Source organism: Wolffia australiana, chromosome 2, assembly GCF_029677425.1.
Source record: "Wolffia australiana isolate 7733 chromosome 2, ASM2967742v1".
Lineage (NCBI taxonomy): Eukaryota > Viridiplantae > Streptophyta > Magnoliopsida > Alismatales > Araceae > Wolffia > Wolffia australiana.
This window is the reverse complement of record NC_135836.1, coordinates 12,819,063-12,890,951: the sequence shown is the minus strand read 5'-3', so window position 1 is coordinate 12,890,951 and position 71,889 is coordinate 12,819,063. Positions and strand designations below refer to the sequence as shown.

Here is a 71,889-nt window from a genome sequence, read left to right as displayed (position 1 = left end):
AACACAAAGGAAACTTGTAGATGGATGACTGTAATTTGACTATGAATTGCAACTCCCTAATAATTGGATCCCAATGAGTAAATGCTCAAATGAATCAAACTCTACACAAAGGTGATTATGAGTTCAAGATAGGATACTCTGACATAAACTGTAAAGAAGATTAACTCAAGGATGAAATCAATGAAATCCCTGGCCAAGGAAGAGAAAGTATCAAAGAATGTGTAATCCGATGAATTTTTCCATGCATAAGATTTTACAACAATCCCTGACTATCGTTTGATACTTAACCATAACCTAAATCACTCAGAATTCTTACTCCATAAGAGATTTAACATAGTCTTTTAGACCTTCTAGATGATTAAATTAATAAATTAACAAAGTTAGCCAAATAATGTTAGTAGGCCATTAAATATTTTAAGTAGAATGCTGCTTTAGTCTAGCAGGGTTACACACATACAGATTTTTCTAAATGCTGAATATAATCTAATTTTAGTAACTTATATAAAAAGGTACCATACAATATAAATAGGAGAGAGGGCTTTTGTGTCATTCAATCCAGACATGGGTGGCATCTCTTTCTTCTCTTGTACCCTCAAATACTGTCTTCTAATGAGACTGGATGGTTAGGAGATCCTGACACATTTCATGCAGGAATGGTTCAGGGAAAATTGATGATATCTAATAGTCAAAAGACTGTATGGATACATCAAGGTTGGACTCCTGAACTGCTTGAAGAGAGGAAGATATTTATAGGGCACTTTTTTCCATGTATTAATAGATAGGAACTGGTTTTGTAATTCACTATGGTCACTCTTTGACAATGCAACCTCAAATAAAATTCTCTCAATATTTAGATGCAAGCTATATATTTATGAATAAATAAGTATAATGGCGGTTGTGTATACATGGAATTAGCAGGCTCTTTGAAAACATCAAAAGTGGTAAGAAGTGAAGGACAAATAAACCCTTGCTGATGAGAAGATAGCGTATTAGAGTAACTTACAAAATATTGTACCCAAATACATTTGTTTTCTTTTTATAGGTTTCTCAAATTTTTTTATTTATACAAATAATATAAATAGTCACTACTTTGTTCTAGAACAACTGATAATGGATTGTGAAAGTCAGTGATTATTTCATCAAGTGAGGGATTATGAAGGAGGAATAGAACAATGGGCTTAAACAGATAAATAGTTAAAAATTCCTAGGAGATGAAAATAAAAATTAACAGGACACTAGCTGATAGAAAGTATTCCTAGATTTGAGATGATGGGATGTAGAGTGGATGATGAAATTGGATGATTCAGTAGTTAGTGGATAAAGTAGAAGATATGGCTTTTGGTGGATTAAAAAGAAGGAATGATGTGGTTTAAGGACTTGGAGAAGTTACTCATCTACCTAGTCAACCTACTTCCTCCCCCCACTATACATCCCATCATCTCACATCTACTATGATAGGCTCAGTAAGACTGTGTGGTGGGGTTCTCATACATTCCTTACCACTCCACTTAATGTTCATAGTATTTTAATCATTTTATTTGTGTATAACTGATACACCTCTAGGAAACTTAGCCAATTGGAATTTTTTCTCACATTTTATCAAATCAAGCTCCATGCCATCTAAGCATAATCATGATTCACTTGTAAAATATACTTTCTAGAAAATGCAAAGGTGAACAGGATTTCCAAAAGTGTGCCAATGATTTAGACTTGACTTTGACTTAAACATTAATATTCTGCTAAAACAATACTTCCCCCATTAAAGGATCATCAACACAATATTTTGATATTATGAACACCTTGAAATATAAAATACTTGAGACCACAGGAAAGTTAAGTATCCATGTTGCATATGTAGAAAGATAAACTTTAAGATAACTTCAGAAGCCTGTAATTATAAATGATGCTGATTTGTCTCATAATTGGTGGAGATAACTGATAATTCAGATTTTCGAGGTAAATAGTGATGATTTAACTTCACTAATTAGTGTCGTTAGTTTATCCGAATTAAAACAACAAAAATTTATAATAACCTTACTAGCGTAGGGAGAGTAAGGGTCGATCCACAAAGAGCAAGGATTTTTCCTAATGAATTTGTGCTTTACTTATAATTTTTTATGAATGTTAGAAGTGGGTTTACTACCTATGAAGATAAATAGCTAATAAAAGTATACAAAAATAAATTTAAAATATAATTAAAATATTTATAGAAATATTAGTAGGCAGAAAAATAAAATTTTGGGATTTTTAAGGAATATTTTGAAGCCAAAATAAAATAGAAAATGAAACAGGCTGGTGCTCTGGACTTAGTCAAAATTTGGCTAAGTCCGGATGCCAAATGGGGAAAGTGGCTTGGTGGAGGAGAGAGAAAAAATGTATGCACTAACTTAACTCTAGAATGAGTTCTAGAATGAATTTTGGAACGAATTTTGGAGCGTGGTTGGATGCGTTGAAACCGTTCGGATATTGACTAGCTGCGCCAAGGCTAACCAAAGGATAACAGATGAACAGGTAAGAGTGAAAAATGAGAAATAAGAAGGTAACCTCTTTGTCACACCCTCCAAGGCCCAAGGGACTTTTGCTTCTCCTTTCCACCAGCTTCTTCAGCCCTGGATGCTTCCTGCTCAGCCTGGCACTCACTAAGGTGAATGGATCTATGACTCAATTGCACTTAGGCCACCAAACATTACTTTGGATTGAATCACAAGATGCCTATTACAATAGGGTGACGGGGTTTATACGGGGAGAGAGAGCAAACGAGAGCCATTGGATTTTAAATACAATGGATGGCCATATCTTCTTTTACGGGTTATGATTCACATCCATTATGGTCCTCCAATAAGCATTGAGACCTTTCAAATAACCCAGGGATGTTCAAGACTTCTTTCCTTAATTAGCATTGAAAATGCTATGTTTAAGTCTCCACCCTTGGATGATTTATGGATTGAATGGCTAGATCTTCTTCTCTGGCTTGGATCCACGTCCAAGGGTGTCCTCCAATCAGCATCCAAGCACCTTAAATGCTCATAAATAATCATTACTGGACGTTCCCCTTGCCCTCCTTTCTTTGGCCCAAGATGCCTCTCATAGTGGGTTTAATGGAGCTTCCTTAGTGGGCCTTTAGACTAGAGCCAACTGTCTTGATTTGGGCCTCCTTTCTTGGCCCAAGGTCATGTCTGGGCCTGCTCGTTTGGGCCAAATAGCTTCTACTTCATTTAATTATCTCCTTTATTCATGAAAGTTTCACCTAATTCCTGCATCTTCCACATAAACTAAGAAGAGAGTGAGATTCATTCCACTTAACTCATTGAGTTAAGTGGGGTTAGTCCCACAAATGACAATAATTAACTCAAAACTAGAAAAAGGTGATTTTATTTCATAATTTTTTACAAATTTACATAAATGTGTATAATATATGCAGATAAAGATAAAGAAGTAGATAAATTAGCTAAAATTGCACATATATAGTACTATCATTTTGGATTTATCAATAACATATGCAGCCCTGTCATTTGTGTTGGAGATGAGACAATTTCAAAAGTATCATTTCTTTACAGTTATTTCGTGCAATCCGGATGAATAAAAATCAGGGGAAAAAATAAGCTAGGAAATAATTTTAAATCTTAGTACTTGCCAAAGAACAAAAAATGAGATTTGGAAGAAATTTCCAAAATCAATTCAACATCCATAACAGTCAAGTCGTTTCCTAATGAAATATGAAACCTTGGAAACGTGGGAAACTAATGATCTTGATTTTATGTGCTTATTTATAACTGTTGTGAATATATCTCATGCAATAATATTTATGATTACCTTACTTATCATATGGTTTCAGTATGGGTGAAACCTCAAGAAGCCTAAGTAATGAAATTAGAAAATTCTAGATGATGAGAGAGTGTTATAGCTTGTTTTAGGAAGATGATTTAAGGTAGAGGATGTTGAAATTAAGGAAGAATGGGATTATCGGACAATATATAACTCAAGATGGATGTAAATTTACTATACAATAATATATATATATATATATTGTTTCAAGATGTTCTTCAGTGGATTTGTGGTTGGAATGAGAAAGGAAGATCGACAGTGAGATGAGTGAAGATGTAGTGATAGATATAATAGTAAGATGAAACTGATAAAACCAAACTAAACTACGAAAGAAAAATTTTCTACACTATCCATAGAAGGGATTTGATGCAGGACAACGTCGGGGACAAGGTCCAGCCGTCACCGAGGGTCGTACTCGGTGTCGAAACGTCAGCGCGCGAGGACTACTCGCGGGTGGTCGTCCGGCAAGGGTCTCCTACGGGGAAGACCTACGTGAAACGGATGCACGGATATCGGGTATATGGTACGTGCAGTTGCCGACAAGCGATAGGTAAGCCGACGTCCGGGGTGTCGACGGAGTTGCCCAGGGACAGTAGGGGGTAGACCTCCCAGCCTTCGTCCGGAGGGTCGAGAACGCTGCGACGCCGAACGGGGTAACCCCGCCGGAAGTTGCTCGCACGGGACGAGCGGACTCGTCTCGTACCAAACCAGGTAAGACACTCAACAGTGATGATTCTTCACTCAATCTCACACTCTCACCTACGTCTAACCCGAGCGCGGTGGGGGCAACCGAGAGTATACTGTAGGAAATAAAAGACAGGGGCAGGATGGTGTACCTAGGCGTCGCTCCGGGCCTCGTCTTTGCCAGCCCCAAAGGCTCGAGGGAGGCTACTAGCGATTGAGTAGCACAGAGTAGCAGGGTGGTGTTCAGCAACGGGGCGCGGCGCGGGCAGGCGCGGCGCAGGGCACGACAGTGCGGACGCGGGGCACCAGTGGCGCAAGTCGTGGGTCGATGTAATGCGCGGGCGCGCGGCGGCGCGAACGGCTCACGGACGCGGCGAGCGAGAGCTGGCAGATGCGAGTGAGTGCTGCGGCCACTAGCAGGGCACTAGGCGGCTCAGCACGACACATTCGCGCAGACAAGCGCTGGCAGCGGCTCTGGAGGCGGACGCGGACCGGCGGGAGGCGCAGCGCCGCGATTCGGTGCAACAACCGTCCGGGAACGCAGAGCGGCAGTCAGGGCCGGCACCAGCAGTAACGACAGCGTCTGGGAGCACAGGATCCAAGCGAGGGGAACATGGGCGTCGAGGAGAGAGGCGCCCGTCGGCGGGAGAGGCGACAATCGTTCGCGGGCGTCTCTCGCGGCGGGAGGGACGCGCCGCGTTGCGTCAGCTGCCGCAGCAAGCAGCTCCGGGGCGGAACCGCAGCGCGGACCAGCGGCGTGGCCGGGGACGTCTCTGCGCGTTACGCGCGTCGCGTGGCGCTGTAGGGGGGCGTGGATCGTCGGCGAATTCGCACGGGAGACCACACGGCGGTGGTGGAGGCTCAAGGCGCCGAGGGTGCAGGCGACGGTGGCGGCTCGGCGGGCGGAGTTGCACCAACGTCTGAGCGGAGGGCTCGACGGTAGTTGTGGCAACTCGACGCGGCTGGCGGCACAGGTTGCAGTAGCCGTAGGCTTCCAGGCCGTCTTCCTCCTGTTCCTTCTCTTTCCTCCTCAGTCTTCCCTCTTCTCCAAGATCGCAACCCTAATTCTTCTCCGTGAGAAAACACACTTCATACTTTCAAAATTCATCGATAGTCTGAATGTTTAGGGCAACCCTCTTCCCTTATATAGGGGGGGAAGTGGAGTGACCTGCTTAGACTAAAAAAAAACCCAAGGACATAATAAAAGGAAATCCTATGACCTAGGACCAAGGAAGTAGAACAACAAGGAAGAAGAGACTGAACGAAGGGAAGGGAGAGGAGATCCTGACAGGATTATCCTCTCGTGTTACATGTGAGCATGACGAGTTTAAAATGACGAACGGTGACGACTAAGACCAAAACGACGAACAAAACAAGAACATGGAAACGATGATAAGGAGTCCATTACCCGGGATACTTGAACCCGGGTGTGCGTACCGTCGCCTTGGCTTGCCGAGCAGGCTGAACACGGACGGCTGGTGCTGTCAAGGACGACGGTGACGTCTCCGAAGACATATCCGGAGCTGCTGCCGGTGCTGCTGGGGACGATGACGACATCTCCAAAGACGTTTCTGGCGCTACGCCATCAGGATTAAAGGCAAGAACCAGATCCAAACATAAACACAAACGCCGATTTTGCAAGCCCTAGGCTGAATGAGGGGAAGCCTGCTTCAATCGCGGTCTTTTGCTTCAAGTTGCCTTCACTATAATCTAGAACACCAAAAAACTGTCCGAATCGAGGCTTAAACTCTCACTATCGGTGTGGTAGATGGCTGGTAAGAAGGGAACAAAAAGCCATGAAAATAGAGAAACATTTGGGTTTTGTATCGTGATTTTAGGGTTAGGAAGCCAAACAGTCATAAAAATTCATAATTTTTTGTGCTCAAATTATGGATCAAACTATTAATGGAAAGAGTGTGAAGACATAGCATGGTTTTTCATTTTTGAAAACTATGGTTTTTCATCCCTTTTATTGGGTGCCCTTCAGTGTGCCACCTGTTAAAATTTATTACATCCATTTTGCCGGTGTTCCATGTGGAATCCTCTTTTTATGAAAATGAGATAAAATCCCATTTATACCACTAAAAATTAAAATTCCCATATCTCTATCCATACACATTCTTTTCCTCCAAAGTTTTTAGATTGGTTAATTTAATCTCTTATATCTCTAAATCCTGAACAATCTAAAATCTTGAAGAAAATCCACATTTATATCAGACTTACTCAAGCCCTATTCACAATGCATTACACCGTTGGTCCAACTTTTCTATGTTACAGAATTTGGACTGACTATAGCTTCCTAAAATACAGATCTTCAGGGACTCAGAAGGATGATCGATTTGAGGGCATGCAAACCGGAATTGACTTCATGCAAAATTTGAGCCACGGATATGTATGTGTCCTTTTTGCTGTCGTTGTTGCATGTATGGTGCATGTTGTACCTCTTCTGTGCATCTACATGCTCATACAAAAGCTTGAAAAATAAACTGTTTCACTTAGGAGAAACGAATTTGGGTTACCCTTATAATTTAAGCACAAATATGCAAAAAATAATGCATAATAGGGTTTGGATACTAAATTTACATAAAAGCTATATTTAATCATTAGAAAAATACATCCGTGATTTACTCAAGAGTTAATGTCTAAATATGGCAATTTCATGCATGGATGCAACTTTAATTAAATCCAGATCAGGAAATTCAACGCTCTTCTCAAGACAGCTTAGGGGATATTAAAAAGAACAAAAACCCTAGGGAAGCTAAGAAAGATCCTAGCTGGAGTTATGGAAAACAATAAGATGCAGGGGTTAAAAAGTACCTCGGGAACTACAAAAATATAAAAAACTATGCATGAAATTAATTCCCAAATATTTGAAATTCTTGTATGAGTAGCTCCATCTCCCATTAGATGCATCATTATTTCATAATCAAATTCATGTAATTCTTGGTCAATAATGATAATGAATATATTTTCATAAATCTGATCTTATTATTTAACAAGTATTCATGCGCGCAAAAACATGGACTTCTCACAATAATGTTAAACAACAATTTCCTTCATCAACCATCTAATTAGCAGGGTTGATAGAATGTGGAAAACTAAAAACAAATATCAACCATGATGATATCAAAAATATATTAATGTGGTTTAATCAATTAAGTTTTCTTGCAGATATATAAAAAATATATATTTAAATATGATCAATACAAGTTTCATGAATAAACTTTTTTTTGCGTCAGAGGCCATTTTAGAAGTTTACTAGTAGGGAAAAATTAGAATTAATTAAATCCATTCAGAGAATTTATTTCATGATGATATTTATAGTCTACCATGCAGTCTACTAATAAAAACCTGGAAGAATTCATTTCATACGTACATTAATACTTGGAAATAAACTACCTGCTATTTTTGAAAAAATTCCGGAGGATGGTTTATCTTTCATTCACATGAACTAGTGTCTCTCTAAAATGATATTGTAGTGATATTTTTATCATGATTAAAAATGGAAAATATAATTTTTGGGAGTCAAAAATTTTTATAGAAGAAATAAATGATATTCTAATGGCATTCATCTACTATTTGTGGAAAAGAACTATAATGTACAATTAAAATAATATGATGCAAACTGATGCAGAATTATTCCATCATTTTTATTGTTTTTTATGCTGATAAATTTCTACAATGCCTTGTAGGAGAGACAGGACCAAAAATTAAAGGTTCTGCCTTTAAGAGGAGAATAAAATTTCAGGCATAATGCATATTGCAACCCTTAATCAATACTATTAGCTGAATATCCCATGAGCAGATAGTAAGTACCAATATGATTCCTTGGTTGGATAGTCATGACGATGTCGTTTTTGCTTTAGCCATGTTGAAAATTCTCTTCTGATGGGAATTACAATTATGACTTATTCTTTGTTTTGCTCCCTTAGTGGAGTTCTGGCTTCTTCCTGGATGCTTCCTTTAACCCTTGAATTAGAAAACTCTCTAAGGATTTCCTTATTGCTTCAACTTCACTGTCTCTCACAGTTCATCACTATGCCAGCTACATTGTGTTGGCCTATCCACCTCTCCTCCCCATCCTGGCACCATCCTCCACCCATGTCATGGCTGAATATGTCATATCATCCTCTCATACGGCGCTAGTCTGCTTGCACCTTACATGTTGCCAACTGTCCATGCCTTACACCTACCCACATTCATGTAAAATCAGTGTTTATTGCATAAATGATTGCATGTCATCATCAAGCCATTTGTTCACTAAATCACGACTCATTAACCACAAGTAGGGATGGACATTATCCTGTGTTGGTCTGGTTTTCTCAAAAGTCTAAACCTAGACATGAGATTCGTTCCACTCTAAGTCTTGACATGCAAAATAGGTTTCATGAGTCTTAATATTTTAATTATCTCCTCGAACTTCAGATGGCTAATTTTAGCATTAACCATAACTTTTTTTTTTCATATTCCATACAAAGACCCCTTAGAAAAATTCAAAGCAAGGAAGCTTTGGTGAGTTTTTGGAGAGCTGATTCAAAAGATTCAGCTATTTATCTTAAATAATTAATTTTTTCCCATGTCGTATCTGATATAGCATTATTGATATCCTATAAGCAGATGAAATTGAGATGATTTTAAATAGCAAACATTTATCAAATAATCACCCGATATGGAATTTCGGGACAGATATTGTAGTGGTCAGGACGCAACAGATGACAGTACCGGATATCTGATCAAATATGAAGATATCAGATATCAAAATCATACCTAAAATTGATATCCCAGTATTTATTATTTGACATTCGAATATCAATTAGGAAAATCACCCATTGTTCTATATAAAAAAAGAAAAGTAAAAAAACAGTTTAAATAGTTTCAAATAAAAATGTCAAGAGAGAAACACTCTGCTCTACCCACCATGGAATAAATATGGTTTACCAAGTCATACTGGTGTCAGTAATGATGTAATTAATAATGCCTAAATAATAATAAAATATTTACAAATATGATTAGCAAATAATAGTTCTACTCAAACCACGAATAGCTATAACTGTCATAGCTTATTTATGCATTTATATGAATCCGAATTAAATAATAATAATTATATGTCAGAGATAAAAGAAATTATATCAAAGATCCATTACCAATATCATCATCCAATCAATGAGATAAAGACAGATGCTGATATCAGGACATATAACAATATCTGTATTGTAGCACGTAATATCTGATGTCGTCATCCCATACACAGATATCAGTAAATGTATTGCCTGACATGGCGAAGCTTAAGGGCAGAACCCCTAAACAGAGAGAACTAGGGTTTGACATTCTCGGTCTGGTACTGGTTTTCTTCAAAGACCTGAACGTTACCTAAAGTTCGGTCTGATTCTGGTCCGTTATCGTTCAGTCCAGGTCTAGTCCCAGTTTAGTCTCGGTCTGGTTAGGTTGAGTAACCAATGTCAAAGTCAAAAGTACAAAAAATTATGATGGTTATGTTGACTATCAACATAAACAGCTTTAGAACCCTTAGTATTGAACGCCCATTTTTCCTCCCTTCTCTTCTTTCCCCCCCTCTCCCTCTGTGGGTCTTTCTCCCTCCATACCTCTCATTCTTCATTGAGAACTTTCCGGGTGAATAAAGGAATAAACATTCAATAGAGAAAGAGGTCCTGATGGGTTCTTGAGGAAAAACTCATCTTCATCAAGAGGGTGCCCACAAACATTCAAATAAGCCACAGCTACGCTGAGATCAATATAAACCTCTCCGACGAGTTGGATATAATATTTTTTAGAATAGTTCGAAGAATTATTAAATAAATACTTAATAATTTACTTGGGCCATTGTTGCGGTTAGGTTTGAAGCTTGGGCCACTTTCTTGGCGACCATTTTCTTCCTTCCCTCTTTAATACGAGGACTGGCTTTAAGGACTTGGACGTGATGATTCTCCAGAGTAGGATAAGCTTCGCTTGGTGGGGTCTACTCCACAGGGCATCCAGTATATCGGCGTGCCTCTTCTTTCGGCGCGCACATGCAACTACGACAATGTCGAACCCGCCACGGCCATGACAGACTCGTAGCTGGGGCAAGAAAAGTCAGTACTCGCTGTGATAGATTCTCCTGCAAGGTTCGCGTAATCCACGTGATTTTAGGGAGATTGAGGAATTCTCCTTTATTCCATTATCTCTGCACTTGCTGCAATATTAGCCCTCTAAGATTGAGTAATTGTTTTAGATAGGTCATTTTTAAATTCAGTATTTCTGACCATTTCAAGAAAAAAATCGATGGTTTCGATTTCTGGGGCAAGAAGGGGATGGGAGGGACTATTGCGAGTTGCTATTCAAAACTATGCGTGGGTTCATTCCCTCACGATTTTGTTCTTTTTCGATTCAGACGCTGTGTTCTCGTTTGCTGTCTAAGGGTGAGGCGGCAACATGCGTCCACTCTGCCACGCTGAAAATGCGAAAGCCGAAATTCTTCGGAGGAAACTGTTGCCTTTGTCCTTTCTCAACTTGAATTCCTCGGGTTTCTGCGATTGAAGCAATATCCCAGAAGGAATAAGATAATGAGTTGGCAGAGGCGTGGAGTTACGTCCACCATATAAATCTTACCAACGCAGCGACGCTCATAAAATCTCCAAAATAAATTTTCAACACGCGAACTGTGTCCGCAGTAGCTTTAGGGAATAAAATCATGGAGCCCATTTATTCGAATCCTTATCTGAGTTTCCCTAGACTGGAGAACAGGTTTTAAATTCTTTGATGGGCACAACTTGAAGCGCATACATTGCAGTTTGGCATAATGCTGCTATCTGATTACCCCGGGGGTCAAATATTACAGATTCTCCATTTGTCTTCCCGTCTGCTTATTGGGCCGTTCAAGTGAAGTCATCATATAATGATCGTCGATTCCTTAATTGACGCGAGATTGGACAAGAAATTTACCCTAAATTTCGTGCGATTGTTGGAATCATATTTTCACCACTGTGCAACAAAGCTAATTCCCGGCGAAATTAAGGAGGAAATAAATATCACTGGGACGAAAGTTAGACTATCTTAGTGAGGTTCTGTTTTCCGAATTCAGTCGCTGAATTTTTCAACTCAAAAGGTTGTCCGTAAAGAAGGCCGTCCATCCATGCAAAAATTACAATGATCTCCGGTCTCCCATCCCTCAAAAGCAAAAATGCTCATTCAAATTGAAAAAATAGATTTATTTATCTGTTTATTTAAAAGACAAGAGGCGATGATGAGGTGCATTTTCCCATTTTCCAGCGAATTAACTAAAATTTTCTGACAACAAATTCGTCACTGCCTCACGAAGGCCAGCTCCACAGAAAAAACGGCTCATAAGAAGCACATGGCCCTCCTCCGAGGTCCCCTTGCGTGCTTTCTGTTCCACTCTCTCTGGAATGGTGTTTTTTCTTTAAGTAAGTCACCTTTCGACTTAACTTGACTGGTTGTTTCTCCCAAGTAAATTCTGCAAATGCCTTTGAAGCATGGAGGAACATCTTTTCGCTTTGCGAGACGTATCGGATGGAGATACTCAACAGCATAGTAGAGCAGTAATCAAATAATGGAGCTCTTATTTACCTTCTCTTCTCTTTCCTCAATTCACCGCTACAAAATCTAGCGGCTGGTCCAGACGAGAGCCACGCCCAATGCCAGCTACCAATGTATCTATCTCCGTTCGACGCGCGCCAGAGAGGAAAGACAGAGATAGAGAGAGATAAGACGGACGGAGGGTGATATGCAGAGATAAGTAAAGGCAGCAGCTTGCAGCTGTTCATCGAAGTCTTCCTCACCATGGCTCTCTCTCCTTTTCTCCCTGCCACCCCTTCTTCGTCCTCCCAAGAGAGCCCACGCAAAAGGCTTTCTCTTATCCGCGTACGGAGAAAGAGCAGCGGTAGCAGCAGCAACGCGAGTTTTCACATGCAGAAGATCCACCATCAGCCAAGAGAGCAGGATTACCAACAGAAAGAACGTCTCAAAAAGAAGAAGAACAAGAACAAGAAGGACAAGAAACAAGCTTCATCATGGGCGCAGCTGAAGGGCTTATTTGCTTGCCGAATCGTTGGCCTGAGCCAAATCCACGATCCATCTTCGGTTAGGACAGAGAAGAACAGCTCCAAGTACTCGATGCTGGGCTCATCATGCTCTAACATCTGCAAGTTTGAGGACGTCGTCCACAGTGACAATCGTTCCGTCGTCCATGAACGCCGCCGAGAAAGCGACGTCTGCTCAGATAGTCTCACCGTCGGTTTGGGCCACGAGGTCATCTCCTTTAGCGGCCGCAGAACCCCTTCGAGCTACGCTTCGTCTTCCAAGGGACGCCTGCATCTGCGGAAGCTTCCCAGCTGCTACCAGTGCCACGCTGTTTCAGAACCTCGGAGGTAAGGCTCCTCGACGGATGGCGGAAAACGAAATAGCACAAGACAGAACGGCATTCGGGTCAGGCATCCGTCAAACAGTCTGTAGTCTCTTTCGGAAGGGAACGGAAAGACACGAAGTCTTCCGTTCCGTTTTTATTCCGAGGTCACGACGGATGACTGATTAACGGTAAGGGACGGTACGGGTGTTGGATCATCGTCCGTCCTGAAGTCTACTTTGACGTTATCAAGGCTAGTAACACTTGTTCCATAGAATAATTCTACGTTTTCTCTAATATCAGGTATCCCTCGCCGAGGATAGTTGTGTCATGCCCTGAATGCGGTGACATCTTCGACAAATCGGAGAGCCTGGAGATGCACCTGACCGTCCGCCACGCAGGTAACTGCGGATAAGGCCACCCGAGAGCGAGTGTGCGGCGAGAGAAAGAGATAGGGATGACGACAACGCCTCCCGTTGACATATTTTTTATCCTACTATTTTCGACACAATCCAGAACTTTCATGGATGTGTCGAGGGATGTTATTTCCTTTCAAAGACTTTTCCTGCGCTGAGCCTCGATTTGGACTGGCTCGTCACGAGCGGCGTAGGAAGAAGAAGACACCGTTTTTTGCGTCGTTCTTGATTCAGTGCACATAACAACTTAAATATCATCTTTTTTTTCTGTCGTCGAGTGCGAAGTAACGAATGCTGCGGAAATAATCCAGAGATGGGTATTTTTCGTTTCAGTGTCGGAGCTTGGGGCGGACGACTCGGGGAGGAATATCGTGGAGATCATCTTCAAGTCGAGCTGGCTAAAGAAGGACCCACCTCTCTGCCATATCGAGCGCATTCTCAAGGTCAACAACAACCAGAGAACAGTTGCCCGTTTCGAGGACTACCGCAGCTCCATTAAAGCTAGCGCCGCCGCCAGGCACAGCGGGGCGGAGAAGAAGCACCCTCGCTGCGCCGCTGACGGAAACGAGCTTCTTCGCTTTCACTGCTGTGGCATCCTTTGTGATCTCGGTGCCCATGGCCGCTCCAGCTTGTGTTCGTCGTCGTCTTCATCATCCGGTTCGCCATGCGGCGTCTGCACGATTATCCGGCACGGCTTCGGTCGGGCTCAGCAAGAACCCAGGAAGGGGATTAGAATAACCGCGAGCAGCGGTATGGCACACGGCTATGATGCCGAAGGCTGCGTGGATAGGAGAGCTATGTTGGTCTGTCGCGTGATCGCCGGGAGAATAAAGATAGCAGGAGACGAGACGGCGACCCACAATGAGGGCAGCTCTTGCACCGCATTTGATTCGATGACAACGGATCGGCATGCGTTCTCAGACAGCGTGGCGGTGGGGGCGGCGTGCACCAGCGTTGAAGAGCTCTTTCTTTCAAATCCGAGAGCGATTCTCCCTTGCTTCGTGGTTATTTATCGGGTCACCGCGGCCTAATGTACCTATGTGCGAGTTTTGTGACATCGATAATCGGTTCAGTGCTTTGGGAAGTTCTTTAGCCTGAGATGGACTATGGTGTTGTCCGCCAATCAAGTTAGTGAGGGAGAGAGGGCAGTTCATAGCACATGAGCTATTCTGCTTAGGAGTAAAGTAGTATGAAGGAAAAAAGAGAGAAAGTAGCTAAGAAGAGAGACAAGACTCGGTGAATCTTGTCATTACATCGGTATTCTGCGAAAAGATTCTGGAACGGGAAGGCTCAATGAATAATCTTCTTTGTGATAGTTCCGTTGTAATGCTTGTTATCTATATGATTCAATACTAGAAGTTAGATATGTGTTTCTATAATGTTTGTGATTTAGCTGGCGATTATTAGGGGGAAATGTAGGAGAAAATGTAGACGATGTCAGATGTCGTAATTACGCGCGGATAACAGAAATTTGTCCAATATCAGATTTAAGAACAGATGCCAGTTTTTTATGGCAAGTTTATGTTGGACGGTCCTTCTATTTAGAAAAGACCTAAACCATAGCTGAAGTTTGGTCCCACTTAGGTCCCTTCATTTCTGGCCCTGGTCCTATTCTGGTTACGTTGATTAGTCAAGATTAAAGTCCAAGTAGAGGTCATGTTGATGGTTTTGTTGCCCATCAACATAAGCATCTATGAAACGGTTGGTGATCAATGCACCTTTCCTTCCCTCCATTCCTCCCTCTCTCTATCACCCTGTGCCACACGGCCAAATCTGGAGCTAAGAATAATGCTCGGGTCAGACGCTTATCGTCCTCAATGCTTGGGTTGAAACTCTGAGCAGCCTTTGCTTATACAATGGAAGTCTCTTGGGACAACTTTAGATTGCTCTGAGGTTAAGGAGAGAGAGTAGGGCTAGACGCTATACATCAATTGGGACATTGTATTATAAGGAACAATATTACATCGCAGGCCATAGCAATTACATTGGATAAGACCAAGGATGATTCCAAAGTAACAAGACAAGGTGCAATGTGTGCCTGGGTAGTGGCGCTCTTATACCTTTAGGCACACAGCCCCACGCCTGTACCCCGCGGCACCAACGCTACAAGTGTGCCCCATCCTAGCCTTGACACTCCACATGCCACCAGCACCCATGCTGATACCTCAACGCTTGATCCTTGTTGGCCCTGCCATACTCAGCGCCCCAAGCCTTGTGTTGCATGCTGCACCACTACCAGTAAGGGCATCCTGCGGCCCGCAGCCATCTCGGAGCTCTTTGCACCAATGCCTTATACTCCTGGCAGAATGTCTGTTATGCCTACCCACCCACGCAATTCCTGCGGCCCCTGCACGTGTATTGCCTGCGGCTTGTGCACCACGCGGATCCTCAGAGACCTACGCATGCAGCGCCCATGGCCTGCACGCACAACCTGCCCTGATCTACAACGCATGTGCAGCAACGAGCACTAGCACCTAACGTGCATTGACTTTTAAGATCAGGGTTGGTGTCACCACCCATGATGCATGCAATATCCATGCTTAAAGACTAGATCTCCAATTTTGAGTCCATGTATACAAACATGTCCTCAATAGTTAGAGAGCAGGCCTATGTGCAGGAATGCCACCTACTTAAGGGCCTTACATCTTGTGTGCGTCTTTCTCCCTATACACGTCTCTGTCTTTAAGGAGAATCATAGTGGTGAATAGATCACAATGAAATTTACAATACATCTAGATTTTGTGATGGATTCTTGCAGCCCATTTGCAATGACGAGCTCCTCTTCATCGACCGAGGGCCCACTGACACCCATATTTGCTTTGACCATGACAAACCCAATATGGGCCTCTCTGGCAACCTTGGTAATAACCTCAAACTTAAGATAATTATTTAAGTTGATATTGGACTTAATCAATAAGAATATGTAAAACTAGAACCGTAAAAGGATTTGGCTCATTAGTGATAAGCAAGGGTTCTGTCCACAAGAAAAAGATATTAGATGAAATAAATGGGTGAAGTTGATGGATGAGTGTGAATGGATGCATAACATTGAGTAAAGTCACCATAAATTCTCATAGGATCAATAAATCTCACCATAGATCTTTACATTCTTCTAGTATCAAGGAGATTTGTGACACCACGAGAGCCCTTCCAAACTTATTTTGCTTTCTAACTTCGATCAACAATGATCACCAAGAAAACTTGATGGATCTTGAAATAGCTTTCTTTTATGCAGCTAAGTAAATTATGAGAAATTCCAGTACAAATTTTACATTGATAGTGTGGTCTATTTATAAATCAGAGGGATGGATGGATAGATCAGAGAGATATGATTCCACCCTCAGTAGTTCAACGTGAAACTACTTCTAGATCCTCAGATATCTTGATTTAAAGGTTAATTCTTCTGAGTCATTGGATTTCTCTCCACTACGTGTTGTATTGCCACTGCAACACGAAATCTTCGAGAACTCGAAAGCTTCTATGTTGACTTGTCTTCCGATCAGAAGCTTTTACCGTTGAATGATATGTGACCTCACTTCTATGAAATGTTGGTGATGTAATCCTTTTCATTATCTTTCTGTGAGTAAAATGATGCCACGTGTTTGTATTTCCAATCATTGGCTGATGCATTTAAAAAGTTCACCTGAACTTCAAGCCTAAAAATCTGAATTATTCATTCTCCTTGAATAATAAACTACCTTGTGAATACACTTTCTCGATTAAAGAAATCAGATTTATTCTGATCTAAAAGTTTTTCTATCGGTCCACTTCGACACGCAGAATAAAAAATAGAAGAATTTGGTCAGAAATTAATCATCATTATTGTGCTGCTATTTGCGATCCTATAATCAGACCTTTTGTGAAAGTCTGTGTGACAAGTATTGGATGAAGCGGGTATTGTTTGCAGCTGGTATTCACATCTACCAATGAATGGCTAAATTATAAATGTATTTGATTGCGACATGTAGTGAGAAAATAAATTTGAATAAAACCTTAGTCAAGAATTTAATTTCCAACGATTTGAAATGCTTGCATGAAGTGAAATACAACCCCATGTAGATAAATGTATATTTCATAGGCAGCTTCATCCATTCTTGGCCCATAATCACAGGAAATATAATATAATAACTGTTGAAATATTTATAAGCATTAAAGTTTTTACTTCTCACAAAAATAGGTACTTTACATGATAATCTAGGTATGGTATTTAGTCTTCCTGATTTTTATTTTTCTACTCCATTTGAGAATATAAATATGAGCATAAAATAAATTCTCAGGTTTGATGACTAAAGTCTGAGTGTAGAGTTTCCGTTTCATGTTGTCACTTCTGGAGTTTGGTGAGGCTCCTATATTCCATGATTTCTCTTTAACCATTCTAACTCTTAAATATATGACTGCTTTCTGATAGTCATCCATTTCAGTCTTTTATTGTCGTCCTCAAGAATTTGCTTACAGATTTATGATCATCGCTAAAAATTAACAAGAAGTTAGATTCAGTTTCATTATTCTAAGCTTTAGAAGGAGAGATAATAGTCTAGAGAAATGACAAAGGTTTTCTTGATCATAAGAACGATAACTAAAATACGTTTTCTTTCATTAGGATCCGTAAAGCACTGATTATTTATTTTCTCAAAAGTTTTTTTTAGCAGAATAATAAGATTCAGAATGATAATTAAGGCATCAAAGAGGCTCCCTTTGGTCTGAATCATAAGTGCCATAACATTCATCTTCAAACATAGCATTGACATCAAAATTACTATGTTTTAATGGCATAACATCATAACTTGGAGCATTTTTATTTTATATTTTAAACAATAATTCATATTAGTAAAGATTTTAAATAATATAAATGAGATGAAAATAATTTGCCTCGTTTATTCCAACATAATTTTAAAAACGCAATAATGCTCATGGATTCTGCTTTTAGATAAATCAGCACAGTAAACTAAATTGACGATAAAATATGAATGGTTTTTTCTGGGAAAATACATTCTATTTTATTCCTGTCTCATGATTTCTCAAATCATATTTATGATGAATTTATTTGTGCTTTTGTGATTGGCCATGTTATCAATGCTATTTAAAAAAAACAAAACCATTAACAATCACTGGTCATTATAGCATCATGATTTTAAATCCCATAATGGAACTTTTACAAATCATTAGTGAATTAATATTTTTGGAAAAAACGATTCATGAAAGCTGCACGACTATGATTGCAACAATGGCGAGATCGAGGCATGTGCCCATCACTCCAGCAATGGCACCGAAGATGAAATATAGAGTACTATATCATTGTGGTTAGTGGAGAACAGCCATCGAACCGGATTTGTCATTAAAGTTTTATTTCAGAACCTTCCTTATCTGAGAGGAGTCCCCTCACTTAGGGGCTGAAAAACACCAAATGATGCAGGGAGTGGGAGTCAAACCCAATCAAGCACGACCTGATGACAACTGAGTCAAAAAACTTGCGTACGATAACTTGACTGAGCAAAATGAAGTCGATACCGCTACTGCTTAGGTGCCCCCCAATGTAGTTGGAATGGGAGGTTACCTTTGAAACACTCGCCATTGGGCAATCTCCGGGCATAAAGTTTCTGCAAGTGTATGATCACTTTATCAAACTCCGAACTGCCTTTCATACGATAGAAGTTGCAAGTTTCATACTCCAGCCTCAAGCGTAAAGGTTCTGAAATAAAACTTTAATCCCAAAAACTCCTTACTAAATTCCTATAAAATTGAATAATAGACACAGCATATAAATAAACATATTCACTAACTTCAAAAACTCATACCATAAATATGATGTCGAAAATAAAGGAAAAAAATTATTAAATGTTAAAAATTATTTTCTTTCAGAATTTATATAATAAAAAGTAGCCATAAAAATTTAAAATTCAAAACATCCTTCTAATAATATATTTAAGCATTTAAGGTGTGATTACATTGATATTAAATCAATTGAAAGCAAATACATATTTCCATATTGTCATATTAATTTATATAAATATGTGTTATCATTTGCCTTAAATAAAGACAAGGGGAAGAAGCATGAGAAACATGTTCCTAAAAAGAAAAAATGGTTCTAAAGGTTAATGTTTTCCTAAAAGTGAGAGATAGAAATGCCCTCAAATTTTAATCCCTTGTCGTCGTTGATTTTAGCTTATACAATAAAATTTATAAAAGCTTAACTTAATATGTATAATGATAAGTAGAAGTATCGTCCAAGGGAAGCTAGTAAGGAATTCAATTAGTGATCTAGTTGAATAATTGGACCCTAATTAGAGTTAATTCAATCTTCCATGCAGATCAAATCACCCCAATTAGATGAGGAATTTAGAAATGGGGGTAGAAGGTATGGGAAGAATAGAAGAAATAGGGAGCTCTAAATTGAATTCTTTAATCCAATTATGATGATCAAAGGAGTCAAGTAGAGGGATTCAGAAGGAAATTTGATTTAGTTTTATTTGGTTTTGGGGATTTGTTAATTCAAAATTTACTAACTATTAGATCATGAAGGGAAATTTAATATCTCCAAGAAATTAAACTTTTATGTGTTTTTTCTTAATGTGCAAATGGAATAGCTAGATCAATTTCATCATTTATCCTCTCAATCCTAGTATGGACTTGTACATTCCCCTCAAACCAAGCGATTTAGTAAATCCAAACGAAGATCAAGAAGAGCAATCACAAAATTAACTAACACATAATCCAAATTACACTAAAAAACAAATACAACGAAGCAAAAAATACCATATAGGGTTGATCCAGAATGACCCCCTCCTCTCAAAATTTGGCTTTTATACTTAGGTTACTTGAAAAAAAATATTATTTTACCCTCATTTAGTAATTAATTTGTATCCATCAATGTAGGCTTGATCTGAATGATCCATCAATACAGATAGAAAGAGGAGGTTGAGACAAACAAATCCATAAAAAATCATCTCAATCGGACGTCACGATCAAAAGTTATTAATAAATGAACCCTGAAAAATCCTAGCTGTTGGATCAAAATTCATTTATTTAATAATTTTTTTTCTTCACACGCAATGATGTGTTGATGGCAGATTGGCTGGAGAATTTTGAACTTAAAATTGGGGGGTTGATTCTCGGTGTGCCACGTACTCCCCTGTCCTACAATTAAAATAAAGAAAAAATAATAAAAATAGACATAATATAAAGTGATTTGCACTTACCTGTGCGCCTTCAAAGTTTAACCCAATCACAGAGTGCCACGTCACCTCCCATGCATGCGCTTTGTATGCACAGCACGGGAGGTGAGCTTACCTTCCAAAGAGAGAATGACCTAGAATGTTGCAACAAAGTTCATGATTAAATACGCACACGCAAACCGACGCCTCCCGAAAAATATTTATGTATATATTCTTTTCGCTCTCTCTCGTCCATGTTTTGCTAAAAATATTAAATAAAAAATACTGATTAATTGTAATAAAATGCCACAACTATTTTAATTGCTTCCAACCACGACCGAGAGCTGTTTTAAGGGCATAATTGCAGCAAAAATTTAAGGAAACCCCTTTGACTTTAGAAACTGCTTAAAAAGTCACATTTCCCATAGAAATTCCTTTTCCCATTGAAAAATTCATTTCTTCCACGAATAAATTCCCAAAAAATCCAATAAAATCCTAAAAAATTCTAGAAAATTCAATAATTCGTCCCCACATTAACTAACATCAAAATTAAGTTTTAAAACTGCCATTTTCATTTAAACACAATTATTCCAAGCTTTAATAAATTCCATAAAATTCATATAGTTAACAAAAAATTAGGGAAAAATGTGAATTCACTTGGAAAAATCAATTAACACATAATATATGATAACAACCCCATTTTAAAATCTTTAAGTGTATAAAATTATGCTAATTTCATGAAATAAATACCAAATTTAGGGTGTTATCAATCTTGATGAAGAACAGAAAACAATTCACAATGAAAAGCCTTTCACATAATCGCAACGACATTGATAAAACATGAAACAAATCACTTGGGCACGAATCATGTCCGTGTTTCCTTCGATCCCTTGAGCAAGTTGTGTGGAGATGCTCATGTTTGGAGCCTTTAGAAGTATCCATGCAATCCTTGGCATGTTGAATCTCCTCCTCCTTCACGAGCTACGTTTAACCTTCATTGTCATCATTCCGCCATCTTGATAGCATTTGGAATATAGTGGAGCTGTGGGAAGAAGGTAGAAGAAGAGGAAGCCCCCTGAAAGAGTCTGCCCTGAGTGAATTTTTTCAAAGCCTTCAACTATTTATCCTAACTGAATATTTTTCAAAAAACCCCTCAAAGTTTACTATATCTTCAGACATCTAAAAGACTATTTGCATGTGACCGTCTAGGCCCATGTATCAGCCTATTTAACAACTCCAGCAGCCCAGGAGCCATTATTGGCCTTCCAAATTAACATAACATATCATCATATAGATTATTTAATGTTGGATCAATTCATCTGAAACAATAGGTTAAGTCTCCAGCCTATGGGGTGCCGAGCTACACCTTGTATTCTACAAGATACAAATGAGTGTGTATCGACTCACTCATGGAACATGTTCATCATCGTTTGCCGTGTACGTATAGTCCCTCATTCCCTTGACACTCCTAGGATGACTTATGGTACAGTCAATTGTCAAACCCTTATCGGTCATATGAGTTAATACTAATGCATTCATAAATCATCCGAGATCTCTTCTTTGGTATTTTAATATCTTGGCCAAGGACTTCATCACATCGTCTTCCTTGAGATGTCTCTTCTTATACCAAGGGTGAACGAACCATCTTGACCACTCAGTCATCTTCGTGAACTTCTTGATGCACCTAAACTAATATTTTTTATAATCCAATGATTAAGAACTCATATGTCATAGTCAAAGTATAGTCCTCCGTCCACATTACTTTTTTAGTATCTTTGGTCCAAGGGCCACTTACAAAACTATAACATGAATCGACCTGACTAATAGTTTGGAATAATACCATTTAGGGATTCGTACGGATTGATTCAGTGAACTATTTCCATGAAAGAGTATACACTATATATCCTTAGTGTCTCTACACTAATGGCTACAAGACCAGGTATAATCATCATGTGAGTGAGGCTAGATAGTGTTATTCTATCTAGATACTTCAATGTCCTTCTTAAATATCCTTCAAATATAAATATTTAGAACACATGCTTAAAGACTAGTGATCTCGATATTACAATTTCATCTTAATTCGCTAAGTTTGATGATGTACTCATGGACTTTATTATAATCATCACACATGCACTACAATGAATATGTTCTACTAATTAACATGGAACTAAATATGGAATGTGTGAATGGTGTGTTGTTCAAATATGTTTTCATTAGTCAGATATCCTGATTAAAAGTTGATTCCTTCTCAGCCATTAAACTCTATTTGGATAGCCAACATGGCATAAAATCTTCAAAAGATACAAACATTTTATAGTGACATCTATTCTAATCAGGGGCTTAACTCCTCTAATGATGTTTAATCTTACATTTATGAAACATTAGAGCCATAATGTGTGTCTGGTGGCGACGACGTCAATGCACCATCTTCAGACGCACCGCCACCATCATTTGAGACGCCCCACATTGTGACTCATTGCCAACATCAATTGAAGAACCGCCTTGATAACGACCAAGTCAACGCACCGCATTAGACGCGTCAACATCAAACGCGTCTCCACTTACACATGACACGTCATCAACACCAGATCCAGAACTGCCCTTTGACGTGACACGATAACACATCGTCTACTTTATTTTATTTCCCGTATTTTCTCTTTCCTCCAAGGCCTATATGTAGGCCAATGTTGCAAGAAACATTTGGCAAATTTATTTTCAAGAATTGAAGTTTCTTTCTTCTTGGAAGATTTTCCCTAGCCCTATCCCCGTCCCGTTTTGGTCAACGTCGCTGTTACCACTACTGCCGCTCGTCGTTGCCACCACCGCCCCTCTTCGTGAGACCGCCACCCACGCAGGAACATTTCCCGCACAAGCCACGGCCCGCGTAGGCCAATCGCCTGCACAGGCCACAACCCGCACAGGCCGCCGCCGCACGCATAGGCCATAGCCCGCGCTCACCGCTGCGGCCCGCACAAGCCCCAGCCCACGCAGGCCGCCACCGCCCACACATGTCGCAGCCCGCACAAGCCACCGCTGCCCACATAGGCCACACCCCGCGCAGGCCATCGCAGCCAGCATAGGCCGCAACCCGCGCAGGTCACCGCCTCCCGCACAGGCCGCAGCCCGCGTAGGCTGTCGTCGCCACACAGACACAGCCCACACAGGTTGCCGCCACCCATATAGGCCGTGACCTGTGCAGACCGCCGGCGCCCGCTCAAGCCGCAGCCCGCGCAAGCCACCGTCGCCCACGCAGACAGCAGCCTGTGTGCACTTGCCGTGCCCCCAGCCGCCCTCGCAGCCACTTGCCGTCGCACCTACCGTTTTGGTTTCGTGGCACTGCCCCGAACCCCGCTAGGGGGCGTCTCCCCCTTTGACCCCCCCCCCCCGCCAACTGACCGCGCGGTTGGATTCGCGACATCTTGTGAAAGCGCACGTCAATCACCAACGCCAACAACGCGTCAAGAATCTCTCACATCACCACGACCCACTACTCTAGTGTCGAGGTACTCTTTGCACTCTTCGGTGATCGTGTTCTTCATCTAGTATTCTTTGAGTGTTTATCCACCGCCATCGTATTTGATTTGGATTTTGAATCTTCAAGCGACTAGTTGAATAGGCCATTGAATCTTCTAGCGATCGCGGTCCGAATTTATTGAATGTGTTGCTTTGTTTTCACCACAGCGGTTGAAGACAGTACTCCCGCCCTCAACAAGGAAAGGGGCTGCACCATCACTATTTCATCGGATTTAATTCTTCAGAATTGATCGTCTGATTTTTGGTCTCATTTTATCCTATCCATTCCTTAGACATCCAATATCCTACACCACTGTCACCCCGTCCCGTCTCCTCTAGTCATCCTGCATCAACTCATCCCATCTCCTCTAGTCATCATGCATCAGTGTCACTCTCTTTTTTGTGAGTAAAATGATGCCTTGAGTATGTGTTACAAGTAATTGAGTGATGGGTTCAAAAAGCTTCACTCAATTTACTATTGTGAAATCCAAATCATTGATTTTATTTCAACTATAATAGCATTTAAACACAAATATTTAGTTGACAATGTCATATTTACTATGACTTGAATATTTTATCTTTTATATTTGTCCAATTTATCATGTAAAATAAATAATAGAACAATTTGGTCTAGAATGATTGGTTAGTAGAGTATCACGATTTGTGATGCCATAATGAGACTATTATGTGAAAGCCTTCGGTCCAATATTTGGTTGTGGCTGGCATTGGCAGAACATACATTGTCACTTGCTAATGAACTCCCAGAATCCAAATGGGTATATATATATGTGGATATATATATATATATATCTATATATATATATATGACCGCTTTAAATGACCCTAAAAATATCTTCACTTAGAAAACATGTATTACACTTGATTTTAATGTCAGAAAGTCGTAAAAATATTTTTTGCCTTGAAAAATCATTTAATGCAGGAATTCGATGTTAGATAATGATAAGCCAAAAATAGGGGTGAATTTTGCAGAATTTTAATCCCTTTGAAGATTAAGCTTCAAGGGTATTTTTAACACAATGCTTCAATATGTGTTTTGATGAATGTTCAAAGTGATGCAAGCCTCAATATGGGTTGTGATTGATAATTCAGATTTTGGGGTAATTAGTGATGAGTTAACTTCATTAATTAGTGTCGTTGGTTTATCCGAATTAAAACAACAAAAATTTCTAATAACCTTACTAGCGTAGGGAGAGTAAGGGTCGATCCACAAGGAGAAAGGGTTTTTTTCTTAAGAATTTGTGCTTTAGTTATGTATTTTTTAATAATTTTAGAGGTAGGTTTACTACATATGAAGATAAATAACTAATGAAATAAAAATATATAACAAAGAAAAATAAAATATTATTATAATATTATAATAATATTAATAGGCAGAAAATAATTTTTTTGTATTTTTTAGGAGTATTTTAAAGCTAAAACAAAATAGAAAATGAAACAGTTTGGCGCTCTGGACTTAGTCAAAATTTGGCTAAGTCCGGATGCCAAATGGGGAAGGTGCCTTGGTGGAGGAGAGAGAAAAAAATGGACTGTACTAAAATCACTCTAGAATGAGATCTAGAACGAATTTTAGAGCGTGGTTGGATGCACTGGAACCGTCTGGATATTGGCTAGCTGATCCAAGACTAACCTAAAGACAAAATACGAACCGAAAAGAATGAAAAAGGAGAAATAAGAAGGTAACCTCTTTGTCACACCCGCTAAGGTCCAAGGGACTTCTTCTTCTCCTTTCCACCAGCTTCTTCAGCCCTGGATGCTTCCTGATCAGCCTAGCACTCACTGAGGTGAATGGATCTATGACTCAATTGCACTTAGGCCACCAAACATTACTTTGGATTGAATCACAAGATGAATTTTACAATAGGGTGAAGGGGTTTATATAGGGAGAGAGAGCAAAGGAGAGCCATTGGATTTTTAATACAATGGATGGCCAGATCTTCTTTTTAGGGTCATGATCCATGTCTGTTATGGTCCTCCAATCAGCATTGAGACCTTTGAAATACCCCCTGGACGTTCAAGGCTTCTTTCCTTAATTAGCATTAAAGGTGTTATCTTTAAGTCTCCACCCTTGGATGTTTTGTGGATTGAATGGCTGGATCTTCTTCTCTGGCTTGGATCCACGTCCAAGGTTGTCCTCCAATCATCATTTAAGCCCTTGAAATATTCATAAATAATCATGACTGTACCTTCCCCTTACCCTCCTTTCTTTGGCCCAACATGCCTCTCCTAGTGGGCTTAGTGGAGCTTCCTTAGTGGGCCTTTAGACTAGAGTCAACTGTCTTGCTTTGGGCCTTCTTTCTTGGCCCAGGGTTGTGGCTGAGCCTGCTCCTCTGGTCCAAATAGCTTCCTCTTCATTTAATTATCCCCTTTATTCATGAAAGTTTCACCTAATTCCTACATCTTCCACATAAACTAAGAAGAGAGTGAGATTCATTCCACTTAACTCATTGAGTTAAGTGGGGTTAGTCCCAGAAATGATAATAATTAACTCCAAATTAGAAAAAGGTGATTTTGGTTCATGATGTTTCACAACTTAACATAAATGTTGATAATATATCCAGATAAAGATAAAGAAGTAGATAAATTAGCTGAAATTGCACATATATATTACTATCATTTTGGATTTATCAGTGATCAAGCACAATAGGCCCTCAGTCAAGTAGTTGACTGATTATATGTGAAGATAAAATTAGAGACTTAGATATACTGAAAGGTTACTTAGTTTGGCTATACACTGAACAAGTCAAACCGTGTATTTAGGACTTGTAATTTTATGAAATGAAGATAAACATAATATTTATCACTGTTCAGATATTTTTGTGAATTTATCTTCATTTCATTTGTTGAATAACTTGTTCAAAATCTTAGTCACTACCTTCGAGCATTTAAAGGTAAATTTATTGATAAATTAATAAAAATTAATTACATCAAGATACTATTATAAAATGGTGATATATTTATTCAAATATTGCGTTAAACATATCTAAAAGTTTAATATTATTTTAGATCTCAAGTCCTTGCCATAATGGCTAGTTTTTGCTCTTAACTCTTGAAAGGTATTTTGAATTGATGGCAAAAATGTAAATATAAAAAATCAAAATTAAAATGATTATTATTTTATAGTGCTTAATCATAATCAATGAATATGACTGTTGTACTTTTGACAGACTACCATTATGCCCCTTTCATATTTCCAAATCCATATATGCAATTTTGAGCCCTAATTTCAAACTCCCCTTCTTCTTGCCCTTTGAAAATCACAGTCCAAAAGCAAGAGAGATCTTTCAAGTCCTAGAGCAATTTTCAAGCCATTTTTTAGCATTTTTTCAACTTCTCTAGTTCTTCTTTGAGAATATTAACTTCGTCCTCGTCTGGCTTGAACTCAACACTAGCACCATTGGACCCTCTTGAGCGGGATTCACATGTCTCTTTTTCGCCTTGATGATCCTCCTGAGCTGACACAGAGTGAGCCTGAGTCCTCGGAGGTCGTCTCTGTATGAGGGGTAGTCGAACTACCTGTCAGCGTCCAATTTCCCTCGACAAGTAACTACTGTTTTACCGCAAGAAATTTTATAAATATCTCACACTAATGGTGTTAAGATGGGTCAATAAGGGGTTCATGCTCTCAAGGGGCGGATAGTAAATTTGACAATTACTGAAAAAGGAAGTAATGATCTGCGTCAAAGGGGAAGACGATGTAAACTGGTAGGTGTATTGCCCAATCCAAGCCCATAGAACTTGGAATTGTGATTTTTGGTACAGGGTATTTCAATATTCAAAGAAAAGAAGGCTGAGATCCAAACTTCGCACATCCTCAACCTTGTGACAAGTTTATAATTTTTAGAATATTTATTATACTGATTCTAAGATTTTGTTAAACATATGAATTGTGTCTAACAGCCATAAAAAACCATCAAAATTTGAATCGCATCATTTGGTTGAGGTGGAAAAGAGTTACAGGGGTTTGAAGTTAGATACGGAGGAATCGAGCAGTAAACAAAGGACATTGAAAGATTGATCTCTGGAGATTTCTCTGATTCGTTTTTTAATACTTTTGTGAGATATTATCTGTGTAAAATTGTGTTAGAAAACCGTTCCAGGTAGAATCATTGCATTTGGTGCAGAATCAAAAAATATATTGGAATTTTAAGCATGAAAGGTCAAACATGAATCGAGAATTTTATCTAAAGAAAAACGTGGAGGAGAAAAGGACTGAAGAAAGAACGACCACAAAGAAGGATGTATTTAATGAAGGGAAGTCATAGTTAGATTTATGAATCTTTATCTCTTAATTAATAAAATATTTACGTAAAAGTTTTCTTGTTGAAATACTTAAAATTAATCATTATCTTGATTACTATTTTGAGTAGCCATTAGTACTAAGTGTTGTTGAGGAGAACACATTGTTCAGAAATATACTGTTATTGCTAAATCTTTGTGATCACTAGGTCAAGGCTTTGGGGGCCATAAGAAGAAGGCTTTGGGGGTCATAAGAATAATTTAACCCTAATTAGAGTTAATTTAATCTTCAATGAAGATCAAATCACCCAAAATTAGATGAAGAATTTAGAGAGGGGGGTAGAAGAGATGGGAAGGATAGAAGAAGTGAGAATATCTAGATTGACTTCTTTGATCCAACAGAGGGGTCAACTAGAGGGATAGGAAAAAGATTTGGAAGTCAAATTCACTAACTAACATTTCATAAACACGCCTTAATCTTCCTAGAATTCAAACTTTTTTATAAATTTCTCCTCTTAATTTGCAATTGGAATAGTTAGATCAATTCCATGATCTCTCCTCTCAAGCCAAGTAAGGGCTTTTATATCCAACTCAAGCAATTTAAAAAAGTAATTTAGAAATGCATACCAAGATCAAAAAGGAAAAATCACGAACTTCACTAAAACATAAGCCAAATCATATTAAAAATCAGATATAACACAATGAAAAAATACCAAACACAAGCGATCCAAGATGATGCTCCTCTCTGTCTTGCAGCTGTGAAAGAACCATCTCTAGAATGACCTCCTCTCAAAATTCAACTTTTCAACTTAGGTTAAATGGTGAAAATTACCATTTTACCCCCAATCAGTAATTAATTTTTATCCATCAAAGTAAGCTTGATCTAAATGATCGAATCACACAGATAGAAAGAGGAGGTTAAGACAAGAAAATCCATAAAAAAGTATCTCAATCGGAGTTCAGGATCAAAAGTTATTACTAAATAAATTTTGACTAATCATAGCCGTTGAATCAATATTCATTTATTAAATTACTTTTTTCCCTTACACGCAATGATGTGTCGACGTCTAATTGACTGGCGAAATTCCACTTCATTTGGAGGGTTCATTCTCATAGTGCCACATACCCCTTGGCAAAAATAGAAACAAATAATAAAAAAATTGGAAATACATATCAAATGCACGTACCTGTGCCTCTTCAATACCGCTACCTAATCAAAACCGTCCATGTCACCCTCCGTGCACACGATGTGTATTCGTGTCCCGGGCGGTGAACTTACCGCCCTCAAAACAAAAAAATTCGAATCGCATCTAAGCCATTCGATTTGCATCCAACGGCTGAATTTTAGCCACGTCTTCATCCAAAAAACTAGTCTTAGATTTTTGCCCTTAAGTCCCTCCTATAGTTTGCATGCGCGATTTGATGCTGCCCAATAGTATTTATGTATATGCCCCGACGTTTTCTCTTTCTTCCATCTTTTCCTAAAAAACCATTAAAAATCTTGATTAATTCCAATAAAACCCTGCAGCTATTTTAATTTTATCTTTACGCCTACGACCACGACCGAGAGCTGTGTTAAGGGCATGACTGCAATAAAAGTTTAAGAAAAACCCCTTCAACTTTAGAAATTGCTCAAAAACTCCTATTTTCTTTATAAATATACTTTTTCCCCATTTAAGAATTCATTTCTTTCTCGAATAACTCCCGAAAAATCCAATAAAGTCCTAGGAAATTCCATAAATTTCAGTAATTTGTCCCCACATCAATCAAGATCAAAATAAAATTTTAAACCTCCATTTTTGTTTAAAAATAATTATTCCAAGCTTAAATAAATTCCATCATCCATTTTTGTTTAACAGCGGCGGAGAGAGGGTGTGCCTCGTCGTCATGCGGCACATCGTGCAGGCTGTTCGTCGATGCGGCGGCTGCAGCGAGTGCGACGAAGAGGAGCCGGAGAGTGATCAGCAAAGAGTGAAGGAGGGACCGAGGAGGATGGCGCATGATGAGACTTCAGCTCAAGTGGTGAGGGGACCCGGCTAGCACGCCCCTAATGGCCAGTGCGGACGGAGTTGATTGGTCTGTCGGGTCAGTAGAGGAGTGGTCACGATCTGGGAGCCCACACGTGGTTGACCGACGCCGGTTGATGGGCGTCAATCTGACTGGACTTGGTTGATCAGTGTGACTGGCGCAATGTCGGGTAGCCACAGTGACTGGACGGCGTAGATCTGATCAGCAGGGGCGATGGCATGGAAGGATGGCATGGTAGATCTGATCAGCGAGTCATCGCACGCCGATCGACTCGTCGACGGCGGAATGGTCCTTTAGACGGCGACGACGTAGGTCATGGATGGACGATCACTGGACTGATTCTTCCCAGGTCCGTCGGCCGTCGGAGAAGCTCCCGTTGTTCAACGGATGTTCACGGAGCTCGTCAGCAATTCTGGCCAGAAGTTGCTCTTGGCAAGAGATCTGGCGCTCCCGAGAATGACGATTCCCACTCAGGCGAGCGGTAGTCCACCGTCGCGTAGCTATCCATCGGGAGAAGATCAGAGGGAGGGGTTGCGACCTTCAGGAAATTCCACCTTCGTGGTGGGATAATCTTCCTGCAAATCTCCTTCTCCTCATTTCTCCTCCCTCCGCCCTCTCCTTCCCTTCTTCCTGTGCGGGAGGAGGGGGGAGACCTGTCTTCCTTCGAGAATTTCAATTCAACTTCAAAGGAAAACAAATCTAAGTCCAAGTAGGAGAATTAATGGGCCCCTAATGGGTCAACGAGAGAGGGGGAAAAAGGGGTCCATTAGAGGCCCTAATAGAATGGGCCCCCATTACACATAGAAGGGGGGAATTTAAACATAAAAGAAAAAGGACAAATTGCTAAGGACCCCCTCCCACACGTCGACATAGACGCACCACGTAGACAGGACGTGTCGCTGTCCGACGAAAACAAAACGACGAGAAGGGAAAATACAAAACACGACAAAAGAAACGATGAAAATGAAGATACGATATTCGAGCACTTTCACCCGGTCTTCGATGACGGTGGTGGGCGGCGCGGACAACGTCCTCGATGAACCTTGATGGCGTGCGCCATCACCATCATTCCTAAATCAGTCATGTCTGACCTGTCATTAGTCCTACGTGTCCAACCCTAATAAAAATATTATTTTTTATAAATAAAATTGTCATATATATAAAAATTTTAAATAATATCAAGATTAAGGCTAATTTTATTTTATAGAAATTTCCAAGCTTGTTTTATAAATTAGAATATGCTTTGTCAATCCTCAATAAGTGGTTTTACATTAAATAAGATATGATCATTTATATAAGGCATTATTCATATGAATCAGGCACCTTTTGGGCAATGAAACATGATGACTAACATTGACTTCTCTACCAACCTTGAAAATTTAGATCTGATTCATAGACTATTTTATAACAGCTTAAATACTTATGAATAGGATCAAATATTTACATTATTGTGAAGAAGATGATTTCATATGTAAAAAAAAATTAGGAATGTTTGTTCATGTTAAATTTTTGGAGTAAATAGAATTATTTTTGCATATATTTATTGTTTTTTGAAGTGGGCAAACTTGTAATTATGCCATATCAAAATTAAATTATTTATTGTTTCTTCATTTTTCTCTCATGTTTAGAAAATCTCACTCATGAAAGTTACAAAATTTTCCTGCTCACTTTCCAAGTCCATATAGATATACCTAGACCTAATTTTGATGTGGCTTTGTATATAACTTTACAGCCTATTTTTGATAAAATTTTGACAGTAGGTTTTTTGCTAACATCACCCCAGATCCATGGGATTTAGAATGGTGTTTTCGGGTGCAAGACTGCAGCCAAGAATTCGTGCCTTGAGAAACATATGTCTAAATATCATCATTCTGTGATTAATTTTAAAATCAATACAAACTCATAGGCTCTAGAACCATACCATTTGATATAGAGCCCAAGAAATTACAAGGATGACAATACCGTTACCCAAGATTGGATGTGTCACCTACCTTGGAGATCATCACATGAAGATCTATTCTAATCTTTATTTCATTTAACTAGAAGAAGAGTTTCTTTTGGGGCATTGTGTCAGCTTATTAACACTTAGTAAAAATCTTCGAGGATGGAAAATTGACTTTCTTTCTCCACAGGGATGCATCCAACTGATAGGTTAGATGAACATCCACTACATATCCTAGTGGTGCACTCTATCTCCCTCACAATTATCTGGTCGTTGGAGCGACTTTGTGCACATTTCATTAGGTCAGGTCAACTTGAGGGAGCTTATCACCACCACTAGGTCTCTTGGAAGGAACCATGTCACCCAATGAACGTAGACATCTAAAACTTGCTTTAGCACAAGTTAGTGTGTCATATGCATACCACAAGCTTCCCATTTTCACTCTTTATATTGACAATGTATGGCGAGTGGGCTCACAATGTGCTCAATTTTAGAGGTAGGTAGATCATATTTCACACAGTTCACTAGATCATATTTGGATATTCATGCATTATGGAGTCACCTATAATGATCAAGGTGACTCATATTGGTCACTACATGAGCTCATGATGCCTCTGTTCCCAGCCTCTCCCCACATTGAAATAATGTAAAAACTCTTTCCAATTTGAGATTTCCACAGATTATTTGCACCAATTTATTCATCATTGACATCGAATTCTCTCTTCCCAAGATACTTTGACACATGTATAGTGTTTTGATAGGATGTTTGCCTCCATCAAAACTCTATACTTTATGTACACATCACCTTTATTTACGCCTTTATCTACCGACTATAGGAGGGGTGAAACTCCTATCGCTTTCTAAGTAAACCCATGTGCGCACAGGATCTCATGCGACACATTTAAAAATGTATGCATGTTAGGTGCTACTTATCTAAGGCATCCCAACGTCTTTAACTTGCATTAGCAGCTGGGTAAAGATTGTTCATAGGAACCCTCTCCTATGGACTCTCTTCAGCTCAATGTTGATGGTGCAGCCAAAGATAATCTGAGTCCTATTGGCAAAAGTAATATTCTGGAATATCACAAAAGGAGAATCATTTTTGTTTTTTATTACTTTTATGGCATTCAGTCGAGACTCTACTTATGTGTGATAGTCCTTGAATCAAACTCACAATTGTTGGTTAATATGTTTGGTGTAGGCTCATAATATTGGTGGTGTCTACAAAGTGTATGTCACGTCATACCCTTGTGTCCAATTTACCTTACTGATATCTGACACCAGCTATGTGAGGGGGACCAAACAGAGGATTCACTCACCAACTATTTTGTTTTTTCTCCCCCATTCTTTATTTACAACTTGGCAGGGCCTTCCCGGGGATGCACATAGCAGCTATCACGTTGAGCGCCTTGGCATGCCAAGTATTCTCACATGCTAGATCCTTGTTGCAGGTGGCCATCATAAGCGACGCATGTTCTAAAGAGTCGCAACCCGGAGCCCAGGACAATACACATGCGAACAGTTATGGACTCTAGGGGTTGCACACAAACTAGATGCTGATAAACGAGGAAAAATATGTATTAGTCTATGAGGACAACCCTTGGGTTGGTAGTACCTATCACCATGTCTTTACCAAAAAAGAAAGAACTAATAATTTCTTAACATTTGTATAACTCGAGATTATCTAGAATCTTAGCACTTGCCGCCAAATAGAAGTTATTATAGAAAAAGAACATCATTTTAAATTTTCATAGAAATAAAAAGCCATTTCAAAAGATATTTTATGAGAGATTAGCCAACAAAATTATCACTAAATCTCTTCCTGCATATTTTTCAAGTTCTCTTGATTTTGAGGATTGTTTATTCATTATTTGTGTGGATTATTCTAAATATCATGGGCAAGAAAATGAGGAAAATCCTATAGATACTCTTAAAACAGTCAAAAGAATATTGATTTCCACATATCTTGAATTGGTGTTGACTTTGATTGTGAGAGTGGCTTAATATACATAACAATACAGGAGAAGATAGATATTACAACAAGGGAAATAAATTAATCAGGAGATAGATAAAAATAATTTATTTTGAATAATCTTCTTCTCCTTGATTGAATAATCAAAATATTTCCCACAAAAATATGTCTAGTGATTCTTCCAAATTCAGTATCCTTGAAAATATGTTTGGTTGAAGTTATATGCATGTAATTCAATAGTTGTATTGATTAAATATACAAACTTTAAGTGTATCCTAATAGGCTTTCAGGGTCAACTAGGTCAAGGATATGGGGCTGAAGAAGGGGAAGATCTGAAAGTCGAGTCAAAAGGGGTGAAGCATCATCCACTCCATTGCAAACTTTGGCGGAAGAGGACAACAGAGAATCACCAAAATATTATTTTTTGGTATCCTTGTCGTGCCTTATTAGTAAATGTTTTTTTTGGGAGCATTCACACAAAAATTGTTAGGGCTAACCACCACTTAGTGCAGGATACTCTGAAACAACATTGAAGCCTACCTTAAGCTGTCTAAGAAAATTTGTGTCTACTCTATTATCTACCTCTAGATCATATTTCACACAGTTCACTAGATCATACAATAGCCACTTAATCTTATAAAATTCTTCTCAATATTCATCACTTGTAGCATGATAGATTTCTTATTTTACCTTAGAATGCTCTATTTTTCTACCAGTGACCCAGATTGTTACGCTAACGTGCCATCACCTTGGTGCAAAGTGCTAACAAGAATACATAGCAGTAGTAGTATGGTAATTCAAATAAATCTCATGACATGTCAAACTAAGATCATGCATAAAATTAATTCAATTAATATCTATTCAGTTCATTAACAATACATAAAATAAGATGAAGATTACTTAATTTATTTCTTATTGATTTTTTTTACTAAGACACAAATTTATTTAAAATATATTTAATAATAAGTTGGAAAATAGAAACACCATTATTCACAACTGACATCTTATATCATCATCCATCACCCTAGACTAATCAGACTGATATCTGGATGGATAACGATGTTGGATATTGGTACAGGTCCAACCGATATCCAATATTGGTATCTGATATCCAGATATTGGTGAAGGCGGATATCCAATATATTTATTCGGGCCAGAAAACATAAGCTGACTGGTTGATAATATTTTTGTTAGGGTTGGACATTTAGGACCAAGGACCAGTTTGACCAGACCGAACAGGGATCATAGATCTGCCATTTGGGGGTGGATCGGTTAGTCAAACAGGTTTAGGTCCAAGAGTCAAACCAGACCATAACCCGAAGTATATTATTAAATATTTTTTTAATATTTTTTAAATTCCAAAAGTATTAAATCCTACTCGCCGGAGTGGTTTCTATTGAGCTCAGCGTAACCGCCATATATTTGAGCATCTATGCGCACCCACTTGCAAGAACCCTTCAAAACCTCTTTTTCTATTGAATGTTTTTTCCTTCTCTAGACACCCGAATGTTTGTTCCTTCTCTAGACACCCTGATAGTTCTTCATTAAGAAAAGGAGGTGTGGAGGGAGAAAGGCATAGAAAATGGGAAAGAATAGAAGGAAGGCGAAGGGGAATTCATTGCTAGTAGTTCTAAAGCTCATTATGTGGATATTTAGTGTAACCATCAACATAAATTTACTACTTTGACTTTGAGATTAACTAGTCAAACTAAGCAGGATAAAACAGGTCCAAACCGGACCGGGACCAAACAAGAACGAATTGGAACCAGATCAAAGTTTAGGTAAGGTTTAGGTCTTTGTTAATAACCTCGACTGGATGGGACCGTCAAATCCTCATTATTTGAGATTCATTTCTTTTATCGGTGAGATTATTTTCACTGATTCATTTCCAAGTCATGACTCTTCATTTGTTTGCTCAAAGGAAAGTACTTCTTCAATGGGGTTGTTCTATTTTGCCTGTCTTTCAATTGTTTGCCGGCCCATTTGTTTGAATACCCAAAACAAGATTGTCAGGCTTCCCATTGTGATGTCACGCTGATTGACTAATAGTTGGCTCTCGTGCCAAAGAAGGCTATCAAGGGAAAGACAAACCATCAATCTTTTCAAATGCTTGATCAAAATTTGATTTGGACTTTGAACGACAATTTGAGCCGCACATCGCACCCATTCACCCCCCCATGGTTTTGAAAGAGAGAGAGAGAAAGAGAGAGAGAAAGAGAAAGACAAAGTCAAAGACAAAGAGAGTGCGAGACAAAGAGAGAGAGAGACAAAGAAAAAGAGAAAGAGAGAGAGAGAGAGATAAAGATAAAGACAAAGAGAGATAGTGAGAAAGACAACGACAAAGAGAGAGGGAGAGTGAAAGACAAATAGAGAGAGAAAGACAAAGACAAAGAGAGAGAGAGAGAGAAAGAAAGAAAGACAAAGAGAGAGAGAAAGACAAAGACAAAGAGAGAGAGAGAGAAAGAAAGAAAGACAAAGAGAGAGAGAAAGACAAAGACAAAGAGAGAGGGAGAGAAAGAAATAAAGACAGAGAGAGAGAGAGAGAGAAAGAAAGACAAAGAGAGAGAGAAAGAGAAAGACAAAGAGAGAAAGAGAAAGAAAGACAAAAAGAGAGAGAAAGAGAAAGACAGAGAGAGAGAGAAATACAAAGAGAGAGCGAGAAAGAGAAAGACAAAGAGAGAGAGAAAGACAAAGACAAAGAGAGAGAGAGAGAGAGAGAGAGAGAAAGACAAAGAGAGAGAGAAAGAGAAAGACAGAGAGAGAGAGAGACAAAGAGAGAGCGAGAAAGAGAAAGACAAATAGAGAGAGAAAGACAAAGAGAGAGAGAGAGAGAGAGAGAAAGAAAGACAAAGAGAGAGAGAAAGAGAAAGACAGAGAGAGAGAGAGAGAGAGAAAGAAAGAAGGACAAAGAGAGAGAGAGAGAGAAAGAAAGAAGGACAAAGAGAGAGAGAGAGAAAGACAAAGACAAAGAGAGAGAGAGAGAAAGACAAAGACAAAGAGAGAGAGAGAGAGAAAGAGAAAGACAAAGAGAGAGAGAGAAAGAAAGAAAGACAGATAGAGAGAGAAAAAGAAAGAGAGAGAGAGAGAGAGAGAGAGAGAGAGAAAGAGAGAGCGAGAGAGAGAAAGAGAGAAAGAAAGAAAGAAAGAAGAAAAAGAGAGAGAGAGAGAGAGAGAGAAAGAAAGAAAGAAAGACAGAGAGAGAGAAAGAGAAAGAGAGAGAGAGAGAGAAAGAAAGAAGACAAAGAGAGAGAGAGAAAGAAAGAAAGACACAGAGAGTGAAAAAGAGATGGAGATAGAGAGAAAGAAAGACAAAGAGAGTGAAAAAGAGATGGAGATAGAGAGAAAGAAAGACAAAGAGAGAGAGAGAGAGAGAAAGACAAAGACAAAGACAAAGACAAAGAGAGAGAGCGAAAGAAAGAAAGACAAAGAGAGAGAGAGAGAGAGAGAGAGAGAGAGAGAGACGGGTAGAGAGAGAGAGAGAGACGGGAAGAGAGAAAGAGAACGAGGAGAGGAATAAGGGAGAGAGAGGTCACCGGAGTCTCTCTCTCCGTGAAAATTCTCCCCGGAACGAACCTCGTGATTAAAGGGCAGTTCAGTTTGCAATCCTGATCGAAACATCCGTACCCGTAAACGAGATCTTAGGCGTTTCTATGAAGAAACTCTGCGATTCTCTGTTAAATATCAGTCAAGAAGATGAGTATAGACTGGAATGAAAAAAGTCCCAAATAGCTTCCTGGATCAAAAGTACTGGATTTACAAAGAATGAAAAAAACTAACTACAATGATCTCCAACACACGAATTGATAGGAAAAAAACTCATCTCTGCAGGAAGCAACTATTGACTGTCAAATAAGCCTTCCTTGTGAAGAAGCCCGACCAAGAGGACGAGAAAACCCAAGACGGTGCACTGCGTAGTGGTGAGGAAAGTCTGCGAATACGCCGATGCGGTGATAGCCCCTCCGACAAGCCCGAATATGAGGCTAATCGTGTTTCTCTTCATCCTGCACTTCTCTTGTCTTCGCCTTTTGATCTCTCCGCCTGCGACCTTTATCAGCCTCTCCAGAGAAGTTGCCGTAACAGATAGGTATAAAGAGGGCAGGAAGTCAACGCCCTAGAATCCTAGCTAAACGAAAGGACGCACCCTTTGCCAAAACCGGGGGGCCGTTCCTCGTGCGTATAGACTCTCAGCAGCCGAAAGGCCGAGACGGAAGTTGTACATTTTAACGCGAAGGTTGACCCAATTTACATGATACTATATTACCCTAATCGTTGGAGTGCAAAATCATCCGGAAAATTAACACCAGAGAAAATTCATTTTGTCATTTTAAACAGATGGATAAAAGCACAGTTTTTAAACTGACTCACCAAACAGTGAGATACAAGATAAATAGCTCAGCTAATAAACATCCAACACCTGCCCATATGCATAGTCGACGGGATGAAGTTCAGAATGATGCTCAAATCTAGTGGTCAGGACTAAAGATAGACTGAGGATCGAATCTTGTGGTCAACATTAAAGATAGGCTCGGTACATCAGATGTAACACAGTTTGGGGGAATATACTACAATCTCGTGCACCATCTCTGTCCCATTTTCTCTTCACTTCTTTACAATGCCGAGATTACCGGAGGCCTGAGAAAACAAGGAAAACGCCGAAGATCTAGCGATTTTCTACCTCGAGGAGAAGATGATGCCGAGGTTAGAGATCAGGGTCTTCGCCTTCCTATGCTTCTTAACCGAGGTAGAATCTGAGAGTTGAGGCTCTGGGAGCTGTATCTTGAAGACCTCCGGTGTATCCGCATTAATCACCTGAACAAGTGAAGGCGGCTCGGCGAACCTGACGTACCGTCTCCTAATCTCTTGTCTCTCTTCAGAGCTGGAGGGTCCCTCTTCTTCTTTCAGCTCTCCAGACTCAACCGTAGATACAAGTTCATTCACCTCCTCTTTAGGCCCGTTCTCCATTTTTAATGATTTTAATCTCATGAGTTCTTCTCTTGTCATCTGAAGCTCATCTCTCAGCGAGGTCAATGCAGTGACCATCAGCATGCCTTCTGTTCTCGCCATCTCCAGCATCTGCCGCGTTTCCGCAAGCTCGGCGTGGATCAAAGCTAAACTGGAAACCGTATTATCCTCAATCTTTCTTGTTTCCTCCTTCTGATCAGGTGAAATAAACGAGTAAAAATCCCGCTTAAACGGCTTCATGAAAAAATGGTACAAAGAGAGAATAACAACGCTAAAAAGGGAGACTAAAACATACTTCAATTTGACGCAAATGGTTATCCGGTTTCAAAACTGAAGCTCACCCTGGCACCGAGAATCCGGGAGGAGGGTGCAGAAGCGTGTCGCGGAGCGTCTGGGCACTTGAAACAATCAACTGAGTTTTAGATAAACAGAATGTTTTGATAACGCTCCGAGGAGGAGTGTATGAACTGAAATCAAATACAACTATAGAGAATATGAGATCAAGCAGTCTGAATACCTGATTGAGGTTGGACGCATATATCTGTTCCGCGAGGACTTTCTCTCCAAATAACATGAGCGCTTCTTTCACTGACCGGAAGGGAGTACGGGTATCGACCTCAGCTCTCCCACCGCCTCGTTCATCCATCGGCGGCATTATCCTTTTCTTCGTTTTTTTTCTACCTTGAAGGGAAATTCTTCTTATCAGTGCTCGGGAGTGTCGTCGGTTTATCGCCATCGGCTAGTCGATTGAAGCGCTTCATAGCTTTGCTTCCACTTCACTGTTGTCCCTACCTACATTCTTGGTGATGATGGCCGTTCTACCAACCTCCATTCCCTAACTATTACACATTTGATAATGGGTTTGAGCTTTTACTGAAAGAGTTATTAGTCCGCCTCCCGGACTATGTTAGAATTCTCGGTCATTTGTATAGGGGAAAACTAAATGGTTATCAATGGATATAGGTGAAAGAGAATGGAAGAAACAACATTTCTGCAGTATGAAACAAAGGTTCTTTAACTCTTAGAACTCTTCTGTATGTAGTAGTCTTTAATTTTTACTCTTGAGAATTTAGAGATGATCAAGATGTAGAGGACCGATAGACTCTGCAGAATAATGTCCCACAGGTACAAAGAGCCAAGCGAAGATGAAGGATGGGAAACAAGAGAACTCTCGAATGAAGATTGAGAATAGGGACCAATGAATTCCCAGTGAATTGTACGGAGAATGAAACCATATCTGATTTATAGTATGGTTTGGATCAGGCAAAAGTTATTTTTTTTGGTTAATGATGAAATGTTTTTTTCCAGTATTTTTAGATTTATTGAAATATTATTGATATGGCATTAAGAAACTTAAATCTGATTTTTTACTGTTGCTATTTCTGTTTAATATTTTTTGTTGTCTTTTTGGTTAATAATGAAATGATTTTGTCCAGTATTTTTGGATTAATTCAAATCGTATTGATATGTCATTAGGTAACTTAAATCTGGACGAAAATATTTTTTTATTCACGACTTCTTTTAATCACAAAGAAAACTTGAGAAGATTTGGTGTTGAAGGAAAATAGTTCGTTGTTTATAAATGATTACTGGTGTGATGGTAACATGTTTCATATTTTTATTGTGATTCATTTTTCTATTCGATTCATTCAACTACCTGAACGATAACGTCATGAAAATATTCACGAATAGTAATAAACATAGACAACAATGCCGCCCAGGGTAGATTTTCAAGGTTTAATATTTACTAAAATAGACCCTTGGTTCACTCATCCCTGGCACCATGTTTTTTTCCAAAATAAAGACAGAAATAGCTAGGCAGAATTGGGATAATTTTTCAAATATGTTTATTTTTCCAGAATCTCAAAGAATGTCCGGCTAAGAAAAGTATTGTAGTTTAAACAAAACTAAGATCTTATTCCACAAATATCAAAGTTAATCTTTATAATTGGAAGAACATTAATAATGGATGATGTCCCCTAAGACTGATAAAAAGATATACATTTGTGTAAACCTAGTTTGAAAAACCTGGAATAATAAAAATGTACACATCCAGTAGTAACAATAAATTTAATGACGTCTTCGCCAATATAACATGTCTTAAAATATTTGTCCTGTATTACTTACTTTTAAGTATTTATTAAATCTCGATATCTTATAGATATTGTCATTTAACTTTAAATATAAATGTAACCTACTCTAGTATGCAGTCCAATATGGTTGAGTAGTAAGGGGTAAAAGTGTAGAGGTCTATCAGTAGACATGATCATAAACTTACAGGGTTGACGAATATGAAATGCCCACCGATGGTAAGGACAAAGTTCATGGGAAAAATCTAATGAAGTACTTGGAATAGTATTTGCAAAGTAGTAAGTTTGATTCTATCATTTTTGTTCATAGGAATGAGATCATAGTATGAAACTATAAAATAATTTTAAATTTATATTCAATAAACTTTATTTTGGAGAAATGGGAACCATCTACAGGAAAATAGTGAATAATTTCTGTGTTTCATTTCAACAAAATAAATCACACAAGAATTCAACAAATAATCAAGATTTTAAAAAAATAGTTGCATGAGATTAGGATAACGTCTTGTTAGTTGTATGTAAATGATAGGTAATACATCAATGAATCCTTTGGAAAGCAAGAACAAACTGAAAAATAGATAAAATCAATGGACACTACAAACAAAAATATTTTTTAAAATAAATGAAGTACAAAAATTTGAGTTAAAAAATATCTTCAAGAAATTTACGCATGTTATGTTTTTCTAAACTATAATAAATGTATTTTATACTGTGATAATGTGAAATAATTAGAGGCAAACCCACATATCTATAAACACAGAGTCCACACTAATGGACATATATGTGGTCGGCAAGGCAATCACACATTCCACATCTCATTTCATACTCATTATAATGCACATTTCATGCATATAATGGAGTACATGAATACATGATCTGACTTAGTGAATTAAGATGAGATCGTAATACGGAGATCTCTAGTCATTATGCATGTATTCTAAATATTCCTATTTGAATGATACTTGAGAAGGACATCAAAGAATCCTGATAGTATAGAACTATCTAGCCTCACTCATATGATGAGTATGACCGATCCCGTAACCATTAGTGTGGAGACACTAAGGATAGATAGTTGATCCATACAAATCCCTGAATGGTATTATACCGAACTATCAATCAGGTTTGTTCACGTCATGGTTGTGTAAGTGGTCCTTAGACCTGAAACACCAAAGATGTCTTGTGGACGGACGGTTGTACTTTGACTATGACATATGTGTCCCTAATCATGGGATCCCAAATAGTATTAATTTGGGTTCATTAAGAAGTTCACGAAGACGATTAAGTGGTCAGTATGTGATCGTCCACCCTCAATATAAGAGGTGACAGCTCAAGGAAGACAATGTGATGAAATCCTTGGCCAAGGTAGTGAAATATCGGAGAAGAGTTCTCTAATGGTTTCTGAATGCATTATTATTAACTTGGATGACCGATTAGGATTTGACAGTTGACTGATAACATGCAAATTAATATACTTAATTACTGAATTATACATTCTATTTATGTGTTTTAATGGTCATATTTGCATGTTATCATGATAAAATACATTGAAATCAGTTAACATGTCGTTTTTCTATTATTTCATATTTTTTATCATTTTTTACATGGAATTTGACATTGTTTCAGTGAAGAAATATTTTTACATGATTTTATTTGCTTGGTTTAAGGTCAGTAAATCATCTCCTGATTTTTCTGAATTTTTCCCATATTTTTATGAATTTTTCTGAATTTTTCTGACCATTATTTAGGCAAGAAATGATTTTTATTTAATTAAATAATATATTGATTATTTATTTTGCATTTTAAATGCATTTAAAATGAATATCCACGTCATTCGCCCGAAATTCGGGCGAATGAAGGGATATATTAATTAAATAAGAAAGGAGAGAAGAGAGAAGAGAGATAGGAAAAGTCAAATAGAGTGATTAAAAGAGAGAGAGAGAGAGAGAGAGAAAAGCGGAAGAGAGAGGAGAGAGAGTAGAGCGGCTAGAGAGGAGAGAGAAGAAAAGATATTTAATAGGAGGAGAGAGATTTGAAAAGTCAGAAAGAGCGGCTAGAGAGGAGAGAGAAAACCAAGGCGGAAATCGACGCCGATCATTGGCGTTTATTTAAAACAATGATTTTTTTCTTTTTCTCTCTCTCTCTTCTAACCAAGCGAAAAAAGCACTATTTTGTCCTTTTCTGTTTTCTTAAAAAGCAGCGAAAAAGTGCGGCCGACGCGGACAACGAGGGTGCACGTGTCCCGAAACACGGAAAGCGAGAAAATCAAGCCCAGCCAATAGGAAATTCTGATTTTTTAGAAAAAATAAAAGAGATCCAATGGCCCACATTTGATCTCACTAAAACTGCGATATCTTGAGATCTACAACTCCGATTGGGCTGAAATTTTGAGGGCAGGTTCGTCTTTTCCTCCTCTACAATCTGGACGGTTGGATATTTAAATAGAGGTCAGAAAAAAAGGTGAAATTCACTTTTGGAGGCTCTCCCCAAGCAATCGGCCAGGAAGGACACAGGAGGCATTCTGGAAGTCGTCAGATCTGGATCTCTTTATCAAATTTGTAAGTTTCTGAATTGTATTTTATCATCTTCTAGAACGATTCGAAAACGCCTTGGCATGGGCGAAATGTACATGCCCTAGATTCATGTTTTGAATGCATCAGCACTTCTTTTTGATTTGGATTCGAGATCTGACTTTTGATAATTAATTCTTAATCATTTTAGGACATTTCTGCTTCATTACATTTTTAATTTAGGGTCGAAATTGGGGCTTTCCCCAATTTCTTCACTTTCTCTCTCTAGGTTAATTTGATTTGTTTCTCTCTCTATATTTTGGTTTTTATTGTTTAGGAATTTAATTTAATATATAAAAAACCCAAAAATAAAATTTGAACCGAAAATTCATCCATTTTGAACTCCAATTCAAAAATCACTTTCTTGATTATTAATTTCCCAATTTTAATTCTGAAAATTATTATAAATTTTATTAAATTGGGAAATTAATAATTTATATTTTTATGAGCTTAAAATAATAATAATATTCTTATCTGGAATTATCTGACCGAAATCAAAATTAAGTTTTACTTAATTTTGATTATTTTAAGAATATTATTTAATATTAATTGAATTAAATATTGCAAAATTCAAAATTACTTGACTTGATTCATAAAAATTGTTTGAAAATTCTGAATTGTTGCCTCCTTGCGGATCGACCCCTTGCTTGCTCTATATTCTTATTTAGTAATTAAGGGAATTATAAATTTATTGCATAAGTCTAAAAAGCGCAACGACCACGTAATTTTACGTGATTTTTCGGCTTATCATTGACCATACCCTAAGTCATCCTAGAAGCGTCAAGCGGATGAGGGACTATACATACATGGTAACCGATGATGAAAAGGTTCAATAAGTAAGTCGATACACACTCCTTTGTATACTCTAGAGCATGGGGTGTAGTTTGACACCCCGTGTGTTGGAGACTCGACCAATCAATTGGGTTAAATCGATCTGACATTAATTAATATATATGATGATATAGTTAATTAAATTGGAAGGCCAATAAAAAATACCCATTTAGTTTAAATAGGGGAAGGCTTTGAATGAAATTCACCCAGGCCAGAATTGTTCAAGGGCCTTTCTCCTTCTTCTCCCTTCTCCCCGCACCCGCTCTCCATCCCCGATGCGATCGGGCCGGTGTAATGACGGGGACGGAGATTGAATGGAGCTCGTCAATGAGAAGGAGGAGATTTGACGTGCTGAGGATCGTGTGGATTTGTCTAGAGTCTGCGCACTTGAGTAGCTCTATTCGTCTGACTCTGGGATCTAAGAAATAGTGGATGCGATCCGTGCACAAGTTCTTCGTTCAATAATTTTATCGATGTCTTTTGTTTCCGTTCAAGTCTTCCGATGCAGAATGTTTTGATCTAGGCATGTAGAACCCAACACACACATTGTCAATAAATTAAATACATGGGAGCAACTTAGTCTTTAATGAACTGGTATATTGGTATTTCTAAAGGGCTATATTTGTAACAATTATTATAGTTTAACTCAACAAAAGTTCATCAAATTTGAGAATAAAAATTTTACTATATCACATCTACTATAAGTTTTAAAGATATTTAGTGTCATTTGAGTTGATAAATGTAAAACTTAATGGATATATGCGCATATGTCCATAGCTAACATAATTTACATTTCTAAAATTTATGTTTCTTCCACAGAAAAATAGATTCACTTACCTAACATGTGGTAATCATGCCACAGACATTCAAAAACAATACACAAATTTTATTTTCTAATATGTAACTTGTTGATTCCATTTATTTGCCTCATAAGTTACTATATAAAAATTTGAATTTTTATAACCTAATTGATTGAATGATGATAGGATAACCTCCAACATTATATGTTTGAAAGGGATAAACCAAGCATACAAATTACAAAGGTGTGACTAGATTTAGATACAAGTAGATCATGATAGACGAGGAATACGAGACCCTTGTGGATTTTGTGATGTCAGGAGACACTCCCATCAAATTTTACAGTAAAGGTCATGTGGTGATTCTCTTGACCTTTGGTGAATAGGACATGTCTCATTTAAGGAGGCCCTTGAAGATCATGTCATGCAAAAACAAATCAACATTATTGAGCCTCATACGCTCGTGAAAGGTAACATTTCTCACAAAAAGTATGTCCATTCAGGTTTCCCGGTACATAGGCATGAAATATTCCACTAAAATATTATGTTGTTAAAGAAGTGAATGTATCTATAATATCTCAGCCATAGTGCCAAGCATGGCATGCTATCCAGCATGTGCACTAAACCAACAACTCTAATTTGGGTCATTTATTTAAGAGAGAGAGACATAACACTTTTGATGACTTTGGTTTATCTTCCTTAGGTGACGTCATACTTTGGCACAGAGATATAATCACTCAAATATGTGTTTTGATGATGCAAGAAGAGCGCTACACATAATTTCTCAAGCAGATTGACCTGCCAGACCAGAAAAGTTATCCCTTGGACATCCCCGAAAGGTATAAAGTTACTTACAGTATTTTGATTGATGCCATAAAGAAAAGGAACACACTTGACATAATAGCATTAAGCATGCTAAAAAACCAGTCTTTGTTCACAAAGAATGGGAAATAATAAGGACTTTGCCATAAAATTGTAATGCTCGAGATGCCCACCGACCTCGTCTACTAATAAGTCCAAATTTAAGGGTTTTAATTTGTTGTTTTAATTCAGACTTAACCAACAATACTTATGAAAATTTCAACTTAAATACTCTATAATTAATATATGGCAAGTAAGGGGCCGATCCACAGAGAGGCAGAAATTTAATTTGAGAATTTTTCTCAAATTCTGAATGAAGAAAATAATGTAAAATTAAAAATACAATTTATAGAATTTTTCTAGCTTTTTAATTCATTTATAAAATTTCCTATGACATAAATTGAAGCAGAAATATAAAAAAAATACAAAAATTTTACACTAATTTTCTTAATTTTAATTAACTATAGAAATTGAAAATAAATAATTTTAGAATCTTATGAAATTTAATTTACACCAAAAACCACTAGAATCATTAAAATGAGAGTTCAATATTTTTTAAAAAAATTTAGATGTGAAATTTACTGAAAATTGATTATATTATTTTTAAGTATTTTCCTTTTTTAGAATTTTTAAATGCAGAAAATAATTTTCCTATTTTTCTGATTTTTCCTGATTTTCTTATAATTTTAAAAGCTAAAGTAAAGAATATACCTGCTCCAGCAATCCCCAACAGCGACACTGGTGATGACGGCGGCAGTGGTGGCAGACCAATTGGGCCTGGTCTTAGTGGGTCAGCCCACTAAGGTTCAGCCCAATTTGGCTAAGATAGGACTTAGCCAAATGTGCTAAGCCCTATTGGGCTTCACACAATACGGTCTGGACTTAGCCGATTTGGCTAAGTCATGCACAGGGCTCCCTTGTGCCCTGTGGTCACGCACACTGCCCGCGCACAGACTGGTGGGCAGAGGGGTTCCCCTGCCGCACACGTACGGCATGTCACCGCATAGCGGTGGCAGCACAGGGGGAAATTGATTTTTTTTCGAAGGATTAACTGATTTTTTTAATAGGATTTTTTTGGGATTTGAAAGAAAAATGATAGAGGATCTAGAGAGAGACAGGAATGGATTTTCGAGAGATAAATAAATGGTTTTAGAGGGATAAAATTTCAAAATGACAAGATAGAGAGAGAAAATGAGGAGATAGAGCGAGAAAATGAAGAGATAGAAAGAGAAAATGAAGAAGGGGTAGAGAGAGTTGGAGATGGAATTTGAAGGTGTAAATGAAGATGATTATTTATGAAATTATTTGGGAATTAACTAGAGATATGGATGAAGGTCTAGAGAGATAAATAATTTATTCTAGAGAGAGAAAGGTCGAAATGAGGGGATAGAGAGAAAATGAAGAGAGAGTGTGGAAGGAGTTTGAGATATAATTTGAAGGTGCAACTGAAGAATATTTTTTATGAAATTTCTAGGGGAGTAACTAGAGATATAGATGAAGGCCTAGAGAGATAAAAATCTGACCCTGGATATAGAAAGTAGGGAAAATGAGTGTTTAGAGTGAGAAAGTAATGTATTTTAAGAATAAATGGATAGATAATGATGGGAAAATGGAAATCTAACTTCATAAAATCTCAATGTAAGCTTAGTGAGCCCTCAATTCTTCCTCTCAATTCTGTATCTGTATATTTTTCCAGGATCAGGCATTTTTGAATGCAAACAAGAGTTGAGATTGAGTGAAAACTTCAATAAACTTACATCAAGCAGGTTGAGCAACCTGGATTCTAAAATATGCCTTGTCCTGCTGGCCAGCCACTTTCTGGAGCACAACCAGAATGAGAGAAAATGAGGGGAAAAAATAATACTTATACAATGGGAGAAATACAAAAATACCCCTTTGGCCATTTTCTATTCTCTTTTCTTGCCATTTTGCCTCTTTTTCTCCATTGGTTGAGAGCTTTCCCTTGTAACCTTTAGCTTCTTTCTTTATAAGGCTTTTGAGAGCCCAATAGGCAGGTCATTAGTGACCCATCTTCCTAAGATTTCTCTTTTGAAGGTCCACAACTCCTTTTGATCCTTTCAAGCCGCTTTGTAGAATCACTAAGCTCCCAAAAATTCTCTAACTCTTCAAGAGTTACCATCTTCTCATTCCTGTAAATTTCTGCACATGTTAAAAGATAGAATACTCATCATTAATACAATGTCTTGACTTAAAAGAAGTCAAGGAGTTTGGTCAAAAATAACCATAATGTACAAAAATTAGAATTTATAGCTAGTGCATAAATATTTAGTTAATTCAAGTGATAACATGATAAATTCTAAATTAATAATACCAAAAACATCTAAAATGTATGGAAATATGTATGCACTTATCATGTTATCATGGAAATATACATGCATTTATCATGTTATCATGTACCAATCAAAGGTGCCTCTAGAAAATGAAGCCATTGCTATAATAATGTGATATGAGGTATAAGAGATGCAACCATGTTATTGATCAATTGTGCCATATTGATGCGACAGGAGAAATGTATCTACAACATTAATCCTCAGCTGCAACCAGGCCCTCAGAATTGGTGAACTCATTGATCTATTCACAAAGATGTATTTAGTTGATTGCGACCACAAACATGAGGCCATATTTTATGTGCATAATTTATTACATGTGAACAATTAGACAATTGATGAGAATAGTGGGGAATGTTTCTTCGAGAGGTTTTCATCTGGTGTTCCCAACTAAATCATTTTTAAGAGAAACACTTGAAGAATTGTTGCTTGACAGTGATTAGAAGCCTGCCATTGATCCAGGGCACAAGCAAGATGTGTTGCACATCAGCTCACCTCCTATTTAGTAACAGAGCCATTCAACTAGTGGTGATAACAGGTGAACACTTATACCTATGGTTAGGAAGGGTTGCAAATAAATAGATGTCAATCATGGTGAGGAGTCCACTCTATGAGAGATTCTTATCCGCCAATCATGACGTTTGCAAATATAAGTGATCTAACTGAAGGCATAGACCATCGAGCTACTCATAAACCTATTATAAAATGTTTCATTTTTATATAATATCTATAGTTGTAAAATAGTTATGTATTTTTTGAAATTTTATAAATTATTTCATATTATCTAACATTGGTGAATGTCAATATTATAAAGGTAATTTCCAAGTTACGCATATATTTTAAAATAATTCATGTCTATTTGATATCTTATATTTTTATTGTGCAAAAATATTTAATACTTTTGTTATTTTCTATAAAGCAGTCTTTAATTTAAAATTCAGTATAACTTTAATTCCAATTTTGATGGAAATATATGTGGCCGGTAGGCCAATCACACATTCCATGTCTCGTTCCATGTTCATTAATACAACATATTCGTTATAGTGCACATCTGATGCTTATAATGAAGTCCATGAATACATGATTGGACTTAGTGAATTAGGATGAGATCGTAATACGGAGATCACTAGTCTTTAAGCATGTGTTCTAAATATTCTTATTCGAAGGATACGCGAGAAGGAGATTGAAGTATCCGGATAGAATAGCACTATCTAGCTTCACTCATATGATGAGTATGGTCGGTCCCGTAGCCATTAGTGTGGAGACACTAAGGATAGATAGTGGGTGCTCTTTGGTGGAAAGAGTTCACTGAATTGTTCCATACGAATCCCTGAATGGTATTATACTAAACTGTCAATCAGGTTGATTCATGTCATGGTTGTGTAAGTAGTCCTTAGACCTGAGACACCAAAGACGTCTTGTGGACGGACGGTTATACTTTGACTATGGCCAACAAGTCTCTAATCAGGGGATTCTAAACGGTCTTAGTTCGGGTAGATCAAGAAGTTCACGAAGACAATTGAGTGGTCAAGATAGGACCGTTCACCCTCGGTTTAAGGGGTGACAGCTCAAGGAAGATGATGCGATGGAGTCCTTGGCCAAGGCAGTGAAATATCGGAGAAGAGTTATTTGATGATTTCCGAATGCATCAGTACTAACTCAGATGACCGATCAGGGTTTGACAATTGACCATACCCTAAGTCTTCCAAGGAGCATCAAGTGGATGAGGGACTATACATACACGGTAACCGATGACGAACAAGTTCCACGAAGTGAGTCGATACACACTCCTTTGTATCTTCTAGAACACTAGGTGTACCTTGGCACCCCATGTGTTGGAGACTCAACCTATCGATTGGGTTAAATCGATCCGACATTAATTAATCTATGTGATGATATAGTTAATTGATTTGGAAGGCCAATAAAGGTTATTGGGCTGCTAGAGTCGCTAACAAGACTTATACATGGGCCAAGACGGTCACACGCAAATGGTATCTTGGACGTCGGAAGATATTCTTAAGTTTTGGGGGTTTTATGAAAAATACCCACTTAGTATAAATTGGGGAAGGCCACGAACAAAATTCTCCCAGGCCAGAATTTTTCAGGGGCCTTTCTCCTTCTTCTCCCTTCTCCCTACACCCCCTCTCCATCCCCGATACGATTGGGACGACGTAACGACGACGACGACAGAGATTGAACGGGGCTCCTCAAAGAGAAGGAGGAGATTCAACGTGCCAAGGATCGCGTGGATATGTCTAGAGGCTGCACACTTGAGCATCTCGTCTTGTCTTGCTTCGGGATCGAAGAAATCACGGATGCGATCCGTGCAAAGGTGCTTCGTTTCATGATTTTACTGATGCCGTTCTATTTCTATTCAAGTCTTTCGCTACGAAATATTTTGATTTATTCATCCATATCAAGGCCTTTAGAATCCAACACCGAGGACAGCGTGGATACGTCTAGAGGCTGCACACTTGAGCAGCTCAACTCGTCTCGCTCCTGGATCGAAGAAATCATGGATGTCATCCGTGCACAGGTTCTTCGTTTCATGACTTTATCGATGCCGTACGATTTTACAAAGGCTTCCACTACGTATTGTTTTGAATTCTTCATCCAAATCTAGGCCACTAGAACCCAACAAATTTTCCATTTTATTTTGTAAGTTTTTGCGATGTACATTACAACTTTTGCCCAAATCAACACCATACATTACACATGGGAGATTTATATAGTAGGCATTTTGTACAGAGTGTGAAAATTTGCACTTCATGACACAACCACCCCAAAAAAATATAGATAGATAGTGATAGGTAGATGCAAATAGATACAATGAGAGAGAGAGAGATTATGATGTAGGATCAGTTCTAATCTATGCATGCCCCCATCTCAAAATTGAATGACAATATCCAGATGTATGTTGTACTCGATATCAGATATGGGAAATCTGGTATCCTTCTGCACCGTTATCCCCATATCGGATGACAATATTGAATATTTCAGTTGTTAGAATACTGATATCTGACATTGTCTTCATCTCGAGGGTTGGTTCCAATATCAGCATCCATTTTCATCTTAGATGCTGGAGGACAATATTAGGTGTTGAACAATTGTTTTCTTGATACCCAACATGCAAGTAGAAATATCATTTGAACCGCTTTTCATTAGACGATTAATATTTAATTATGCCAGTACCACCCACAAAATAATTCCAGAAACAACAGTAATATTATGTACATGGCAGCTCCCGTAGCTATGGAGACACTAGGACATAATATGAGATTTCTTTGGAATAAGGGGTATGCTAAAATCATCCATATTAATCAATTATTGGTACTACACCTAACATCAATAAGTTTGGTTCATGGTATGGTCTTGTAAATGGTCCTTAAACCTACAGCACCAAAGACATCTTGCAGCTGGATGTTTGTATTTTGAATCCAAATTATCAGCCTCTAAACATGAGATTATAAGCCATCATCATTCTAATGCAGCATGGAATACATGAAAGTGATTGTGTGGTCAAGATGTGATGGTTTGTAAATCAATAAATAAGGGTTCAAAAACTGTCTGAAGGTGTCATTTGATGCAAAAAATACAATATAATGATTGTTTATTCAGAACACGTGTAAGGTGCAAATATATGGCACATATTTAAAAAGTTTTTTTCAGCTTCAAATTGTATACACTTTTTGGGACTTCAATAAAATATTTAATTGTTAATAATTTGATGGAAATAAATTTAAAGTGAAGTGAAAAATATTGATAAGTATTAGTAAAATGATAAAATAATTAATTAAGATTTTATTTTAAATAAATTCTACTAGTAGTAAAAGATATTAGGAAATTTTAGATGAAGAAATGACTGATAATTTAGGTGTATGCCTTTAGTGGTATTTTGTGGGTGGTCTTGCGTGCTTTTCAAAGAGGAGCCACTTTTACACGAATCAAAATACATTTTTTCCTTTCGTTTTCTGCCATCCTGGTGCAATGCGTCCCTAAAATAATAAACCTATTTCAAAATCTGGACATCAGTTTTTGATATACGGCACCATCATCCGTCATTGTCCTTATTACCCATACTTTATCCACCACTCGATCTCGGACACTCGATATCGGGTGGACATTCGATATCCGCATCCGACATAGTCTCGATTTCATCCAGATGTCAGATTATGGATACGTAGATGGGACTGGGCAAACACTAATGGATACTACGGCACCTGGCTCCATGTTATGTAGACACCTGTACGTGAAGCAATAAAGCGCTTCCTAAACCTCGGCTTAGTCAGGGATTGGATTCATCGTTATTCGGTGTGATGGAGAAAAGGCGGTTCGAAGAGCTCTCGTTCTACGAGGAAGAGGAAGAAGCTGAACATAGACTGGCTGCAATCGACGAGCAGAATGATTCAAAGAAAGCACGAGCAGAAGATCCAGAGAAAGCTGACGATAGAACGGAAGAAGTTGAAGGCGAAGGAGTTACGCAGAGCACAAACGATGCAGAGTTTTCCATGAAAACTATTTCGCCTGGAGGAAACCAAGATAGTCAGGAGAATGCGAAACTATCTGGAGAATTCCTCAGCCCCGAGATGGCTGGAAGTATTCTTTCAAGGCCCACTTATGAATACAATTCAGCAGCCTCTAAGCAGGTCAGCTCTCCCAGAGATGACTCTGAAGTTCTCGTCGCCTTAGAGAAGTTTGGAGAACTGCCCGGAGACTCTCACCGAGTTAGGTGGCTGAAGAAATTGGCCGATGGGTTTCGGTCAGCTGAATGTTTGGAGGAGAAACTGACGGAGGAAAATAGAAAGGAGGTAAGGAGAAAAAATATCTCTTGTTTTTGTAAAGAGGAAGGGAAAATATTTTAGAGATGGAATTTGCGGTGTCAACCAATAGAGTTTATAGTTTTTTTTTAATATCTTCTCAGGAACAAAAATATATATTTTTTGTTTTACTTTCACCCAGTTTGAAACTTCTTGTTGACGAATTATCTTCAGAGTTATTCAAATCAGAACAAGCTCCAGTGTTTTGCCTGGCCTAAGTAAACTAGTATCTTAGTGTTCATGTGTTGATCTATTTTACGTTTCTTTTGTAGGGTAAGAAAAGAATGTCCTGGCTGGATACTGCTCTTCCAGCAACGGTTGCTCTGGAGAAGGTAGTACACGAGGCGATTGGCACCGATTTCCGCAAGTATAATCAAAAGATGAGGCAACTCGACTTCAATCTCAAGGTCATAATCACGCTCGTTTATATTACTTCCATTTGCTCATCACCATCATCGCGCCATGCCGAGATTCTTGGCTTGTGGAATTTTCCTATTACCGTGCTTATTGAATTGGGAACCGAAACCCACAATTTAACGATCACGAGACATCTTCCAGCACAACCCGCTGCTCACAAAGCGTTTCCTGACTGGGGAGCTAACCCCCACAGTAATAATGAATATGAGCCCAGACGAGTTAAAGGTAAAATTACGGATTGAATCTTTGATTCTTCGAGTTTTTTTTTCAGAAAACATTGCGTTTAATTCTCAGGAAGGCGCGGCATTTCATGAGAAGAGGACGAAAGAACCGGATCACTCGGAGTTCATCCAGGTAAAAGTAAGTCTGAACTGTTTCCTGAAATTTATTATAACTCGTGATAAAAACTCAGATGGCGGAAGCTCGTTGCTCGAGATGCTCGGAGACGAAAGTCGGAGTCGTGGAGATCATCCACGCTGGAGGACATGGCGACAGGTATCAGGTCTGTAATTTCTAACAATATCTAGTATCCAAAATACTTTCTTATTATCTGACAATATCCAAATACTTGTTTACTAGCTTGAATGCGCGTCATGCGGCCACAGCTGGTCTGCCTCCATAGACGACATAGCCTCGCTGACTATCGACACGTCGAGCGCGGTACGCAACGTGGGCGCGGCGCCATGGGCAACAGCGAAGTTTGAAGATGTTGAGAAGAAATTAACGAGCCCCCATGAAGGCGGCACGCTGTCTCCCGATCCTGTCAAGAAAGTGACCGAGCTGTACATGCCTGTGCTGGAGAGGAATAGGTCTCCCACTTCGCCGAAGATGGCGGATTAGAGAAGAGAAAAGATAAGTTCTTCTCTCGTCTATGTAAAAAAGATCACTCAATGGTATTGTTATTTAGCTTGTCTTTATGTCCTTTTTGGGATCTGTAAAAGTCTTGGTAGGAGGTTATGAAAAGACCCTCTTATCATCTAGACATGATAGTTGGCTGATTTTTAATAAGTTTTTAAATCCTTGTAGGGCCCCCCCAACCCCCAAGCCACCTGATCAACCAAAACCTGGCTAACCGATGTCTCCATCCGCCCCCCCCCTTCTTGCATCCTTTTCTAGCACTAGCACTTGCTTTGCCAATTCTTCGCCGATGATCAATCAGGACATGTCAATGAGGAAACCTTCCCATTGGAGAAAGTAGAAATATATGTCAATTCTTAGCTAACTGATGGAAATGTATGTGGCTTGCAATTCTTAATGCATGTTTCACATTCATACAGTATATATTTATTATAATGTGTGTGATACTTATTATTTAGGTTTTTGAATACAGCAATCACTAAGTTAATTATGATCATAATATTGAGGTAAGTATTCAAACGTGTTCTAAATATTCCTATTTGAAGGAAATCAAAAAAGACATCAAAAAATTGAGATAAAATAGCATTACTTCGTCTCCCTCATATGATGAGTATGGATGATCTCATAATCAGTAATGTAGATACATCAAGGATACATAGTGGGTGCTCTTTGGCAAAAAGAGTTCGCTGAATTTATTTGTATGAATCAATCAGGTTGATTCATGTCACACTTGGGGTAGTGTTCATTAGACTTGGGACTCCAAAAATGCATTCCGATGGACGATTGTGTTTTAACTACAAGTCCCTAATCTGGGGCTTTTAAATCGACTTAGCTCGGATGCATCAAGAAGTCGACGAAGGCGATTGTGTGATCAAGATGGGATCGTCAACCCTTAAGATTAGAGGATATTAACTCCAGGAAGATAATGCAGTTAGATCTATAGCTATAGTAGTAAAAATATTGTAGATTTTTTTGTAGATATTTTTTTTCCATTCATACGGACAATAATGACCAATTAGGGTTAGGCGATTAATTATCCCCTGCTTATTTTGGCAGTCTCGGGCAAAAGAGAGATTATACATATATGATGACTGATGTTAATAACGGTTCAATCTTACACTTGTTATAGTCCTTTATACCTGATAAGCCAAAATAGGGGTGAATTATGCAATTTTATTATCCTTTATCGTTGTTGACTTTAGCTTATTACAATAAAATTTATAAAAACCTTAACTTAAGATGTGTAATAATAAGTATAGGTATCGTCTAAGGGAAGCTAGTAACAAATTAAATTAGTGACCTACTTGAATAATTTGACCCTAATTAGAGTTAATTTAATCTTCAATGAAGATCAAACGACCCTAATTACATGAAGAGTTTAGAAAGGTGGGTAGAAGAGATGGGAAGAATAGAAGAACTAGGGATCTCTAAATTGACTCCTGTGATCCAATAAAAAGTATCAAAGGAGTCAAGTAGAGAGATTAAGAAAAGAGTTTGATTTTGGTTGCTTTGGGGGGAAATGGGTATCCAAATTCACTAACTACTATATAATAAACACAATCTAATATATCCTAGAAATTAAACTTGTTTATAATTTTTTTTCTTAATGTGAAAATAGAATAGCTAGATCAATTTCATAATCTCTCCTCTCCATCCTAGTAAAGGCTTGTACACGCCACTCAAGCCAAGCGATTTAGAAATGCAGACCAAGATCAAGAAGACAAGTCACATATTTCATTAACACATAATCCAAATTACACCAAAATTCAAATATAATGAAGTAAAAAATACCAAATACAAATGATCCAGGCTGGTTCTCCTCTCTGTCTTGCATCTGTGAAAGAGCCCCTTCCTCAAATCAATTTATGCTTTAATAATTATGTTAAGTAGTAAAAATTACCATTTACCCCCAATAAGTAATTACTTTTTATCCATCAACATAGGCTTGACTGAATATCATACAGATAGAAAGAGGTCAAGATGAGAAAATCCATAAAAATTTGAGCTCAATCCGACTTTAGGATCAAAAGTTATTGACCAATCAGAGCAGTTGGATCAATATTCATTTATTTAATTAAATTTTTCCAATACACGCAATCGCGTGTCGATAGCTGATTGGCTGGCTGATTTTCAAGTGAATTTGTCAAGTTCATCCTCGGCGCGTCACATATCCCCAGCTGGAAATAAGAGAAAATAAAAAAATACACACAATACATTTTAACCCGCACTTCCATGTGCGTTGTTACTAGCGCAGCCCAATGAGAAGCTACCACGTCACCTTCCGTGCATGCGCTTTGTATTCATAGCACGGGTGGTGCATTTACTGCCCAGGAGAGATATTTCTGCAAATCGGATTTAAGCCTTCAGATTCTCTTCCGATGTCCGAGATCGTGCCACATAGCATCACGAAATCCAGTTCTTGACATTTTGTGCAAAACTCTCTTCTTTAATACGCGCGCGCAAATTGATGTCGCCCAAAAATGTTTATGCATATTCCCTCCACTTTCTCTCTCCTCCACTTTCCTAAAAAGCCATAAAAAATCCAGATTATTTCAACAAAACCTCCAACTATTTTGAATTTGATCTTTGCACCTACAATGCTCGACCGAGAGCTGGTTTATGGGTCAGGATCCACACGCGTCATCCGTCATGTCACACGTCTCCGTGACGGAAGCATGACGGATGACGTGATGGTAACGGTGATGGTTTTAGGGGTCCGTGACGGTGCCGATGACGTATGAGAAGTGGTCGTGAGGAGGACGATGATGGATGATGAATTGGTCGTGATGGGGACATGGCGGTGACGGGGTGCCCCGGACATGTGACGTGACGGAACGGGCGTCACGGATGACGGCCGTGACAGAATTTTTGAAAAGTTAAAACAGACAAAAAATACATATAAAATCATTATTTTTAAGCTGTTCGACGGCTGAGATTTCGCCACGTGACGTCGCCATTTCATTTTCCTGAAATTTTGCATAGAAGTCTCTGTTTTGCTTTGGACGCAAAACCGACGCTGCCTATAAATAATTGGAGTTATACCCCTGATTTTCTGTCCTCCAAATTTACCTAATAAAAACCATAGGAAATTTTAACAATTATACAACTTACTTTAGAAATTACTGTAATATCCTATTTTCCTGCAAAGTGTTCACTGTCACCAATGAAGATGGCGAGTTCTCAACAAGGACGATGAAAACCACTATAAATACGGGGGTGATACTCGACTGTAGGGTTTTATTCACGTCACCAGTGATGGTGACGCCATCACGATGACGGGGACGTGACAGGATGTCCTATGGAGAGATGCGTGTCGGGAAAGTGACGGTTTCTTTTTTGCATATGCTGGGACGTGTGACGGGACGGTGACGTGACAAAAGTTTCGTCACATCACCATCCATCACGTTTCGTCATCCGTTCCGTCACGTCCGAGGCATCACACCCCGGTCGTGCCGTTCCCTATTTAAGGGCATATTTGCAAACAAAAGTTCAGAAAAGTCCATAAGCCTTCAGAAATTGTAAAATTATAAAACTTTACTTTTCGTGACATGCTCCAGGCGGATTATTTTGAACTTTCCTTATACTAGGTAAGGAAATTTTATAAATACAGTATCATAAAACAGAGCATTTTAATGACTTATTTTAACCCAATTTCTGGTTTATCAAACTTCAACTTCGTTCCAATTAGTCTGTCAACTGTCTTACTAAAAGAAGAGCCATATCTATTTTAATGGAGAAGGAAAACTAACTTAACACCTGAATGACCAAAATGTCCTTCGTTGCCTAGAGTGCCACAGAGACTATATGAGGGGATAGGACCTTGTCATGTCGAGGTTATAGAGATAGGGGACGAGAGAGATATAAAAAATAAATGAATAACTTTATAATGAATGAAAGAATTTGAATTACATTTTGGTGAATGCATTTACAACATAAATTCTGGGAAGTTACCCAGATAAATGCTACAATCTGTACAGCAGTTTCCCAAAGAATGGAGCTTCTTCAATTCAAAGAGCTCTTCTATAGCTTAGTAACCCCTGAATGGCTTGCTTTGCATAGAGGTGATTGAGAAATTGTACGACCTTCATGAGCCCATGCTTGCAGTTCTTAAAAGCCTGCGGAATTCTGACAGACTTATCTTCCCATCCCTGTCTCTGTCAGCCTCCTCCAGCCAAATTTCCGCAGAATCATGCATACCCACAAGCTGATCATGAAAAACATATTAAATCAAGAGCAATTAACAAATTAAATCAAGAGCAAAATCTGATATTTTTCAGAGCCAATAAAAAATAATTAAAAAACGTAGCTGTGGCTTACCGCATTAAGCTCCTCCACTGTGATGAACCCATCGCCATCCAGATCGAATTTGTTGAAAGCGGACTTTGACCGCTGCAACCATTTCTCAGAGTCGTGTTCTTTTAGCTGACGGACATGCAGAGTTGCAGCAACGAACTCTTCAAAATCAATCCTTCCATCCCTGTTACTATCAATCTGTTCCACCAATATCCATTTGTTAAGCCAGAGATTGGCAAAAAAAATGAACTCAAAAGATATCATTTTAAACCAAAAAAATTACCGCCCGAAGAATCTCAAGAACACGTGGCTCCTTTGCTCTCCAAGGAATATCTTTTGAAAGCGCCTGGGGGTTTAAAAACAAAAAGCTATCAACATTGAACGCGATTCTTATTTCTCCAGGGAGTAAAAAACACGATCTAGCTATAGCTTACCCGTCTCATTTCTTCGAGGCTAATGGAACCGTTTTTGTCAACATCTATTGCGTCAAACTGGTCGTGGAGGTCAGCAAGTTCATCTTGATTGATCGTGCTTGCTAGCGCCTGCCAATAAGAGCTCCAAATTATGCAAGGTCGTAAATATATTCTTCAACTAAGAAAAAACCGCACATACCCTGAGAGCAAACTGCTTGAACCGGCTGTATTTCACAAACTGCCTCATGCCTTTTAAAACGGATATGTCCAGGGGGATATCCAGGGCATCACCTCCCTCCCTCACCCATGGATGTGCTGGTTTAGTTGCATAAAAAAGTTTGATAAATTATGATGATGGAAAAAGATCTATCAATATTTTTAAGTATAATTGGTGGGATGGAGAATTAAAAAAATGAAATAACCGTAATGGAGTAGTGGTGTACATACAGAGAGCTTGAGCTGCCGTCAGTCTAGCACGTGGATCCTTCACTAAGAGTTTTCCAACGAAATCCTTGGCGCTATCACTTATGTTTTGCCATGGTTTCCGGCGAAAATCTGGTTTTCTCCTCAGTATCTGAATAAGAGTTGACCGAATAATTACGTTGAATTTTGGAATATAACTATTAAACTAAATACAACCCGCGACTTTGCAAATGCTGGAATAGAAACTGTACCTCTTTGAAGACTCCTTCCTTGGTTTTGGCCCAAAACGGCCTTCTTCCACTAAGTAAAATATATGTTATGACGCCAACACTCCAAACATCCGATTCCGGGCCTGATCTTTGCTTCAGCACCTCCGGGGCAATATAATAAGCACTTCCAACGATGTCAGGGAACTTCCGTCCTGCGTTAATTTTTTATATTAAGACGGAAAGATCAAAAATTAAGAGGAAAAGGAAAGAAAAGAAAAATAAGATGGAGAGATACAGACCTGGAACAATGAAATCAGAGAGACCAAAGTCTGTCGCCTTGAGTAGAGAATTTTCTGACTTCGATTTGAAGAGAAAATTCTGCAGGTGTAGATGAAAGGAGGTTATCTCTTCTCTCTATAGAGATTAAACTAAGGTAAACCTACGGCTAAGTTTACCTCGGGTTTCATGTCTCTGTGAACCAGGCCACGCAGATGGCATTCAGCCACTACTTTGAGCATCTGTCGAACGATTATAGCAGCATCTTTCTCCGCGTAACAGCTGTCCTTCCTGATTCAAGTAAAATCAATATCAACTAAATATATACTAAGGAGAAAATATTAATTATGCCAATATTACATTTTGGGGATTTAGCTCTATGGCATCATAGAAGTCTAATAGAGAGGAGGGAAACCCCTGAAGCTGTATTATCGTATCATCATAGTTACTGACAGGGTTCTTGTCTTCTACACTCTCTCCCTACACATTCTCTCTCTTCCCGCTCTTACTTAATCATTCGTCTTGGATATTAGGATTTTATAATGCAACTGCCAATGACTTGAAACTTTGAATAAAATAAAACCATTGCGGATGTGTACAGAAAAACTGATGATTCAATTATTTAGAAAATTGAATAGGTCATGATCACATTTCCAACTCACTACCAAAACTTTCATTCATGAGACTCCCAATCTGACACGGTGAAAGATCTTTCATGAAAATAAAACCACCCAGAAAAAAAGGTGCTATCAAGATAGCTTACTTGGTTAGAATTTGATCGAGAAGCTCACCACCTTCACATAACCTGACAAGGTTAAAGATTAATCAGTTCAAAGATGAAATAAAAATATTAAAGAAGTGAAATACCCCGTAAAATACCACAGTAGAAAAGACTAAAGATAACGAGTAGCCACGTAAAAATAAATTAAAAAGGACGCTTTCTTACAGAATAGAGTATCCGTCAAAATCCAAAACTGACAACAAAAGAGCTATGGAGACGATGACAAATGCGCGATGAAGACATTTAAGTGAAAAATTGGAAGTCAACGTTTCTGTCATATTCTTACTCCATAACTATATAGACAAAAGCATCGTCCTCAAAAGCATTGTAGAATTGAACAACATGCTCGTGGCCTGTAAGAGCTTGCAGTATCTTTACTTCTCTCTTAACGTCTTCAACAGCAGTACTGTGAACCATCTGGCACCAAAAAGAAAATATACAGAATGAAATTTACTATGCTCCAAATATAATCGTCAAGCGGCTTCCTGTTCTTAGATTTCTACACAATTTTACATAAACCCATGAAGAGTTCCAATCAATTATACCAAGAGTCGTGAATTGATCATAGATTTCGCCGAGCCGAGAATCCATTAAATTTCTCTTTATCACAATTTCCAAATTATAGGACGGCCCAAGAACTCTGACCAAAATTACTCGCATAGATTACAGGGTAAAATATCAGAGGATCCGAAAAAACGAACTGAAGCAAGAGGAATACCTTATTCTTGCTGATTCTCTTCACCGCCACCTTCTCCCCGGTAATCTTATCCGTGGCGACGAAAGTAAAACCAAAATGGCCGTGACCCAACAGCTTCCCGATTTCATATTTGTTCTTGAATCCCCTCAAATACCCGAAATTCTTTGAAACGCACGGAACTGCACCGTTCGTCCTCTTCGCATTGCCGCTCGTGCCCGTCGGCTTCTGATCCCCGCCGTTCCAAGACTTTTCAGGAGTCTCCGGGCATTCGTAGAGATTTTGCTCCGATTCGTTGTCGACGGCGGTAGCGGCGCTGCGACTGCTCGTATAGCCGACTTTGGTAGCGGCAGAGACGCAGATACCCATTCCTCTTCGCTCCTCTCAAAAGAACGAAGAAAATGGCGTACAATCGTTCATAAATAGAGCAGACGGAGGCAAAGAATGGCAGAGGGGGTCAAACCAGGCGACTTCTATGCAGCCCCCGCAACTGGGAAAACGACGAAGGAGAAGGGTAATTGATTTCCCCTTCTCCCTCTCATCTTTATCGGGATTACGAGGGAGACTAACCCTTATTTCTCCCCCAAAAGTTGAAAAAGATTGAATCTTTAGCGCTTTACCGATCCAAGAAGTAACCAAAAGGCAGTACCCGTGGCTTCCATTCCTAGCCGAGTAATTGCCCATTGGCCCTCGATCCAAGAATTTGACAATTCTTTCCCAAAGGCGGTCTTCCCAGAACGGACCAGCCACGTAACTAGTTTGGGTTGATCAGCAACAGTGGCGAAAAAAAAGGGCTTTCAGAGAAATTTTGCGAGGAGGACCAAAATTTTACGGCGCAGGCTGCTCGCACTAAAAAGATGTGAAATAAAGCAATCCCGAACGACCGGGTTTCATAGAAAAAGCTGAAGTCTTTTTGGAAAAATTAAGAGAAAAATTACTAGTCATACGTTGAGAGATAGACAGAGAAAGAGAAAGATCCTGGATCTTTCTCTTTCTCTGACGGGTGGAAAAAAGGTGGGGTCACGAGTTATCTGTCTCCATGTCTAAAGCCAACCAAAGCGCAGCGAGCACTGTGTGGGAAAGGCAGAGATCAGGTAGTTTACCTGAATATGGCTCGTGAAGGAAAAAGAGACAAGTCTTTCTCACCATTCCAAATAGAGAGAGATAATTGAAAATTTTAGGGAGGCCCACCTCATTTAACTGCCATTAGGGCTGCACAAGAAGCAATTTCTCGGATGTTTCCAAATCCGAAAAGTCATACAACCAACACGAGTGTTTACCGCTGCCTCTCTGCGGCCTGCGGGTGAGAATCAGGTTAGCCAAAGGAGCTCAGAGTAGAAGATTTATCGTTCAGTAGTTTTCTGGAAGAAACTATTTATTAGATTATATCCCAAATTAGATATTAAACTAACTGTTTAACCGATTGAAAATTATGAGAGTAAGTTTAAAATACCCCTAGTTTAAAAAAACATTCATGGACGTTTAAAAGCTTGGCTCATCCATTTTCAAGAAGAAACCACGTAGAATGTCCATATGTGGATGCGCAGGTTTGGGCTTCCTAGTGTAGGGTTTGGCATCTGCAATGAACATTACGACTGGACGATGACAAGTCATCATCGTCATCCATCAGTAGATGATGTGTCGTCATCGTCATTGCTTCAAGCCCAAACGAGGATAACGATGAGGAGACTTAGCGTGAACAATGATAGCGACGAATTGTCATCATCAGCCAATCCTAGTTCGGGATCGATGATGTGTATGACCAGTGTGCAATGATAATTCACCATCCTCAACATCATCTGGTTTCCAAGATTTGTCATTGTCACCATCGTCATCATCTTTTTATAGAAAAGAGGAATCATCATCGTCGATCACTCAGGCCCAAACATGGAAGACAAATTTGTAATCACAGCAAATCCTATTCCGCAGCTCGTGATCAAAAAATGATAAAATTAGCCTTGTTATGCCACGGTTGGGTTCAATTTCATTATTTATATTTTCAGGTTAATTATTGACAAACAAAAATTAATGTTTTCTATGATAATTCGTGTACGAAGACTTTAAAATATAGGGAAATAATTAAAATTTACAATATTCAGGCAACAGATCGTAGGTTATGTCTTGTAACTACGACCATTTCGTGAAAATCAAATGAAGTTGGATCAACTTTCAGCATGAAACCGACCAAAAAAATGGTGTAGATAGAGATTGTTAAGGCTGGAAATAAGAACATTCGCTCGGTGACATGGTGTTTGTACCTTCTGCAGTTTCTTCAAGACAGAATCTTCGAAATCTTGATAGCCACGGCCAACAAGCTTGTCCAGTTTAGAACTGTCAGCTTCAGGTTGTCTTGTCGGGGGTCCTTCTGAAAGACCAGCCACAGGGGACAGAAGCGGGAGAACGAGTAAGGGGTTCGAAAGGTTTCCAACCATACTATGAACGGCGGCAACCTGGAAACATAGGAGAAGAATTGTCATCCAAACAATAGCAGGCAAGGAGTACATAGCTATGGCGAAGGGGTACATTGTTAACAGAAATAAACATATTGAAACAGAACCTGAGTTGTAAAACAGGATTAGGTATTCTTTGAGCTAGCTACTGTCACTAGTAGGGTAACGAAGATGAAATTGTCATTGCCATCCACAAAATTGGCATCCTCACTGTCACTCGAGCAAGTGATGTTTTTAAGAAAGTGGGGGAAGGTCACCCGAGGTCGGTGGTCCAGCCCATATGATTAATTAATAAAGTTATAAATACAACCTTGTCCCAAGAGGTCCCCACATCCTCCGTTCACCTCCCTCTTAACCAAACCGAGGCTAAACTATGCACATCGTGCACTATGCTGACCAGCGAAGCCTCTCATCTTTTGAAGATGACCTTGTTCCAATGTAGCCATATTGCCCAAAACACAGCAAACAGCCGCCCCATTCCTCGTGGCCCCTGGGTACCCTATTCCATATAGAGTCCCAAGAGAACTCAGTGGAGACATCCACCCCAGTCATAGATTGGCATGCCCACACTGCCCGAGCAGGGGGGCATTCAAAGAAAAGATGACAACAGTCTTTATCTGTCGTCCAAGTTTCCGTGCACATAGCCTTCGGGTTGCAGATACAGCAGGGATAGTTGCATCTTTTGATAATCCTCCACCCTTTGTGCTGATGATATCAATTCGCAGAATCTTGTATGACATGAGATCGAATATTTATTCAATAGAATTCAGAATATTGCAGTATCGATCTATCAATGTTGATAACAAGGTCATCCACAGACGAGAAAAGAAGAATGTAGTAGATAAGAAAGGCCAAACAAGATGAATGCGGATAGAGTCGATGGAGATCTCTCGCGAGTTTTCCCCTTCTGCTTGGCAGGCCCAATCCTGCTCCCTCAGACCTCAGTCTTCTCTTGCAACTGAATTCTTGAAAAAATGAGTCCTCTTGTCCTTTCCCGTTTCCCTTTATTTATACCCATTCCCACGCATGTTTAGTAATGTGGGGTCTTCTCACGCGTGCCTTCTCTTCTTCCTTTGGTAATGCTTGGAGAAGGAACATTGTGTATCAGTTGACAACAATTGGTTCCACATGCCATCCCAGCAGTCCCTAACCATGGCCCTGGGCATCCTCGCAAGGGCGAACAGCCATCGGAACTCTGCACGGGGCCCCGAGTTGACCAGCCATTCAGCCAATAGTGGAAAGTTGCTCCGTTGGCCAGCTTGGCAGTGAAAAATTCTTGGACTTGAGGAAAAGCTTGCCTTCGGCCCTTCTAGAATGCAGATGCCCCTCTGCGTGGAGCAGCACACCACTCCCAGTTCAGCCATGGTCTGCAGTTGTCCATCAATACTTTTATTGACATATCCTCCACCAGCCCAATGAGTACACTCACCCATTTGGCTAAAATTGCAAGGGTTCGTGTCATGTGAGTGCCACGTAGTCTTCCCGCCCCCCACCTGGTTGACTAGTCTGCAGGCTATGTGCCAAGATACGAGGGCCATCCCCTTCCCCTCCTGCAACGCTGAACCTTTCCATGGAAACCTTCGCATCAAACCTTTCATACACTTGCCGACACAGACGGGTAGCATGGTGACAGAGAGGTAGAAAATGGAGAGTGTTGAGAGCACTGACCGCACCAGCTCCAATCGCCCCCAACCGCTCAACAGCACTCTGATCAGCCATCCCTCTAGCTGCCACTCCATCTTCTCTATGACAGGCTGCTTGTCTGTGGCAAGAAATCTTGGGTAAATTCCATCCCTTGTAAATATACTGGAACATTCAAACATATTCCTGACGACGATTGCAGAGTGTTGTTTACTAACAATATATCAAATCGTTCCCCTTCTGCAATGGGTAATTCTGGAATAGAGATCACCCTGGGGTGTATAAAGTTATGGGTAGCTCCCCCATCAATTAAAATCTTCACCTTGAGCGCCAGTATTTTACCCCATAGTTTTAATATACCTATTTTTGGGTTCTTATGCATCAAATTAAAAGAGACTTGTGCTGTAAAGACTGACCCATGCACAATAGGTGCTTCATCAGTCTGCATCATATCAGGCTCTTCTTCCCGAGGAATTTCTTCCTTATCTTTTTTCTAATACCATTACCAGATTTAGATCTTTTCGGCACCAGTGTCCTGGGGCAAATTTCTCATTGCAATTATAGCAAAGACCTTTATCCTTCCTTTGTTGAAATTCTGCTTCTCCTGAGATTGCATCTCTTAGGTGGCCTCTCATAAAGTGGTATCTGATTTGAAGTGGTGTGTTGCGGTCCCGAGCTACTTGACCCCGTATAAAAATTTCTCTTCTAGGTTGATTCAAGGTTGTACCATGCTGTCGGAGTTGATTGTACTAAAGTTGTCTTCTCTGAGTAGTTAGCTGACCTTGTTGATTAATATTGACTTGAGAACCTTGTCCGGTCTGTGATAAAGTCTCCAGATCAATTTCAGCTTTAATTGAGAGGTCCATGATCTCCTTGAGGCCAAAGGGATGATGGCGTTGTATCGCAATGCAAATATCGGGTTTAAGACCTTGTAACCAGGCATTCTCCTTGACAGCTGCTGATAAATCAGGAATCTGTGTAATAAGTCTTTCTAACTGAGAGTGGTACTCCAAAACAGATCCAGTCTGTGTATTTCGAATAGAGATTTGTACTTAGCATTCGCAGATAATCCATACCGACTTTAAAACTGAGTCATAAAATCTAACCAATCTTGAAAACCGAATTCATCTTCTGCATAGAAAAACCAGTCTAAACAAGTCTCATCCAAATGCAACGATATTAAGTGCATCTTATCTTTACCCGGCATTGGTTTTAGGCGAAAAAAATATGTCCACACTTTTGATCAAAACCTTCTGGATTAGAGCCTTGAAATAATGGTAGATCGCCTTTCTTGAATCGGTGATCTGAATCGTACCGGTATTGAGCTGGTGCAGCTTCATTTCGACGTTGTGCTGGACGAAGATCTGCTTCTGGCGTCGGGGTTGCTGGGGGCGTATTTTGCAACGTTTCCAAACTTAATTTATTCCTGCTATTTGATCTATCAGATGCTCCAACACATTCGTCATTCTAACAGGATCAAGAACTTGATCCGTCCTCTGACTCTTTATCTGTCATGATCTGTATCCGAGTATTCGGTGGCTCTGATACCAGTTGATAAGATCCTGCCTCATTACTGAGAGATAAATCATGATCGCCAAGAGATAAATAGTTCTTGAAGATAACAGTTGTATACGAACACGATACTCGTGGATCAATATGAGAGAATTATAGTAGAGTTTCGGGATGACAATTGAAAGCAGAGATAGAGGGAAGCAGAATGGGACAAAGAAAAGAACAACTCAGAGCAAATCGAATCGGTTCTTCCTCAGCTGGTCAGAAGGATCTCCCGCCAGCCTTCTTGCCAAATGCGACTTCAAATTCCAAGCTGCCTACAGTCCACAGCTTGGGTTTTTATTAATACCTTCTTGTTTCCCGCTCTTTTTATTTGAACCTTCACACATGCCTTTATTGGGCTGCATGTGTGGTATCTCTTCTCTTGCTCCTCCTCTGATATGTATTCATGAAGTTCTTATCAGCATGTTAGCCAAAGCCTTGGTTATGATGAGATGTAAAGAGTTAAACAACGAGATCAGCCGAAAATCCCCCACATTGAAAGCCCTATGGCACTTCGGTATCAGAACTAGGTAGGCATGGTTTATCCCCTCCATCATGCAACTGCCCTGGCCATCTTCATGAGTGCAGTAAAGAAGAAAAATGGAATGCTGTTTGGGGCAGGGCCCCTTCCCCGTTCAGCCCCATCATGGCCATCCTGATCTCTACCATTGAGAAGGGCTCCACCTACTCCCCTTGTTGCATCGTCATCAACCGACTTGCTCCTCTACCACTCCATCTCCATTTATTTCTGCCCCCTCTCGAGAAGAAGGTCATGAAGTGTTCGGCCAGTAGTCTACAGACTGATGGAGCTCGAAAGAACTCACGAACCCCTGCCTCCCCTGCCACTCTCACAAGAGCAAATGATGGTGCTACTTTCCACTACCACTTTGTGGTCATGATCCTGGTGCAAATGAATGATGAGGACAATGATGATTTGTCATCATCTTTTTCCATCTTCATTAACAATGAGAAGGCCAGCTGAAACCAGGACAATTGAAAAGGTTGACGGCAGCAGATATATTGGCTATAGATTAGTGGACGATGACAATTTCTTCATCGTCTACTGAGCCATCACGAGAGAAAAAAACGCGAGACGGCAGGACTAGGATGGTGACGGCATTCATCTTTCCATCAACATTGACGTCATATTTCCACTGCAAGGATGATGATGAGGATGACCATTTCATGATCACCATCCAGGTACAGAGGGGGACAATGACAAATCGTCATCAAGGACAGGAAACCTTAGTCAGCTGGATGTTCAAATTTTTTGATTTCCTAAATTCTTCTCCATTTACAGTTTGACTGGGTTCAGTATAGATCTTTGATCCTTGGAGCATAGGCATATATATTTTTCTATCCATAAAAAAGGGAGTTTCTCTATCTTTGAAACCTTTATTGCCAAGGAGAAATTCAGGAAGACTGAGAAAATGACCATCAAACTTGATTCACTCTCAAAGGCCATGGCATGATCATCTTGTACTCCACGGATGCAACTCTTATATTTAATCCTATCTTTGTGAATTCAACATAGATGAAAACGTAAAAAGATGGCATGACAAGGTTCTTTTAAAGACTTATCATACTTCAAAAATATGCGGTCATCACCACATCCGTGCTTCCTGATTAGCACGAGTTCAAATAAAAGCTAATGGGAGTTGCTCCCTATAAATGATGTGTGGAGACATCGATTGAGAGTTATCAAGATTGTCTGTTACATTGGGCGGACTTGGAGATTCCCAACTCACGAGGCAGATGCGACCAAACCAGCTGTCTACGGCTTATTCAAGAGGGAACCAATACGGTCACTCTTGTTGTTGTGTGTTCCCTTTTCTCTGGTTGTCGTGTAAGGTAAACTATCCTGTGAGCGTTGCTATTCTTGATATACTCAAGAGAGGAACCTTCCACCATGCTTCCACTGATCATAAATTGGCAGAATTTCTAATATCAGGTCTTACTCAGGACTAAGCATTCCAGCAACATTCTTGAAGTTTCTATATTGGATTGTATTCGATCGTGACCTTAGACCAGGATCTTAACATAACAAAAGAATAAGAAGTCAATCTAAGAATCATTGAACTGCCAAAGTTTAAGTTTATTATTTTCATCTGGTGGACTGCACAACTCTTCCTTCGATAAATGGGTTAGCTAAGGAAACAAAGAGACTGAACAGTCTTCTTTGTTTATTAAAATCAAATCATTTCCCAAAAACAAAATTTTGGTTTCAGAGTTAACAATTGTGTTCATGCAAAAAGCCCTTTCTTTTACCAAGTTCAGCACATGAAAAGATTAAAATTTTAGATATCCTTCCACATTTCGTTGAGTTTTGTATTTACAACAAGCATCACATAGAACTAACCACCGAATACAAAGAATCCAAAAATTTATTTCTAAATGAAATTCATCAAAATCTAGAACACTAGAACAAATTCTCCAGGAATAGTTGCAAGAAATTAAGGAGAAGAAATCGAGTCTCACCGCCGCGGCTTTTGTACCCATGACAATCAGCGCCGACCCTTTCTTCTTCGTTCCTTTCGATCTCAACATGACATCCTCCACATCACCGAAATTCCCAAACACCTCTCTCAGCATAGCATCAGTATACTCTCCAGCAGATCTTTCCCAAGTGACCTTCAAAACCCTCTCCTTATCCAAACCAACCCCACCTTCAATCTTAACCTCATCCTTCTCAGGTTCCGGCCGCCCAGGCGGAGCCTTCTTCTTGGCCAACATCGCCGCCCTAAACCGAGCAAGCTCCTCCTTCAGCCTGGCAGCCGCCTCCGCCTCCTCTCGACGCGCCTTCTCCACAGGATCAAGCCCAGAACCCGCCACGCCCGCGCGTTCTCTCTCCTCAAGATCCGTGGCGAGCTTCCGGCGCTTCGAATCATGGCGAGACTCGCGGAGAAGACGCTCCCGCCGCGCGCGGAGGAGATCGTCGAAGGCTTTGCGAGCGGCCTCGTTCTTGAGGATTTCGAAGGAGGAGACGAGCTTCTGGAAGATGGCGGTGGCGTCGGGGTCGTTCCGCCGCTTGTCTGGGTGACACTCTCTGGCCTTGATCTTGTACGCCTTCTCGATCTCCTTGATTGAGAGCTTTGCGCCTTCTTCGCCCGAGGGCAGGCCGAGGATCGCGTAGTGATCTTCCTCATCTTTCGAGCCCGTCGCCATTAACGCTTTCTCGAGCTCCTCTCCGACGAACTCGTCCTCGTTTCGCGCAGAGTCCCCCCCCCCCCCCCCTGTACTAGTTCCGGGTCGTCCGCGACGTGGACGATGGGCGGGACGGGACGAAGTTCGTCCGTCCCGCGTCCGGAATCAGTCCAGGGACGCGGACGGGGCGGTTTTTCCGTCCAAGATCTCCGGACGAAAACCGTCCCGTCCGTTTGTCTCCGGACGAATTTCCGTCCCGGTTTTCGTCCACACTCGTGGACGGGACATTTTTTCATCGTGGGACTAAAACACCAAGTCGTGGACGGGACGATTTCCGTCTGCGTCTCTGTACTAGTAAAGTTCCAGATTGTCCGGGGGATGGATGATGGACGGAATGGGACGAACGAGACCTCCGAACGGGATGGTTTTTTTGTCCGAGTGGACGAAAACCGTGCCGTCAGTTTGTTTCGGGATGAATTTCCGTTCTAGTTTTCGTCCAACCTCGCGGATAGGACAATTTTTTTGTCGTGGGACGAAAAAACCATTCCATCTGCGTCCATGTACTTGTAGAGTTCCAGGTCGTCTGGTACTTGGATGATGGACGATTTTTTCGTCCTGAGACGAAAAAACCGTCCCGTCTGCATCCATGTACTAGTATAGTTCTGCATCGTCCGGGACATGGATGATGGATGGTTTTTTCGTCCGAGACCTCCGGACAGGACAGTTTTTTCGTACGAGTGGACGAAAACCGTTCAGTCAGTTTCTTTCGGGACAAATTTTCGTCCCAGTTTTCGTCCAACCTCGCGGATGGGACGATTTTTTCGTCCTGGGATGAAGTTCTTCATCTCGTCCGCATCCATACTGCGATGTCAGTAACAAGACACTTACTGTTCAACGAATTTAAGAAATTTGATAGTGGAGTGATGGAGTGATAGTGCTATCATATTGTAATTTAAAATTTAAGGACTTTCGAATTTTAAATTTTATTTATTTTTTAATACATTTATTTTTTATTAATTTTTTTAAAATTCCGTTTATTTTTAGCCTTAGAAAGGAATGTAATCCTAATACTTGTTTTGGCATTGTCTAGCATTGGATAATGAAGACTATGGACAGACCAATCAGCATATCGATGGATACTATGTGGCCACTAAGCGAATCACACCACCATATTTTATTTAAATTTATTAAAATAAATAAATATATTCATTATTATTCATGTGTGATATTAATAATAAATTCCATTAATATGTGCAATGACTGAGTGAATTATGATGAGGTCATAATATACATATTACTGTAGGATTCAAATA

The 71,889-nt window shown here is 39.3% G+C and overlaps 5 protein-coding genes across 6 annotated transcripts; 2 read left to right on the top strand and 3 right to left on the bottom strand.

Moving 5' to 3' along the window:
* Positions 1-12,159: 12,159 nt before the first annotated feature.
* Positions 12,160-14,371, top strand: LOC144716911 (C2H2-like zinc finger protein). Its single transcript, XM_078592181.1, has 3 exons — positions 12,160-12,896; positions 13,175-13,272; positions 13,621-14,371. Exons 1-3 carry the CDS (start codon positions 12,310-12,312, stop codon positions 14,316-14,318), a joined length of 1,383 nt encoding a protein of 460 aa, XP_078448307.1. The 5' UTR covers positions 12,160-12,309; the 3' UTR covers positions 14,319-14,371.
* A 24,450-nt stretch (positions 14,372-38,821) lies between these two features.
* On the bottom strand, positions 38,822-39,764 carry LOC144716910 (WEB family protein (DUF827)). The gene is made up of 3 exons (XM_078592180.1): positions 39,630-39,764; positions 39,454-39,510; positions 38,822-39,304 (listed from the first exon to the last, which is right to left on the bottom strand). The coding sequence occupies exons 1-3, from the start codon at positions 39,756-39,758 to the stop codon at positions 38,822-38,824; spliced, it is 669 nt and encodes a 222-aa protein (XP_078448306.1). The 5' UTR covers positions 39,759-39,764.
* Positions 39,765-52,922: 13,158 nt separating this feature from the next.
* Positions 52,923-54,992, top strand: LOC144716280 (protein REPRESSOR OF VERNALIZATION 1-like). The gene is made up of 6 exons (XM_078591397.1): positions 52,923-53,414; positions 53,696-53,830; positions 53,982-54,065; positions 54,135-54,194; positions 54,253-54,342; positions 54,420-54,992. Exons 1-6 carry the CDS (start codon positions 52,923-52,925, stop codon positions 54,678-54,680), a joined length of 1,122 nt encoding a protein of 373 aa, XP_078447523.1. The 3' UTR covers positions 54,681-54,992.
* A 3,567-nt stretch (positions 54,993-58,559) lies between these two features.
* Positions 58,560-62,758, bottom strand: LOC144716907 (calcium-dependent protein kinase 18-like). The gene is made up of 12 exons (XM_078592177.1): positions 61,812-62,758; positions 61,380-61,510; positions 61,076-61,117; positions 60,492-60,603; positions 60,336-60,414; positions 60,079-60,248; positions 59,852-59,978; positions 59,604-59,719; positions 59,426-59,533; positions 59,275-59,337; positions 59,016-59,189; positions 58,560-58,902 (listed from the first exon to the last, which is right to left on the bottom strand). The coding sequence occupies exons 1-12, from the start codon at positions 62,154-62,156 to the stop codon at positions 58,783-58,785; spliced, it is 1,587 nt and encodes a 528-aa protein (XP_078448303.1). The 5' UTR covers positions 62,157-62,758; the 3' UTR covers positions 58,560-58,782.
* A 146-nt stretch (positions 62,759-62,904) lies between these two features.
* Positions 62,905-70,638, bottom strand: LOC144716908 (DNAJ heat shock N-terminal domain-containing protein). Of its 2 annotated transcripts, XM_078592179.1 has the most exons (3): positions 69,911-70,638; positions 64,046-64,237; positions 62,905-63,084 (listed from the first exon to the last, which is right to left on the bottom strand). In XM_078592179.1, the coding sequence occupies exons 1-3, from the start codon at positions 70,595-70,597 to the stop codon at positions 63,064-63,066; spliced, it is 900 nt and encodes a 299-aa protein (XP_078448305.1). In that variant the 5' UTR covers positions 70,598-70,638; the 3' UTR covers positions 62,905-63,063. The 2 variants fall into 2 exon arrangements, with proteins under 2 accessions (XP_078448305.1, XP_078448304.1); XM_078592178.1 differs by lacking the exon at positions 62,905-63,084 and having other exon boundaries at positions 63,841-64,237.
* Positions 70,639-71,889: the final 1,251 nt, after the last annotated feature.

Coding starts and splice junctions, on each gene's coding strand:
- LOC144716911 (XM_078592181.1), top strand. CDS start 12,310: ATGGCTCTCTCTCCTTTTCTCCCTGCCACCCCTTCTTCGTCCTCCCAA. Junction 12,897..13,174: donor GCTGTTTCAGAACCTCGGAG/GTAAGGCTCCTC, acceptor CTCTAATATCAG/GTATCCCTCGCCGAGGATAG. Junction 13,273..13,620: donor CCTGACCGTCCGCCACGCAG/GTAACTGCGGAT, acceptor TTTTCGTTTCAG/TGTCGGAGCTTGGGGCGGAC.
- LOC144716910 (XM_078592180.1), bottom strand. CDS start 39,758: ATGGATGAACGAGGCGGTGGGAGAGCTGAGGTCGATACCCGTACTCCC. Junction 39,511..39,629: donor ATGCGTCCAACCTCAATCAG/GTATTCAGACTG, acceptor GATTGTTTCAAG/TGCCCAGACGCTCCGCGACA. Junction 39,305..39,453: donor CCCGGATTCTCGGTGCCAGG/GTGAGCTTCAGT, acceptor TCACCTGATCAG/AAGGAGGAAACAAGAAAGAT.
- LOC144716280 (XM_078591397.1), top strand. CDS start 52,923: ATGGAGAAAAGGCGGTTCGAAGAGCTCTCGTTCTACGAGGAAGAGGAA. Junction 54,195..54,252: donor ATCACTCGGAGTTCATCCAG/GTAAAAGTAAGT, acceptor ATAAAAACTCAG/ATGGCGGAAGCTCGTTGCTC. Junction 54,343..54,419: donor GACATGGCGACAGGTATCAG/GTCTGTAATTTC, acceptor CTTGTTTACTAG/CTTGAATGCGCGTCATGCGG.
- LOC144716907 (XM_078592177.1), bottom strand. CDS start 62,156: ATGGGTATCTGCGTCTCTGCCGCTACCAAAGTCGGCTATACGAGCAGT. Junction 61,118..61,379: donor TTTGTCTATATAGTTATGGA/GTAAGAATATGA, acceptor TAACCTTGTCAG/GTTATGTGAAGGTGGTGAGC. Junction 58,903..59,015: donor CAGTGGAGGAGCTTAATGCG/GTAAGCCACAGC, acceptor TTTCATGATCAG/CTTGTGGGTATGCATGATTC.
- LOC144716908 (XM_078592178.1), bottom strand. CDS start 70,597: ATGGCGACGGGCTCGAAAGATGAGGAAGATCACTACGCGATCCTCGGC. Junction 64,238..69,910: donor TGGGTACAAAAGCCGCGGCG/GTGAGACTCGAT, acceptor CTATGTTTCCAG/GTTGCCGCCGTTCATAGTAT.